The sequence below is a fragment of the Cupressus sempervirens genome, chromosome 1, assembly GCF_028749045.1.
Source record: "Cupressus sempervirens isolate cs-2001-9-10 chromosome 1, ASM2874904v1, whole genome shotgun sequence".
NCBI classification, from domain to species: domain Eukaryota; kingdom Viridiplantae; phylum Streptophyta; class Pinopsida; order Cupressales; family Cupressaceae; genus Cupressus; species Cupressus sempervirens.
The window spans coordinates 722,774,063-722,846,151 of record NC_143118.1 but is presented as its reverse complement, the minus strand read 5'-3'; the positions used below and the strand labels follow the sequence as shown (position 1 = coordinate 722,846,151).

At 33.1% G+C, this 72,089-nt stretch overlaps 1 protein-coding gene across 1 annotated transcript; it reads right to left on the bottom strand.

Annotated features, from left to right (window-relative positions):
* Nucleotides 1-33,771: 33,771 nt before the first annotated feature.
* Nucleotides 33,772-50,422, bottom strand: LOC149579981 (guanosine nucleotide diphosphate dissociation inhibitor 1-like). Its single transcript, XM_089788239.1, has 13 exons — nt 50,190-50,422; nt 45,807-45,869; nt 45,607-45,690; nt 44,334-44,441; nt 43,991-44,163; nt 41,624-41,735; nt 35,558-35,638; nt 35,373-35,435; nt 34,941-35,042; nt 34,733-34,857; nt 34,312-34,522; nt 34,152-34,226; nt 33,772-34,039 (listed from the first exon to the last, which is right to left on the bottom strand). Exons 1-13 carry the CDS (start codon nt 50,274-50,276, stop codon nt 33,989-33,991), a joined length of 1,335 nt encoding a protein of 444 aa, XP_089644365.1. The 5' UTR covers nt 50,277-50,422; the 3' UTR covers nt 33,772-33,988.
* Between the last annotated feature and the right edge of the window lie 21,667 nt (nt 50,423-72,089).

Genomic DNA, 72,089 nt, shown 5'->3' with positions numbered 1-72,089 from the left:
TGTGCACTTTATATTTATATTGAAATTAAAATTTTACCTACTGCTCTTGACTCTCTCCAGGCTCTCCCTGCTGCATGAGGTCAACAAATGATGACACGTCTATCTCGTCACTACCATCACCATGGGCAGCGTATACATCATCATTAAAATCTGCACCCTTAGCATAATGGCCATCGTGTGCTGCACCAGGATCGCTCTGGGGGCCTGTGCATATGCCTCCATAGCTAGTACAAACATGTCCAAGTGGAGGAGCATGTACCGCCTGCATCCACTGCTATACTAAATTGCCTGAAAGGGCACTCAAATGGGTAAAAGCAGATGAAATCGCATGATGATGGTGAGGAGAAGGCACAACAGGCACAGGAAGAGGTACAAGGGGCTCAGCTCGCCTGCGATTTCTCATTCTGTCACTCAGCTTTGCCCCAGGCCTATCCTGAGGCATCCCTCTACCAACCCCCTTAAATGCTTTCATATCAAAATAGTTGGGTTTCAAACCCAACTCAAACTCAACCCATAAATTCCTAAGGAAGTACATGGGCACCTCATGATTAGCGTGTGGTGGATGGTCAAATACCATCCACCACCGCTCCCAAAAATGTGCTGCTATGCGCGGATGTGTACACCACCTAATGGAAATGTGAGGCTTCTTCTCACTAATTGGTTCACCCATCTTAGGGTTTACAAAATAATGTTGAAAATTTCCTTTACCTATATGTAGGTTATAAACCTCTCTATATGATAAGCCATCAGAGTAGAAGGCATGCATGCTTTCCCTCCATGATCTAAATGAATCGATGTCTACATCAAAATGATGAATGGAGTCAACCACGCCTTGCATGCTATCTGCAAGACGTAGTAGGTGAGGGGGGGGGGGGGGGGCTCTCACGTCGGATAGCCTCTATATCACTCATGAGGTCATTGAGGTTACGCCTCATGGTCTCGTGGAGCTCATCCGTGGTGGGTGGTGGAGGTGTGGGTGGGGGTGGAGGTGGAGGTGGAGGTGGAGGTGGAGGTGGAGATGGAGGTGGCGGAGGTGGGGGTATGGGAGGGGGAGGGGGTGGTGGTGGGTCCATCAAATATAATCTGCATATATATTTAAACAACATAAAACATAAAATACATCAAAAATACTTCACAACATAATACATGTCTGACAAAATTACTATTTAATAAAATTTAAATCTAAAATTTATCAACTAGATCTATATAAATTCGCATATCTTTATTAAAATTATATCAATTAAATTATAAATAAAGTTAAACACTTAAGTCAAATTAAACATTAAATACTAAATTTTTAAGTATGAACTCATTATGGATTATACATGTTCATGTCTCAGGATGAAACAAAGTTAAGATTATGTCAAGGTTATGGTTTACAATTTTGTTATGTTAATAGTTTTCATGATGTCTAAGCTTAAGATTATTATAATGATTGTGATCCTTTAATGTTAGGGAACTTACCTAGGATTATGGTTTTAGTTACAATTATATTTACCTGTATCGGATATTTATTATGGTCCTAAGACGAGAGTTAAGGTTACAATTATCTAATGAAAGCTTAGAGATAGAATTATGAATTGATTAAAAAATATTTATGATTGTAGTTTGAATCCTAACTATTATCCGCTTAGTTCTACAAAAAGTAGTTGGCTAATAAAAAGTATTCTCTAGAAAGGTGTCAAAAACACTCATGTCATAGAGCACATGCTAACAATTTCTCCATTGTTGATCAGATGATAGAATTATCAGCAAAAGTTTAGATTACATTGCACACAAACAAGATGTTACAAGAAAATTGGGACAAGAAAATAGCACTAATTCTAAAGGTATGTTCTAACTTCTTGTCACATTTTGGAATAACCATGTAAAATTCACCTTTGGCATTTACATTAGAAAGGGGGAAAAGATGTAAAGGTGAAAATATAAGAAGTTGCATATAATGTGTAAAGTATATTGAGCATATATGTATGGGGAAGCACCATCATATTATGTACATATACAGGTATTGAGATAAACATCTCTTACAAAAGCAATTTCAAAAGATCTCAAAAATAGAGTATGGCACCAAGTTGAAAACCTTCTTGCAAACTATAAGTGTAGATCATGTCAGGTAATGAACTAATTTACATGTGAACCCTATCCCTAACCATGTATAATAATCCTAATTCTAATCATAATCCATAATTCATTACCTTATGAAGCTTTGGCTATCCATTTTATTGCCAAAGTAATCCCTTGGCTATCCACGAAATGGTCCTAATAGATTTATATGGAAGACCAAATTGATTTAAATAAAATGAGCAGGAAGAAGACAAACTTACACCCAATATTCAAGGAGAGAATCTTTTAACATACTTGAATTCTACCAACCAAAGTGAGATCATTAGAGTTCCAGTTGTTGAGTTTTCCAAAGATTTTCTTGTTGATATAAAGACACATTTCATTTATATGTTAGGGTTTACTACAGATGGAATCCCTAGGTACCTAACCACTTAATTATGAAATCTCCATCCAATACCATATTTACTACACAAGGTAGGGGACTCAATATTTAGCCCCAATAAGATAGATGTAGAGACATAAATCTTCCTACCAGATACAAAGAAAAGAGGTCCAATTTGATCATTAAATGACTCGTGTTGCACTCTTCTAGCTTAAAAAGAATACAAATATATTATCAACAAACTATGTACATTAGATACTTATTAATTATTTGGAGAGTAGATCCTCTAACTTTTAGAGACAACTGGTTATCTCTAAGGAGATAATGTAATGAGTCAATGTTCAACAATAAAAAATAAAGAGGATGCAAGAGAACACCCTTTCATAATTGATCTAGAGAGTCCTAAAAATTATGATCTAACCCCATTAATTTCTTTACTAAAACCTTGACACCAATCATAAGAGAGGAAACCATTTGACATTTAATAGTGGATGGAGGGCTTGCAACATCATCATAGTGAAACTCCATTCCACCTTTTTGTAGACATTTTCATAATCAATTACTTGAGCATGCCTACACTCTATCCTAGAAATGTTTCTCAATCCAAAGTCTTCCAATAGGTTATCAAGTTCTCCAATATGCATAAATATCCTTAAAAAAACACTTTTGTGTAGGGTTAATGATCTTGGGTAGGATATCTTCTAGTCTAGAGGCTAAGACCTTGGCAACAATTATTTTGTATGATACGCATTTAGGAGTGTCCTGTCTCTAATTTTTAATGAGATTCTTATCTCCCCTTAGGGATCAATTGATTACTTGACCTAGGGATTTTATGAGCCCTCTGTTGATCACTTGATCAATTTTATGAGCCTTCCATTGATTACTTGACGTAGGGATTTCTCATTACTAATTTTTTGGATGGAGGAGTTGATTTATGATAGAAATGGGTTTATCACTTGGAATAATGCATCTTCATTCTGGGAATGATGGTTCTCATTTTATCCCTATCTTCTAAATCATTTTGAACTATCATCATCTTCTAACCAAAAAAATTGATAGTAAAATTAGGAAAAAGATCTTACTATATATATCACTAGGGGGTGGGTATTTCTTTTTATAGAATAAGGCAATATTTTGTTATGTGGCCTTCCATTCTGCAAAGGTAATAAACATTTAAGCTACCCATCTAAGGGTCTAGTCCAGGCTTGTACTCGCACTGATGTGGACACCTCCACCTCTTGATGGTCAGGGAGGGTTACTTAATTAGATGTCTGATTCGTTCAAGTCTCTTCTAATTTTTTTATGATGTATCATTTTGAGACCTTGATATCAATGTTTAATTAGTTTTAGGATTAGGGTTCAATTTGGTTTGTACTGTTTGATTAGGTTTACATACTTAGGTTTCAATTAGGACAAGAGTTAATAAATTGAATTAAGTTTTAAAGTGCTAAATTTGGTTTTAGATATAGAATTATAGTTAGAGCTTTTAGATTAAAAACCAACATTAATTCAAAAAAGTTAGGTTTGAATTTTGTTTTAAAGTGTTCAATATATTATTGAGTTCTAGTTTAGGGTGATTTGGTTTAGTCTTAAGGTCAACATTTAACTTGGTTCAATCTTCTAAGGTAATGGTTCAATTTGGTTAATGATTGGGGAAAGGATTTTTAAGGTTAAATTCAAGGTTTCTACTCTTAAGTTGGGATATATAATTAGGTTTATGATCATGGTTTAATTCAATTTGGTTTATAAGTATAATATTAATTAGTTAAGGGCCAGGGTTACCTTTCAATCTTAGGGTTTGACATTTATAAAATTAGTACTCAAGGTAAGATAGGAAAGTTATTTAATTATTTATATATTACCTGGTGTAGGTTTTAGCAAATTAAGATTACTTAGGTTAAGATGATAGTAAGAGTTATGATTAGAGTTAAATTCAATACAAATTGACATTATAGAACTAATACTAAATGACGCCCAGCCAAGGGATCCAAAGAACTAATCAAAAGTTTTACCAAGCAAGCAATAACATACACACAATAATTTACATTTATAAAAAACATAAGAGATTGCATTCCTTAATGAGCACGTTTACATTTCATTTTTAAATAATTATAAACTACTAAAAGTAAAATAAATAACGTGTCCACATGAAAGTTCATATTAACTACTTCTGTTCAATCCATTTAAATAATTTATATACATTTGTTCCGAATGCCACTTGGCAAATTAATTCAGAATGCACAATCATCCACTGTACATGTCACAAGGTATGAAAGGCTGAAAGAATATACATTTATAAAATAGTTTACATCATCCATTTTCGATCCATGAAACAAAGTACAATACAATTTAAGTAAAATCATTTTAAATACTATAATTTTTTTGTTTGGATCCCTTGGCCGGCTATTATGTGATTAAGTATTTTATAATATGTTTAGGGTTTTATTTATATGGTTAGGTCAAGATTATAGTTTAAACAATAAATTTAGGTTGAGGTTATAGTTAAAACAAGGTCGAGGTTATATGGTTTTAGGTCGAGGTTATATTTATTTGTAAAATTACATGTTTAAACAATAAATTTACATCTAATCTAATCATTCAACATTGTAATAAATACATTTCAAAACATCTAAAATAATAATTTTTTAAATAAACATTTACGAAACTATATTTTAATTAACAAATACAAAAATTTAAACATTTAAGTTCATTAACAATGTAAATTTACAATTTTACGTACATATGAAAAGTGAAAAACAATAAATTAACATACATATTAAATTGAAAATTGAAAAAAATAAAGTAAAATAGTATAAAACATATTAAAATACCTGTGTATCAAAAACTAGCAGCAAGGGGGTAGTCGGTAGGGCTGAGAAACGGGCTCCCATTTTTGAGGTCATGAAAATGACCTTTAAAACGCCAAAAAAGCGGTTTATAAAAGTTTTACAAATTGGGTACCCGATTTTTTAGCAATCGGGTACCCAATTTTTAAGCAATCGGGTACTTGATTCTTAAAAAGGCAGGTGCCCGATAGTTAAGCGGCTCGGGCACTCGATCCTTTTTAAATATCGGGTACCTAATTTTTAAAATTTGGGTCAGGTGCCCGAAACGTAATTTTAGAAATGGGTACCCGATTTTTAAAAAATCGGGTACCCATTTCTGAGAAGTACAATTTCGCGGATCTGACTTTCGCAGAATTGTGACCTAACTTCTTGCGGTCGCCCAAGGATTTAGGTTGATATTTAGGATTCTAGTTTGAAATTTAGGGTTAGGGCTTATCAATGCTTGGGGTTTAGAATAAATTAGCAATTTAAGATTATGGTTGTAGGATTAAAGTCTAGTTTAAATATCATGGATAGTTAACATTTATTAAAAACTAATGTATGTTTCAATTTTAACATATGTGTGTGTGTGTGTGTGTGTGTGTATTTAACATTAATATATTCAATACAAACACATGCTTACATAAAATCAATTATGGATAGTAATATGCATTTACATACATTAACAATATTTAAATTTACATGTGCATACATTTAAAAATAAACACACACACACACATATGCATATGTACACATGTGTATCTATACATATATCTATATATATAAGTATACATATACATATATATATATATATAGGTATATATATGTATATATGTGTGTGTGTGTGTGTGTGTGTGTGTATGTATGTATATGTATATGTATACATGTGTATATACATATGTGTGTGCATATATACATGTGCATACACACATGTATACATATGCATGCATACATATGTGTGTGTGTGCATACATACACATGTGTCTATTTATATGTATATTGTACATATGTACATATACATATATGTGTGTGTGCATATACACATATATACATATATGCATGTATATGTATATGTATGTGCATATACACATATATAATAAAAATATAAAGAAAACATATACATAATATGTATATATACACATTTGCATGCATATGTATATGTATACATAGACACATCATATATGTGTATATACATTTATACATAATACATACATATATATATATATATATACAAAAAAAATATAGAAATATATATATATAATCTAATTAAAAATATTAGAAAGGGGTGAAGAATGAAAATCCGTACTTGTTTCATAGGCTAGTGAGTCGGACAATTGTCTTTTCCTCTATTCTAATCGAAACTAGTCAGTGAGCAATAGTGAAAATGACAAGTTGGGTTGCAGATCAAGATTTTTTTAACTCTAGTTGGGTCAATTTAGTTTCGATTGAAAATTGTAAGTAGTTTCAATCAAAACTCATTATAAAGTTTTGATTGAAACTAATATATGTGATTAGTTTCGATTGAAACTACTAGATAAAGTAGTTTTGATCGAAACTAACAAAGTTTTGGTAGAAGTAATAAACTAGTTTCTATCGAAACTTTGGAGGCTGAAATTTCGGCCACTATTTTTTTGGAGGAATTTCTTCCTCCAAAAAATTGTAACCCACTATCATGGGTTCATCCTTTAATCTTGGTAATACCATAAAAAGGTTTCTAAATGAATGAATTAGATTGTTTATTAAAAATTAAGACAATTAACTATGAAAATTACTAAATGATTTCATTTTATCTTTTGTCTACAAATCATTGTAAGGGTTTCTCATTTTTGACATTCTTGAACTTGAGTGGTTGGTAATATTTGAGGTAAAATAGTGATGGTTTCAAGCACTCAAGTCAAAAAGCTTAGAGGGAGTTCATCATGGTAAGTAAATAATGATAGTAGATTTGGTTTGTGAGTTTGATAGGGATCATTGGGTTTAAACTAGAAAGTGTTAAAAGGCACAAATATAACATACCTTCTGATATTCATTTGTTCAAACATGTTTCTTGTCTAAAGCATGTGTCTTGCATAACTCTATCAAGTGAGTTGCCTATCACGCCATTATGGTCCACCATGGATTCAAACTACAAATGAAGCCATTTGGTTCATAAATTTGGAGCTATATGACCTCTTTGCTGAAAAATAAATTATTGTAAGCATGTCCGAGATTTGTAGATGTGCACTCAAATTTAAGCCCCAAAATTGCATAAAAAATATTTTCATTCATCTCAGTTCTCAAGCCTCTTAACATTGCAAACAAAATTTAATTTGAACACAATCTTAGCACTCAACCATTAGACCTACGCTAAATTAGTCCTTTGACCTATTCTAAAGCTACCAAATTTAGCTAGGAGGATAACACATGAAAAATAGGGGGTAGCAACTCACTAAAGGGGAAACCAAACTTTAGAACTTGAAAAATATTGACCAAATTATTTTATTCATAAAATTCATTTTCTTTTAACTTTGTTAAGAAAAGAGGAATTATTATGTTGAATCAAATTTTCCTTTCACCTCGTATAAGATTTTGGAACAAATAATAAATATCTTCAAGCTAGGATTGGGAGTTTGGCCATTATGAAACAAATGTGTTGCCTCTGAAAGAGAGAAGGTGTCGCTCCATCTTTCTAAATTTTTCTTTGCTTCTACATTAACATACCAATTGCTTATGAATTCTTTAAGCCCGAGATTCGTTGATTTTTTTCCCCTCTCATAAAGGTAATATTTTGTTGATTTTTTAATTTTAAAATATTTGTGGAAAGATATATTTTATTTTTCTTAAACGGATGCGTTAATAAGATGTAGGAAGGGAAAGGTATTGTTGAGACAATGAAGAGTTAATAATTAACAATTAGCAACATCACCATGATTAATTATCAAAAGATACATGACCCATATTAAGACAAGTTGAATATAGCATTAAAAACTAAACTTTATACAAAAAATTAGAATTTGTGGCAATTTCGCACTCAATGAGTAATAAATTTAAGAAAAAATGAAACAAGGGTGACAAATTGTAATAGTGTGGAAAAATGAATGTGATTTTTACGTTTTGAACATTTTTTCAATATGGTATTTAGAGTTAACATTTTAGATGGCTTTATGACACAAATTCAAAATATATTATTTACAACATCTTTGCTAAAATTTATCATATAAGATCATCATTCCATGCTTGTTTCGATGGAAAGAATAGATAATAGTAAAATGACAATAATTATTTCTTAAATATGAGAACTTATTTTGTTTCAATTAGAACATCTAATCAAGTTATTCTATGCCAAGATCATAATGTAAAGGAGAATCATATGCTCCATCCAATAGAAAGATTGAGTTGTGGTAAATTGGCTATAGCTTTCTTTTATCCAAAATAAAATACAACTTAAATATGTTATAAAATACTAAGAATATCCACAATAAAAATTAAATAAGATGTGCATTTTTTTAATGAAAGCATTTTTCATTGTTAGCACTAGATCAATTAAATTGTAAAGTAACAATTAAAAATAAACAAAACATATTTTAACATAGATTAATAGATTTATTGTTATAAAATGTGTCTTGCTTTTAAAAAAGGAATTTAGTTTGAAGTATGATTTTATGTATCCGTATCTTGGAAGTTTATAAGTTAAAAATTTATATTTAAAATGTAAATGGCATTATAAAAATTATTTGAAATTATTGGAGATGCATTTATTCGTGAGCACTAAATCATAAAAAAATATTATTATTATTATTTGATTGCACTATGATTAGTGAAAATAATATAAGATTTTATTTAAAGATAAAGATTAGGGTTATCAAATTATCTCAAATAGATACTCCACAATTTCTTCATGCAAAGGTAGTTAATACGTGTTTGCATAGTTCAATTGGTTGGGAGTGTCATATAAAAAGGATGGCTATATAATCTTTGGCCAAAATAATTTTTATAATTTCTATTTCTATTTTATGAGTTTTCTATATATTTTTTGCATTCATGTGCAATGTATGATGCATATGATAAGTAAATCAAAAGTGCATAAGATTATCCATTGTCCTACTAATAAAAATGTTTATTGCCTCTACATGAAGGATGGGTTCACATTTTATGATGAAGTACATGAAATCCTATCAAGCTTCAAAGATGGTGGTTAAAGCTCTATTATACAACTATCTTCCAAATCAGATCCAAAGACGAAGCAAATGTCACACTTAATTGAAATTATATTCTTTCATGTCATAATAGTTGGAATTATTAATGTTTTATTAACAAGGTTTTGCATGCCTCATATAGTAAAAGAAATTTTAAATATTACCTTGTGTTAAAAGATTTATGCAATGGGTTTATCTATGCATATTCTTATAATTAAGAAAAAGTGAATAGTTTGTGGGAAATTTAAGCTAATTAGCTTAAAATCTTAAAATTGATATTTTATAGTTGAGTTTTGTGCATGGAAGTTTTGATGAATTGAAAAATAGAAAGTGATAATGAAGAAATTTTATTTTGGTATTTTATATTATGACTACATGTTACTCAAAAATAGTGAGCTTACAAGGTTTGAGGGCATTGAAAAATGTCTAAGGAGTTCCTTTATAGTGATAAGGATGCTTAGGCATCCTCTTTGACTTTTCTTGTAACTCATTTTTGTTAAAACTTTCAAGGAGATCTTTCATAACTAGTTTTTACTTAGTGTACAACAAGTTAGTTGTAGAGGATTATGTCTTGGAGCCTATGAGTATTAGAGATTTGTAATAGAGATTTTGGGGAAATGTGAATAAATTGGAGCAATTGATTGGTGTGGGATATTTTTTATTTAGTCCATAAAGTTCTTGAAGGTCTCATTTTGGGCAAGAAACCATTCTAATAGTTCATAAGATAGCGGCTTCTAGAGGAACAACATCTCACTCTTTTGGATTAATTATCATTTTATTTCATTTGATCGTATTGATGTTTTTTATTCTTATTATTTGTTAAGTTCTTGCTAATAGTCATTTCTTCTTTACGTACTCCATATTCATGATAACTCTCAAATAATTCATGTGAGAACTTGCATACATTTTTCTTGCTACGAGAGATAATCTAGGGATTGGATTAGAGAAGTGATTGATTTAGGAAGCAGGTGATCTATTTTGATGAACTAAGTTGTGGACTCTCCACAATAGTTTGTAGATCAAATTTATATGAAAGCAAGAACTTTTTGGATAAGCGAAAGGCCTAAGATGTGTTAATGCAACACCTCCAAGAAAGATTCCTTAAGCTAAAACAAGATATGACAAGTATTTCAAGGTCTATAAAAATGTCTATAATGTCCCCCTTTGCAAAATAGGATAATGATAAATTAAAATTAATAAAAAATAATTATTATAAAACATAATATAATATAATTACTAGTTTATTAAATTTAATGAAAGATCAAGAGCATAATTAGGAAAATTCTTCTCATTTATATAACTTATAATGAAACATGTCCACCTTTTCTTGTGTACACAAGTGTCATCATTGCCCATATATATACACATAAATTTTTTCTTATCTTTGAATTAGGAAAAAATAGATTTAGATGGGGCCCAAAAACCTTGTACAAGGCTAAGATCAAAAGATTAAGATTTAATAGTCCCCAAAACAAAATATGTCAGCCATAAACAATGCCATAAAGGCCACAAAATTGAATGTCAAAACCAACTACACAACCCACAAACCACTGGCAAGCGAGAAAGAGTAGACAAAAAATCCCCCACTATCCCTAAGGGTTTTAGGCACCAGTCACCCTCAACCTAGAAGAAACAACTACCAACCTCAATATTTTATGTTAGCAGTCTTCTTATCAGAATGAAGTTATATAAAAAGATGGCAAACCCTTCTTGGAATATTTTGCTTTAACCAGAATCCAACCATCTTCCACCTTGGCAACCGCCTTCTGCCTAGCTAAAGGATCCAAAATAGAAAATTCAACACCCAAAGAGAGGCCAATATCTAGCAAAAATCCACTAGAACCAAAGCCAACCACATCCAAAGAGATAGGAACAACTCTAGGGACATCACTAGTAAAATTCCTAACAAATTAGAACTAACAAAATCTACATAAACCAAATTAGACAAAACATTGGTAGTAGCACTTGCTAGTACAACATCCTTAAAGCCCACTCCAAAAACCACAAGGGTAGAACTAGAAGCTAGAAAATCATCAAGTTGAGAATCACCAACAATGGTGCTAGAATCGGCAATCACCTAAGAGTTATCCCAAAAGCCACAAGAGCAGACCTTGCCTCACCCCCTTTCTCCATAGGATCCTACTCAATCCCCTTGGATGAGAACTTTAATATGGTATAATTATAAGAAGAAGCCATCTGCCACCATGAAGAAGGTTTCTTTGCTTTCTCTTTCTATTATGTCTATTTTTCAAACATTTTCTACATCTGAAGGAAATCCCTTCATAGTCTAAACTTTTGATCCAATTATCCTTTGAACTCACAGGATTAATTATAGTTGGAAATCCCTTAGAAGCTCCAATATCAAGAAAAATAAGAACATAGATAGAGAAGAGAATATATGAAGTCCCTAAATTCACCAAGTCACCAAGTGGATCACGCACTTCCTCTAGGAGCAAATCCACCCAAAAATAAAGTGGGAGGTAGGGGTGTCTAACCCAAATTAGCATCTTACAAGAAAGATTCAGAGAAAGGGTTAAAATCCTTATACCAAGGTTTAATCATCAAAGTAAAATAATTTTTCAAGAGGAAAAAAACCTCACACAAAATAAATATTTATATACTCCACATTTCCAAATTTGTCTATGAAGAAACCTCCAACTATAGGAAAATCTAGATAGAATCCCACATAATAGGTTCCCAATGTTTAGATATCCAAGCATGGACCCCAAGAAGATTGGGAAAAAACCAGTGAATCAAGAAGAAAGATCTAAAGCACTCTGATCAATATCATCAATCATATCTTCATCCAAGTTGTTAGCAATTGTTGACAAACATGGAATAACTTAGACTCAACATCTCTCCTCTTAGGCACCAAGCCCCAACCATTGGCCAGATAAGAAGCATAAGACCCCTCAAAAAGCACCTCAGCTCATCCACAATATCGATGGGCAATCCAAAGGTAGATAACTACAAACCAACACCATATGCACTGAATGAAGGAAGTTGTGAATCATGCAAGGAGGAGATAGTAAGGGAGAGGTATCTACACGAATAATCCCCATCAATGAGCCTATAACCCTAGCCATGGATAACTTTGAAATACATTATATCTTGTTAACAAATTTAAGGATATATTTGTTGCATATATGGCTATATTGATTTGTTTTTAACATTTTGATGTTGACGATTCCCTGAGCTTGTATAGAATAAGCTTGGGAAAATCTATTTGCTTATTCTTTTATTCTCTTCCTACACATTCAGCAAATAAACTACTCAAACTTTTTCATGAATGCATGGACAGTCATATATTAAATGTAGTAATGTGAAAGTTTCTGGAATAAGGAGAGGATTTTACGTTTGAGATTATAATATCAAAGATAGGAAAACCAGTTAACACAATAATATATGAATATCAAATAACTTATACAACATACAATTTCTAGTGATTAAATAAGAAGTCAAACAAGGGGCACTTCTTACATAAAATGGCCACCATAGTACCAAGTATAAAAACTAGAATGCAAAGAACAAAGGTTAAGTCCTAAAAAGAAGGACCAACTGTGTCAAAATGGATGGTTGTGATTAAGCAAAAAAAGACTTAAATTCTCTATATAAGGAGATAGCATGCTAGAAGAAACTAATGTCATGTGTGAGAACCTGAGAAAGACAAGAAGTCTAGGGTGTTGCTTCATATGGTGGCCGAATGAAAGAGTTTGCAATTGCCATACTAAGCAAGAAGGCTTAAGGTAATGAATTCTCGAAGGGTGAACAAGTTGTCAGATACAAAGAGGATGAATGCCAAGAAGAATGGAGAACTAAATGTGAGATATGTAATCTACAAGTGAGTTGTTATTGTTATTAGATCAAGTCCTATTGTTACTCTCTAATAATTGTATTCGTCTGGATAAATCCTTTAGACTAAGGTTGACCTAATAGTCATTAGTAAATCCTTTAACAAGGTGACATTCTAATAGAATGTTCTAAAGTCCTCTAACAAGGTTCACTCCTAACAAGGTGATTGAAATCCTTTATCTAGGTCACATTTAATAGTGTACATTGTAACCTTTAACAGGGTTGGCTCCTCAGAGGGCTCACTTTAGAAGAGTGAAAATTGATAGCATGTTACTAGTGGTTTTTCCCAAATTGGATTTCCATGTAAAATCCTTGTGTCAAAATTTTTCATTGATTTTGTATTATTGCATGTTTACGTTTCTGCAAATTTATATTGACCTAGGACAGAAATATGCATATATTTAAGATATTGAATGATCAAGGCATGCATAAGAATAAGTTGTAGTACTAGCAAAAATTATTTGTACATTTGGACCTTGGATAACTGATCTACCCCCACCCCCCTCTCATTTATTCTAAAGTATTCCAATAATTGGTATCAGAGCACCAAGTGCTTGGGAGAAAGTTTGAAGGTACTTAAAGCTAAAGATTAAGATGTACAGAAAAGAGGTGCCCAAGTTAAACAAGGAAAACTTTCCTGCATGGAAAATTTTGATGAAGCTACATCTAGGAGATCTTGAAGATTATGCACAGTCAACTATCACCACTGAGCATGTTGATCCAACTGGAGCTCCAACTATTGAACAATTGAAATAGAAGAAGGAACACAATTAGGCAATGTTGGCGATTGCATCTACCCTAAGCTACTCAGAGTTTAATGACATCAATGGATGTGATTTTGCTAAGAAGATGTGGGATTTCCAACAAAATAACTATGGAGGAGACAAGAATGTGTTGGGAGCCAAAGTTGAAAGTCTCAAAGGGAAATTTGATGAAATGAGAATGCAAGAAGGCTAGACTATAGTCTAGTATTGTGCAAGGATCAAAGATATTGTTAATGCAATACAAGAATATGATGGATAGATTGAAGATGAGGCTGTGATCAACAAAATATTGAGAACAATGTTTCCTATCTATACTATTAGAGTCTTTGCTATATAAGAACTAAGGAGTAATCTTGGTAGTACTCTGACTCTTGTAGGACTGGTTGGTAGACTTACTACTTTTGAATTTTCAAATTTTGATAATTTCAAAAATTAGAATGTTGAATTTTCTTTCAAAGCTAAGCTAACACTAAAAGAACCTAAAGATAAGAAAAAGAAAAACCTCAAACATGCTACTAGTGACAGTGATACAGATGATGAAGAGCTAGAAGAACTAGAAGCATTGATGGCTAGGAAATTTCATAGAGGCAAAGGAAAATACAAAGGTAAGTTACCTATCATATGCTTTAGCTATAATGAGGTTGGTCATATTGCAGCAAGATATCCTGACAAGTCAAACAACAAGAATGAAGAAAAATTCAAAGGTAGAAAAGATGACAGTAACAAAGACTACAAGGACAAGGGAAAGAAGGCTTGTTACATTTCTGAAGAAGAATCCAATGATGAATCTAAAGATCATGATGATGAAATTTTCTATGTTGCTATGAAAGATGATTTTGATGAAGATGAGGCAACTGCATTGATATCTTATGTGAACAAAACTAATAGATGGATCATTGATAGTGGATGTTCACATCACATGACTAGAGATAAAAGTAAGTTCATTACCCTTGAGTATTACAATGGAAATAGTGTTATATTTGGTAATGATGCACTTTGTCTGATAAAAGGAAAAGGATCAATAAAATTGACAGAAAAGATCATGTGTGACAATGTTTACTATGTGGAGCAACTTAACTATAATATGTTGAGTGTGTCACAATTGAATAGTTCACGATGCAAAGTTAAATTTGATAATAGAAAGGCTAAGATCCATGACGTCGATGGAAAACTAATTGGAAGTGGAGATTAGGCTAGACATAATCTATTTTATCTTGATGTGAATGATGTTACTTGTCTTGTGGTACAATTTGATGATGTGTGGCTATAGCACAAAAGGTTATGTCATGTAATTTTTGACAATTTGGTCAATATCAGTAAGATGAAGAGAGTTAGAGGTTTTCCAAAACTGAAGAAACCTAATAATGTGATTTTCAAACAATGTCAGTTAGGCAAGATGATAAAGTCTAGTTTTAAAAGTAAGACTCATACTTCAAAAGAAATTCTAGAATTAGTTCATAATGATTTATGTGGACCAATTGATGTGAAAAGCTACAAAGGTGACAAGTACATTATCCTATTGTTGATGATTACTCAAGAATGATGATGGTAATGTTTTTAAAAGAAAAATTTGATGCTTTTCAAATGTTTAAGTGGCATCTAGCAAGAGTTGGAAAAGAAAATTGGTAAAAGCTAGAAATGTTTGAGATCTGACGGAGGTGGAGAGTTTACATCAAATGAATTTGAAAACTTTTGCAATGACAAAGGAATCAAGAGACAAATTTCTACACCTAGAACCCCTCCACAAAATGGGATTGCTAAAAGGAGGAATAGATTTGTAATGGATTGTGCTAGAACACTAATGATGGAGAAGAATATTGCTTTAAAATACTAGAGAGGATTTATCAGTATAGTTGTCTATACCTTGAACTGAGTACAAGTCAAGAAAGGTACAAATTCGATACCTTTTGAATTATGGTATGGATACTCACCCAATGTGAAATATTTTAAGGTATTTGGAAGTAAGTGGTACATTCTTAAGGACAAAAAAAATGGTAAAATTGATGCTAAAAGTGAAGAAGGTATATTTCTAGGCTATTCCACAAGAAGTAAAGCTTATAAGTGTTTAAATACTAACACTAACAAAGTTGTAGAAAGTGCATATATAAATTTTGATGAATATACAGAAGTGCATGAAGATGAACCAAAGAAGGAACCTAAAAATTATAGAACCTTTATGTACTACTATGAAAACATGTATGTTGATGCTGATAATTATGCAAACCAAGTTGTAAATCAATAAGAATCAGTAACTGTTGAGTTGCATACAATGGATGTTGAGTTGCGGTCAAGAGCTGAGTTGTAGTTAGAAGTTGAGGTACATTCTGATATTGAGATCAGTTTACATGAAAGGAACTTTGAGTTACCTGATAGAGAAGTGCATAGTGAATCTGAAATTGAGCTTCATGAAAGACCTAATATAGAAAGGAGAGCTAAACCAAAGTTTTCAAAGTATGTCAGAAGACATCACCTTGCTAGACAAATTATTGGAGATAAAGAAGACATACCAATGACAAGAAATAGGTTGATAAATGACACATGTTTGTTAAGTATGCATGAACCTAAGTCAGTGAAGGATGCATTAGAAAATGAAGATTGGAATCAAGTCATGAAAGAAGAAATTGATTAGATTGAGAAGAACAAAACATGGACACTTGTACCTAGACTAGAGAACAAGAATGTGATTAGAACCAAGTGGGTGTACAAAACAACTGGATGAGAATGGTGAAATCACAAGGAATAAGGCAAGATTAGTTTGCAAAGGGTATGCACAAGAAGAGGGAATTGACAATGGAGAGACATTTTCCCCAGTTGCAAGATTGGAGTTGTAAGAACTTTGCTTACAAAGGTTTTAAAGTTTATCAAATGGATGTTAAGTTAGCATTTCTGAATGGTATACTAGAAGAGGAAGTTTACATAGAACAACATGAAGGATTTGTTGATCCAAAAAATAAGAACATGGTGTATAGATTGCACAAAGCTTTATATGATTTGAAGAAAGCTCCTAGAGCATGGTATGAAAGGCTTCATAACTATCTTGTGAAGATTGGTTTTGAGAAGACTAATGACAACAACATTATGTACTTGAAGATAGAAGTAGGTAAAAGAATCTTACTAGCTGAAATATTTGTTGATATCACATTTGAAGGACAAAATGCATTGTGTAAAACATTTGCAAATGAAATGAAGAAAGATTTTGAGATGTCTATGTTTGGAGAAATAAATTTCTTTGTTGGACTGTAAGTATATTAGATAAAATATGGTATTTACATCACTTAATCCAAGTATGTGAAGGAAATACTGAAAACTTTTGGTATGGAAGATTCAAAACCTGTTAATACTCCTATGGTGACAAGATACAAACTATCCAAAACTGATGATTCTGCTGAAGTAAATCAAACATTATATAGGTCTATCATTGGCAAATTGTAATATGTAGTTCATAGCAGACCTAGCATTGTACTACCTATTGGGATTTTTGCAAGGTTTTCTACAAATCCCAAGGAGAATCATTTAAAGGTTATTAAAAGGATTATGAGATACTTGAAAGAAACATAAGATTATGGTCTATACTACAAGAAAAATGATAAGTTTGAATTGAGAGCCTATACAGATGTTGACTAGGCTAGAAACATTGATGACAAAAAACTTACAAGTGTTGGAGCATTTTTCTTAGGAAAAAGATTGGTCACCTAGACCAGCAAGAAACAAAATTGTATATCACAATCTATTGTTGAAGTTGAACATGTGGTTGTTGCAGTGAATTACACAAATGTGGTATGGATCAAATAGTTACTCAAAAGAATGGAAGAAATTATTGAACCTGTGGTACTCTACTGTGACAATACTAGTGCTATAAACATATAAAAAAAACCTGTGATACATACAAAGACAAAACACATTACAATAAACTATCATTACTTGAGAGAGTTGGTTTTAAGACAAATAAGTGAGAATGGAATATGTGAATACAAAAGAACATATAGCTGATATATTCACAAAGGCTTTACCTAAGGATGCACATGAATATCTTAGAGGTAAACTAGGGGTGATACACCTATCCAAAGCTACTTAAGAAGTAAGAGTAGTGCCCTGCATCAACTAAGTTGAATGACATATCTTACAACTTGATGCAATGGATCTTACTTTAGGATCTGCATGAAGTAAAGAAGGAGCTGAAACAAAGGTTTTATAGTCATATGCAAGGTAACAGAGGGAAAACCTAAATTGGTCATATCTACATGTATAAAGGACAAGTCTTTGGCATTATTGTCAAAGAGGGAGAGATCAGAATGAGGAAAAGTTTATTGGTAATGTATAGAGGGAGATATCAGAGAAATTAGAAATTAGAGGAAGGCACACATATTGATAGAGGGAGAGATTTCAATAAAAAGTATAAAGTTTCTTTTTGGTATTATTATTGGTATTAGTTTGCCATCAATGCCAAAGAGGGAGATTGTTGAAATGAAGAAGATTGATGAACCTATCATGGAACAATCAATATTTTGTCACTAATGTCAAACCTGCTACTTGTTGGTGTTAGAGTAATCAGATATTTTCTAATTAACTCTAGTTGCTTAAGCTAAACTTTAGGCATCTAATAATTAATTATTTTGATGCAACCTAAGTTAGACTTTTTTAGGGTATCGATCTCCTTTATAAGGACAATCTCTCATTGTAAACATTAATTTTATGTTTGAGAATTGAGATTAATTTAGTTTTGATTATAGCAATCTCTTTTTTGCTCATCAAGAATGACTCATCTATGGATCTGGCAATTCCTACCTTCATAGCTTTTTGCTTCTCTCTTCTATAATAGGTGTTTGCATGTAGGTAATTCTTGGGAGTTGTGAGGTTGATCTTTTATCAAGTTCAACATGGTATCAGAGCTCTAGATCTTCATGCTTCTATTCAAATTGTAAGATGTTTGATTTGGTTTTTAGATTTGAGTTTTTCTCTTTCAATGGGTTTCAGTTTTCAAATGTGTTTTATATAGGATTTGGGGGGTACCTATTTTTTGGAGCACTGTGAGCCCAAAATGAACATCACCATTGAGCTCAAAATGCTCAAAAACCCCATTTCCATATAAAATACGTCCAGTTTGGATGTTGTTGAAATCTGAGGCAAAAAAAATTTGTACCCAAGTTGTTTTGACATGAACATGCAAACTAAGGCAAGCCAATACATTTTCCAATGTAGAAGGACTGAATAAATAGTTTTTGTGGAGCCCTAATTGGTTGGTAGTGATCGAAGGGTTGAACTACAACCCGTACTCCATCTACGAGTTGGCTATTTTGGGTTGCATGTTGATTGGCAATTTGATGTGGCGTTCCTAATCCTTGGCAATTTTTTTTGGAAGTTTTGTCCATGTACCTTATAGTGGTGCTTTTCTATACCAACGGACAGTCGTTGTAGACACTTTGATTGGAAAGTTGACTTTTTTGGAGTTTTTTGTGTGGTTTGTGCACTATTGGATCCTTCATTGATTTCTTATGTCTTGCAACTATGGAGTTGTTTAAATCAAATTGCGCAAAAGTCAGTTATTGGGGGCTTTCTTTCCAATAGCATCAATGGTTTCTGGGATCAACAATAGAGTGTCACCTTGATTGCTCAGCAACCTCATCTAATGGGGACAGATCATGTCCAATTGCATGTTCAATCAACTTTGCTCTTAGCAAAACATGGAAGAGTGGAGTGTGATGCTGATCTTGGAGTTAGCGATTTATTTTGGAGTCTTCCTTATTGTTTGATACGCATGTAGACCATGTGATGGTCACAAGTTGGATTTGGGCGATGATTTGTTTTTGGGGGTTGTGCTCCTCTTTTTTGTTGGTTTCTATGGATGTGCTTCGAATGTTGCCTCTCCTTTGTACTCTGCTACAAATATGGTGGGTTCCATTTGTTTTGAAGGGCCAACATTTTTAGGAGTGATAGGCAGTTCGGGAAATTTGCATGTGGTTGGACATGCCAAGTTTTCTTGGCCCCCGCACAAGGATCACCCACATCTTCTGTGGCTTTGACTATGCACTTTATGAATGCATCAGTTTCATTCTTAATAAGTGTTCATCATTCATGTACACCCGATGCCACATGGAGATCTTCATGCCATAGTTTTAGCAAGATAGGATTATGCATGGAGATTGCCCTTAGAGTTTGAGAATGCGCATTTTTTTGGAGATTAAGGCCATGGTTCTTTTAAGGGCCCGTGGACTATATGCATCTATGCCCTATCAGCAAATATGGGCTTGCACTTTCTCCATCATGGAGCATTTTATTTGCTGACTTGGCCCATTTTACCGTTGTTTTTTTGGTGACACATGGGATATTTGCATTATTTTTGCCAAAATGTTTGGCTTTTTTATTTAAAAACATACATGTTTTACTTTAAAATCCCCACACTCTTTTTTTTGGCACACATGCAATATCACATACTTTTTGGCCACTAGATTTTTTATCCGGTACCAGCTCTTTTACCGGCAACATTGATTTTTTTGCAATCTTTGTCTTGTTTCTAGAATTTTTTTGCCTCGATGACCATTTGACCATCAAATTTGGGTTTGTCACTTGCTGACCTTAGTGTCGTATCTGCACTGCATCACCACTTCCTGTCACCTCCTTGGCCTCTATTTGGACCTACTTTCACCTTTTTGCTCATATCTCAAACATATGGACTCCATTTTTTGCAAACAAGATATCGTCAAAAAGATGGTTCTAAGCCCATCACAATGGTATAGTTAGTTTTCATTTTTTATGGCTTTTTTGATAGTTTTTTCTACTATCAAAGTTAGGAGTTTAGTTTTGCACTCTAGGGAACATATCTTGAGCATCTGATCTCCGATTTGGGAATTCTTTATATCATTGGAAAGGTCTTTCTAAGATCTTTCCAGTGATACTAGTTGTTTTTCCAGATTCTACTCTAGGCGTAGAAACATTCTATTCAATCTTCTACATTTTTGCATTCTAGTGGATAACTTAGTTATTTAGGTTCAGGGATCAATTTATTTGCTTTAGATGATTTTTCATGACTTGTACTATCTATTGTAGAAGTCTTATGTCTCTTTTGGTCTATTTAGACATCATTTCTATGCATTCTTGCAAACACACTGAGATAAAGTGTCATATTGTATCTGTATTTTCATTTCAGTTGTTTTCCTTGTTTTGCCTTCTGATTCGAGCAGTGTCATCTGAGGACACTCATGCAAATTATTGTATTATTGGGATTCAATGTGTTTTGTGCCTTATTATACATGCACTACTCTAATAATGTGTGATGGGAGGTTGATATTTTGCCTTTGTTTGTCATCTTCCTTTGTCTAGTGAGTGTCCCTTCTATGACATTTGCCTCATGACGTGTCTAAGATTGATCACCTTAGTACATACATATGTACTTTTTTTTGTACATCTTGATGGTGGTTCCTTGGCATGCAGTTCTTTTGGCCCACTTTCTAGTTTCATACCACCTCACCCTTGTCTGCATTAGGGGGATTCTTCTGTTATTTCTCATGCTTCCTTAGTTCGATTGATCAACTCTCCAGGCTTTGGTGTTTCATGCCATCTGTATTTTTGAGTTCAATTGTTTTTGTTTTGTGTGCCTCATGATTTGATGCAGATTGCAGTCTTCTCTACCTGGTAAAGTTCTATTTTAGTGGAGGTTCTTCAGATCAACAGTTACTTTTTGATAGAGCTTTGCAGCTTCTACATGCTTCAATGATGTTCTTCATAATCATCTCTTGTTCTTATCTTCTGGGACATTCCCTAGTTTGAAAGCTTCTTTAGGCCTTCACTAGTTGCTTTCAGTATGTTTTCTATCTCTTTTTGGAGTAGATTTGTTTTCAAGTGGTTTTCTCTATTTCTCCTCTTTTTAGAGATTTGGTTGTGCTTGGGTACCTCATCAAGCCTTATTTGTCGGGACCCTATTCTACTTTCAGTAGTAGTTTCTAAGTTTTTAGCTACTCCCTAAGTTTATCATAAGGGGGGTGTTAGAGTAATTAGATATTTTCTAATTAACTCTAGTTGCTTAAGCTAAACTTTAGGCATCTAATAATTAATTCTTTTATTAATTATTTTGATGCAACCTAGGTTAGACCTTTTTAGAGTTTTGATCTCCTTTATAAGGATGATCTCTCATTGTAAACATTAATTTTGTATTTGAGAATTGAGATTAATTCAGTTTTGATTATAGCAATATCTTTTTTGCTCATCAAGAATGTCTCATTTATGGATTTGGCAATTCCTGCCTCCATAGCTTTTTGCTTCTCTCTTCTATAATAGGTGTTTGCATGCAAGTGATTCTTAGGAGCTGCAAGGTTGATCTTTTATCAACTTCAATAGTTGGTAAGATAATTGCTTACTTTGGTCTAAATGCTATCAATCGATTGATTGATGAAGAGGATTTGAAAAGAAATGATAACAAGAGAACTTAGAGAAAGGTTAAGTTATTTGGTGTATAAAAAGAGCACTAAGACCAAGCGAGACATTAGTGATATAGTCTATTGTTTATCTACTTAAGGCTATAATAAAAGGATACTTGAGCAAAGACTAGAAGAAGGCTAAGTAAAAAAATGTGTCTACCAATCCTAATCAAGAAAATAGTGCAAGCCGAGTGAAGTTAGTATAGGTTGAGCAGAAAATTAGTTGAAGCTGAGCAGTAAATTCAGTATGTGTTGAGCAAGAGAAATCTAGTTGGTGTTGAGTGAAGAAAATTAGCAAGTGTTGAGCACCATTAAAGACTTAGTGGATGCCAAGAAATCGAGTGTTGGTCGAGCATTAGAAGACAATGTTTGCCAAGCAAACAAAGCGTTGTTGCCGAGTAATAGTAAAATGAGTTAGATCAAAGATTTAAGAATCTGAGCTAACAAAGTTGATTTCTTGAATTGTGTGAAGCATGTGGAAGATAACTATAATGAGTTGGTAGCACAAAATTTAAGATAAACCATTTCAAAGAAAATTCAAAGAGGATTGTAGAGGAAGTTTCTAGAAGAAAATAAAATGGAAAGATGTGTAGACTCAATGAATCTGACCTAACCCTAGAATAGACGATTGTGGTTAAGTGGTAAAAGACTTAAATTTTCTATATAAGGAGATAGCATGCTAGAAGCAACTAGTGTCATGTGGGAGAACTTGAGAAAGACAAGAAGTCTAGGGTATTGCTTCATATGGTGGCCGAAAAAAAGAGTTTGCAATTGCCATACAAAGAAAGAAGGCTTACCGTGATGAATGTTTAAAGGGTGAACAAGTTGTCAAAGATGAAGAAGATGAATGCCAAGTAGAATAGAGGACTGAATGTGAGATTTTTAATCTGCAATTGAGTTGTTATTATTATCAGATCAAGTCCTATTGTTACTCTATAACAATTGTATCAATCTGGATATTTATCGTTTGGACTAAGGTTGACCTAACAGTCATTAGAAAATCCTTTAACAGGGTGACATTCTAATGGAATGTTCTAAAGTCCTCTAACAAGGCTCACTCCTAACAGGGTGATTGAAATCCTTTAACTAGGTCACATTTAACAATGTGCATTGTAACCTTTAACAAGGTTGGCTCCTCACAGGGCTCACTTCAAAAGAGTGAAAATTGGTAACATGTTACTGGTAGTTTTTCCCAAATTGGGTTTCCATGTAAAATCCTTGTGTCAAAATGTGTGATTGATTTTGTGGTATTGCATGTTTACATTTTTGCAAAGTTATTTTGGCCTAGGACAACAATATGTATATATTTAAGATATTAAATGATTAATGCATGCATAAGAATAAGTTGCAGTACTGAAAAGTTTTATTGTACATTTGGACCTTAGATAACTGATTCACCGCCCCCCCTCAATTATTCTAAAGTATTCCAACAAATAGTTGGAATTATTAATGTTTTGATTAACAAAGTTTTGCATGCCTTGTATAGTAAAAGACATTTTAAATATTACCTCATGTTAAAAATGTATGCAATGTGTTTATCTATGCATATTCTTATAATTAAGATAAAGTGAATAGTTTGTGGGAAATTTAACCTAATTAGCTTAAAATCTTTAAATTGTTATTATATAGTTGAGTTACGTGCATGGAAGTTTTGGTGAATTGAAAAATAGAAAGTGATAATGAATAAATTTTATTGTGGTATTTTATATTATGACTGCATGTTACTCAAAGATAGTGAGCCTACAAGGTTTGAGGGCATTGAAAAATGTCTAAGGAGTTCCTTTATAGTGAAAAGGATGCTTAGGCATCCTCTTTGACTTTTCTTGTAACTCATCTTTGTCAAAACTTTCAAGGAGGTCTTTTCTAACTAGTTTTTACTTAGTGTACAGCAAGTTAGTTGTAGAGGATTATGTCTTGGAGCTTATGAGTATTAGAGATTTGCAACAGAGATTTTGGGGAAGTGTGAATAAATTGGAGCAATTGTATGGTGTGGCACATTTTTTATTTAGTCCAAAAAGTTCTTGAAGGTCTCATTTTGGGAAAGAAACCACTCTAGTAGTTCATAAGATAGCGGCTTCTAGAGAAACAACATCTCACTCTTTTGGATTTTTTCCCATTATGTTTCATTTGATCATATTGATGTTTTTTATTCTTATTATTTGTTAAGCTCTTGTTGATAGTCATTTCTTCTTTACATACTCCATATTCATGATAACTCTCAAATAATTCATTTGAGAACTTGCATGTCTTGGAGCTTTATCATGAATACATGGGCAGTCATATATAAAATGTAGTAATGTGAAAGTTTGTGGAATAAAGAGAGGATTTTACTTTTGAGATTATAATATTGAAGACGGGAAAATGACTTGACACAATAATATATGAATATCAAATAACTTAGACAACATACATACAATTTTTGGTGATTTTAAATAAGAAGCCAAACAAGGGCACCTTCTTACATATAAATGTCGTCATAACACCAAGTATGAAAAATAGAATGCAAAGCACAAAGGTTAAGTCCTAAAAAGGACCAACTGTGTAGGTGATATTTTCCTAAGGCTCCCCGATGATCGAGACTTTGCTAGGACAGTCATTAGTACATCAGCTAGAGTGTTGAAGAAGTTGAACGATATTAGCAGAAACATGGTGTAGAGTAGAAGCAAAGTAGCAAGAGTGAATAGGTCATCATGGCTAGAGGGGGTTGTACTAGTAGAGATAGGAGTAGTAACCAAAGTTGCAACAAGATCAACACACAAGTTAGTAGTAGAAACCTGGCCTTAAACAATAATAGCGGCATCATTAAGATTTTCAACGAGGGATTCATCATTATCAACTACTTGTTAATCCTCTGATTGTTGATGTTTTTTAGCTTCTCTCAAATAAATAAATTATATATATATATATATGTTGGTGACTAATTCAAACTAAAAGTGATTGCATGATATATGTTTGCAACTCTACGCTATGTCAGTTTCTTATCCACAATTTACGGATAAGAAGTTGTTAAACTTCAGCTCGAACGGTGGATCATTACCCACATGCGTAAGTCTTTGTTGAGAACAGCAGATCAATTTATTATTCACTGAGATTTCTTAAAAGAAACAGTAGTTAAGATTGTATATATCAATGCATATGAATGAATGTTATTATCAATCAATGAGAAAGAGATTTTTTCATTTTAGCAGGTTTGTTTACTCTTTTTTTTAATCTGCAAATTGGCTTCACTCTTTAGCAGATTCTTAATTTATTTTGTAGCTTTAGGTTGCAAAATCTTACAATATATATATATGATTTTGATTATGTTAATGAACAGACATGTCAAGACATTTCTATTCTTTACTCACTCTCATATAATTAGATGTTGCATTTGAAAAACACATACTAAGAAAAATGAGAGTGCTATTACAATTGTTGTGATCCTAAAAAAAAACAGCATGGTATCAGAACAGATATGAACTTCTGGGTATCTAAACCATATTTACTATTCCTATTGAACTAAGTAAACAGTGCATCAATGCGTCTCTATGGCATCCCGTGTCAAGGTATCGAATAAGAGGGAATATATATTCCCGTGAACAATGGAGTGGGGAGGGATTATGAGAGCAACGTCGCATAGAATTACGAATAACTTAAAAAAATTATAGAGTCTATTGTCTAGCATTAAACCATCGTTGGCAGTGACTCAAACAACATCACATTGGCTTAATTTCTTTATAAACTCCTTCAAAGACACAATCATGCTCTCTGCACCTTAGACAAGTTCAACATTAGAAGATAGAATAAACCGTTCCTGAGAACACAGGATATAAAAATGAGAAAATGAAATTGCATAGAAACATGAGCCTTTGCCCTGATAGTTGACCCAAGTGCATACTTGGATTATTGGATCTCACATTTTCAAATTATTGAACAAAAGGAAAATCAATAATAACGCTTGAATCTACAAATTGGTTGTTTAGAGGCTTGTTGTTTAACACAAGGAAAACAAGAAAAATGTATATTACAATAAAGAAATGGGGTTAGAGGTCCTAACATGGCAACGAGTTGGACAACAACTATCGTAGGAGGCAGAATCCTGAATCCCAAAAGATACGAAGGCTAGCTGGTTTCCCGTCCAACACAAAATTGCTAGGAAAAGACTACGTCGGAGTTCCACAGGTTTAAACTTGCGAATAATGGAGAAAGGAGTTTATATTGCCATAAATCTAAAGTCAATATACATATCATTTATTACAGCTTCATTCTAGTCCTCTTGAATTGTTTGACTTCATCGACCTCAAATCAATTTACCTTATAAGTGAATATAAGATTTGTGAGTGGATTCACCATACTGCACTGAAAGATGTGAAAGATATTTGATGGAAGTTTTGTGTGGTCCATTGTGTCCAGCTAATGATAATAGTAGATAGCTAGACAAATAGAAATGGCGTCGAAATATACGAAATTAGAAGCAACAACCTACTATTGTCCGCACCAGCCCCTATCTATGAATAGAGGTAAAATTTATTGCGAGGATAGGATTTGAGCCGAAAAGTCAATGAAATTAATAATAATAGAAATCGGTGACAAGTAGCACGACCAATTGGTGGGAGTCGAATCAAATATTCAAGTTATGGATAAGTTGGTGTAGGAAGTTTTGATTGACAACAAGGAAACATCTCAACCGCATGGAGACAATGTCTAAGGAGTGTATTATCAACATTTACATCAAAGAAGAGAAAGATTGAGATTCAGAGGGAGTCTAACATTTCAATAGAGGCAACCTTGAAAGAGAGGGAAAGGATAGAGGATTCGGTTCAGTCAATCTACGGTGATCTTGGTCACATAGATTTAGAGGGAGTAGATCATGTTGAGATGGATTCTAGTCTAATGATCAATAAATTGTAGCAGTCAAGAGGACTATGATTCATGAATATACTTAATGACTCTTTGGGCCTAACCCCTGTGTACATCATAAGGAAGTAACGACCTTCAAATGATTATCACTTGTATCTTTATTGAAAACATGATGATCTTTCAATACCTTAACCTTCTATTGTCATAGACATTTAATGATGTCTAATATAAGATTGTAACTTGCATGGTGGATTAAGGTCCTTAAACAGGGTATGGCCATTTATTATGATGGACATCTTGTGATTTCTAAGCAGATCATGATAGATGATATCTATGTGGATTAAGTTCCTTAAATAGACCATGGCCTTCTATTGTGATGGACATCTTATGATGTTTAAGCAGATCACAAGCGAAGATTATTGGCATGGTGGATTAAGTTCTTTAAACATACCATGATTGTAAGCATTATAAGAATGTGTGTGCATTACCTTATGAACATTTGAGTACATGTGTTCATTTTATGAAAATTGACATTCAAGATGTCATTACTTTTAATATCATTACTTAGAGTATTTGATGCATATCCTATGTTGATATTCGGAAGGCCCATACTCACAATATCAAAAAGTTGAAAATCTTATGATCAAAGATATTATTATATTAAAATTGAGGTAATATATGCTCATGTGTTTATCCTCCCTAGCTAGGAGGGAGTGTTGATGTTTTTTAGCTTCTTTCAGATATATATATATATATGCTAATGAACAAAAATGTCTCGTGAAGGGACATGTATGTTCTTTACTCACTCATATAAATATAAGAGGATGTTGCATTTGAAAAACATGTAACAAGAAAAATGGTAGTGTTATCACATTTGTTGTGATCCTCAGAAAAACAACACTTGTGAGGAATCAGAAGCACAAATTGGAAAATGATAATTGTGTGTGTCCTTCCACCAAGTAGATGCACCTTCTTGATGTAGAAGAGTGCAATCAGTAGCTAAGTGCTCAATAGAGAAGCAAGGCTAACAATGAAAGGGAAGGCCCTCAAAATCCAATGCTTGAGTCCATGGGCTTTCCTTGACCATAAGCACCACATCCCCCAAAATTTTTTGGTAGGTATTCATATCAACCAAAATGAAGCAAAGTAGAATGACTCATAGTAGATACAAATTCATCCAAATTCAGGAAATGATCAAGAGTGTTTCGATCAAAGAAAGACATCTTTTGAAATGTAGTGGGAGATTAAGAAGGTGAATTCATATTGAATGCACATTATTGAGTGGTCCAATAATAAGATAAGATAAGATAAGATAAATTTATTAATGTCCAACAAAAGACCACAATGTGGGTCTATGGGACTAGAAGCTTACAACGAGGAAAAAGCAGACAAATGAAGCACCAAACAGTGTCCAAAAAAGAACAAGCACAACAAAAGAAGAAGAAAGCAGGAAACATCACAAAAAAGATTAGGTATCCGTCTTCACAAGGAAAAAGTCCAATAGTGACTGATCTGTGCAGCTACCAGAAGCCCTGTGATGAAGCTGAGTGCTACGAGAGGAGTGTCGCTGGCAAAAAGGTCCCCTGCGGGGTCTCACCGATTTGGAACAGCCTGTGTTAGGGAAATTGTATGGTCGCTTCACACCCCGAGCTAGAGTTAAGGGCGAGAAAAAGGTCATAATAAGTTGTGCTTGGGTCTAACTCCTCGAAAATGAAAGTTGTAAAGTATGGTCACGAAGCTATAAGGACTCGCGGAGATAGAGTGCAATGCAACGCTGATCGGTGTACCTAAAAAAATTCAAGAGGGATCTGCAATCTCTAAACAAACAGTAAAATCTCCCTCTAATCTCGTAGTATATGGGGCATCTGAAATTAAAGGAAATTGGTCAAGGTTTAACAAAAAGGGAGTGGTTCCCGCAAGCCTACAACTTGTTCAAAATCAATTCACGATCTTTAGAAGAATAAAATGAAGCAATAAAGAACCCCATGTCACTATGGTAGAGCTTAATATCACTAGACAAGGGTCTTCAATCGTTGGTTGCCCAATGGTGTGAATCCAAAAGAGAGGGCCAAATGCTTGCGAGTCTATCAACCTGCCTATGACTAGACCACTTCTAGACTAGAAACCACCACAAGATAGATCTTGACACAAATAATTTGTCAATCTTTCACCTTTGGAAGGATGGTAGTTGTAGATTTGGCAACACAAGCATAATTCCTTCCATTAATAGCAAAAGTTTTCAGGGGAATCCCAACCTTGGCAACCCCAAATCAAGGACCTCACTAACAGACAAAACTTTAGCCTTAAGCACTTTCCAATGGCACAAACCGATAAACTATTAATCACTTTCACTGATATCTCTTAATATAACCAATAGTATGACCGATAAGCTTTGTATATATGTTCTTTACTACAATGCAAAGTTAAGTAACAAACATCAAACTCATAAACACATAACACAATATTTTGGTATTGTAGAAAACCCTTGGTCAAAGGAAACATCATGGTGGGGATGAAACCCACAACTCATCATTGTAGTAATAAGGTGTCATGTTAGAGCTTATAATAATGACATTTTATGAATGACTACACCATGTGAAAAGTGTGTAATACCTTATCAGGAATATCAATAATCATGTCAAAGACTACTCTACTAAGATATTTTATTCCCACTACTACAGTGTTTACCTCATTAAAAGATTTATAATTAAGTTCAAAACAAGAACTTACAAGTCTTATTAAGGACCACCTTGTTAAAGGATTTGTCAATCTTTGATGAACTTGTTAGGTATAAACAACAAGAAATTTGACATGTATCAACCTTGCTTTATTGCTTGATAGGTCCTTTTTATTTTGTGGGTCCTCTCTAATAGCTTGATGTAATATCTTCTAATAGCTAATTGTTGTTCCATGCACATGCACTACTCCTCCAATACTCTCACAACACTAATATCCCATTTTCTAATTCATGACCTAATTAGAGTTTCTTAATGTTTCTTTAAACAATTTTTACCCTTTATTTAGCTTCTTTGATCAACTTATTTATTATCAGTAATATATGTGTTATGGTTCCAATAACACTTCAAACTTTCCCGATAGAACTATTGCTAGTTCTTCAATAACACTTCTTATTGCACGTCCTATGTCAATAGCATCCTTATGTATAATTGTGCCTCTTTTCCTTTTTGCCAACAATGACAAACTTTAAAATCTTCACCATAGGGTTCTAGGATTTTGTCAAGTTGACAACTTCTACTGTCAAGAATCTACCACTCTTCTTGTTGCCCCTAATTCCATTAGTGCAATGCCCTCTTGCTATTGAACCCTTTCTACCCCCTCTACTTATTTTGCTTTACGCCAAGCTTTTGCTATCATTACTCACCTTCTACAACACTCTAGTCATTTTGATAACCACCCTAGCAAATTCTCCTTTGTTGCGGGGTCTAAAGATAGTTTTGTCTAAATAGTTGTTCAATGCCCTAGGAAGAACTCTCCCTCTTCTCTTAGGTTGTGAATTTGGCCCTTCGCTTTTGGGTTGAAGTCTTCATGTCGAGTTCTATTTTCTTGGTCTTAGTTGTTTTTTCTATGGGCTAATGGATGGTCTAAATCTTCAACTTTAAGCCTTCAACTTGTATGAGACAACGCCTTGTTAGGTTGCTTAATTAATAAAAAATATATAACATAATATATGCAAATATTCTAATTATGTTGACACTAAAATCCAAAAAGTAGATAATTACATTAATGAAGTAGACAATTTAATTTAACTTATATGACATGTACCAAAACTTTTGCAATCTTTTGTTAGATCTACCAAAATGAAACAATAGGAAAAATTTACAATAGCTATTACAGTATGCAAAAAGTGATCATTTTATTTATAATATGCTATGCCGGGATAGCTTATGTTCAAAAACTTTTGTTTTGACAAGACTAATATTATGCTTGATCTACAAGGGATAGCTCTCCCCACATCGACCTTATAGGAAAATTCTTAAAAGGGATCTCAAGTTTCATTAATCGTAAACAATGTGTATGCTCACAATAGCAACAATTAGAAAAAATAGTTAAGACTACCCAAGAAATTACATATAAAAAATACAATTAGCTGAAAAAAACCTAGATCTATTGAATTTTAAAAAGATATTAAATGTTTATCCAAAATTATTTTTATTATAATAAGTGAGGAAAGGCCCCAACACTTGCGTTAGGACTTGTAGCATGAAGCACAATACGACCACAAACATCCACCATATACCAACCAAGGACAGCAAGCAACAGCCCAGTCGACCATAAAAAGTAACAAGAAAACCAGGGATAGCAGACAAAAGCCAAACCGACCAAAACGAACAACTAAACACGAGGGACAATACGGTGTTTTAACAAAACCCCAACCAACTCATGCGATCAAAACTTTTTTTTGGTCAAACTTATAACTACTGTCAACCTCCCCAAAAATTCTTCAAATAGAAACCCCGAATTTGCCATAAAGCATATTTGGCATATGAAAATCTACCCTTATTTCGATTTTTTGAACACTCTTTTTCATGCTAGAAGAATGAGGCTTATCCTCCTCCTGGCACTTCTTTCTGTCCATCAAACCACCGGAAGAATGGGTGTCATTGGGAGAGGGATAAGTTCTTTACCCACTCTTATTTATCAATCGAATGTCCATGCAAAAGGAATAAACAGCTCTTAACAAGAAGCATTTCTTTTTATTCCAGAAAACATGGTTAACCTTAACAGCCTGAGAGGGTAAACAAGTATGACAAAAGCATGGTACAAAAACAAACACCAAAGGAGATGTTAGTTGCAGCATCATATTTCAAGGGACAGGTGGAAAAGTTTACCAGTGATTAGGGAGAACAGGACACCTGCTAGATGAATGGTACACTCGTCATTTTGTCTCGTACACATTGCTAACCAGACAAAACCATTCAAGGATTTTCTTTCATGGGTTTTTGCCGAGGGTGTAAATAGTGAGAATACCCATCTTACACTCCAGCTGCTACATCGATAGCCGACAAATACTCAACACTTGCTATGGCGAGAAGTGAAGAATATATTATTTAATTATATGTCGAATTTATATCTAATATTGAATATCGTAACATTATCTATGACTGTTTGAATTTGGAAGTTGCGTGAACTATATAAATTGAAATATTGATTAGAGAAATTACTTTGGTCTTGCATTTTTAAGACTCGTACAAATATTGTTGTGAACTGATTGTGAATTGTATGTTGATAGAGTTTGTTAATTCCATGTATGGAAACAATTATCCATATAGGTAGCATTTTTGGAAATTAATTATTAAAAAAGTGGTTTGTTTTGCAGGCTTTCACATTGTACACTATTTAAAATTTTATGATAAATCACTCTTTTAAGAAAAGAATTTTAGGATAATCATTTCAACAAAATTGTAGTGGTTATAATCTTGTTCTCCTCTCTAGACATTAGATCTCAATTCGGTATAATTAATGTTGAATTGTCCACTATACAAATTTATAATGCATATCATACAGACCGAAACTATAGGTAGATTTCTCAAGGAAACTGCAGCAAGAGGCAAATGGGTACGTTTCTCTTTATAACATTAGAGGTCAATCAGTACGATGTTGAGAGTTTTTAATATTAATATTGAACAGTCCAATATACAAATTTATAATCCATATCGACAACAGAAACTATAGGCAGATTTCTCAAGGAAATTGTAGGAAGAGGGAAATGTGCACAATAGGTATAAAAAATAAAGGAATATCCTGAAATGAAATCGTATTAAGAAAATGAGAACTCATGGAAAGAGCATAGGAAACACAAGGAATATTCTGGCAAGATGAATTCAGATACATCAAAATTTAAAAAGATATTGATAAATGATTGAGGTGAGGCAAACAATAGTGTCAAATTTTGTATTCTTCAATGCTGTCACTGCAAACTGTTTGTATATATCTTAAACAATTCACTGTATTTGGAGACTAGACAGCCTTAGCTGTGATCTACAGTGAAATCCATAAATGCATTTGCCAACTTTCAAAACAAATCTGATATTTGATATGAACCATCAAAATTTATTTGCCATGACCTGATGTGACAGTTGATTTATTCTATATGATTCCAGCAAAGAATGCAATCCATGGAACATACACTACATTTACCCAAACAGCAATGAAGAGATTTAGCATTGCCATTTGGAAACCTGTTTTGTAGCAAAGATTTGCAATTTCCTGTGATAGAATAAACTTGCAGACTGGAATATTGTTTACCACAGGGAATTTTCAGGCGTGAGATAGGTTTGGGGTGAAACTGTGGGCCTCTCCACAAAAAAGTGTAGACACTGCTCTACTTCAAAACTTGACAACGAAGGCAAAAGTTGGGAGTACTTTGTGCTATCTTTTTGCTAATGCAATGAGCTACAGATAAAATAAATGTTTTCACAACAAAGAGTACACAGAAACTGTAGAAAATGAATATGTAAGCATAGAAGCAAGAATGTTGATTTAAATAAAGACCAGAACAGCTGAACCATTGGAATCAAAATGGTATTTCAGGAACATGTCCAGTAAATATAAATACAAATAACAGAACATTTCTAACACACATTTTACACATCTGCGGTACAGATGTGACATTAAAGGACAGTTCAACTAATTAAGGTTAATATTGGAGAGCTTGTCATTCTTCAGCCGCACTTGCTGCACTTAGGTCAACAGTCAGGTCCAACTCCTGCATGTTACAGTTAACATAAGTCTTCTACCCACACTTGAAAATACAGTTCTATAATACACTAACAGGTCTTTATAAACTCCTACGCATTCATAACAAATTATTTACATACCTTTCCAGTGATGCTAGTGTACATAGCAAGCACATCCTGAACTGTAGTCTCAAAATGTGTTGTTGCATCATAACTCTGAAACCATTATAATTTTCAGAATTCAAATTCTGTCTGCAACTTGTTGAATAAATGCAAAATTTGAGGTGAGATTGTTTCTTACAGTTGATATAAAGCAATTGTCCAGAGAAGGCTCATTAACTGGCACACATCTATCATATGTGTCAAAGAACATCTCATCAACTTGTCCAAGCAAAGCTATTCCAGGTCGTAATTCTATATCAGGCCGATCAGTTTCAGCTTCTGTTGAAACAAAAGCAATGTACTTCCCTTTGGGAGCAACATTGTGGGAATAAGAACAACAAAAGACATACCTGCATTAAAAATGATAAAAGTAAGTCAGAAATTTTGATGCTCGTATTGTGACAAGATATCCATATCAATGTATTAGAACATACTTCCAAATCATTTTATTGAATGTCATTGCATAATTGTCAATTTATTGATAATGAAAATGAAAATACAATAATTTTGAAAAAAAATGAATAATTCCTGGTCTTCAAGGTTTTTAACAAAAGACATACATGTCTGATTTCCGTCCAATTTGCTTCTGAGGCAGAATGATCTGTACTGACTGAACATCGTTGGTGTTAGGGATAGGGTGACTCATAATGCAGATTGCGCGAGCAACCTTTCCAACCTTCTTAACCTGTTTAAAAGGTCAATAATCAATAAAAATAATTTGCTTAGTCCAAATGCATTTTTGCTGAAACACACGTCCACCTGAATTACCTTGTTAGGTAAATAAGATGGATCGCAGACTACTTTTTTGCATCTTGCAGTTTCGCCTTCTGAGGTCACACCACACGCTTTCCCTTCTTCATCAAATTCCACCTGGACATGTTCAATTTGAACCATACAACAAGAAATATGGTATACAGTTACAACAGTAAGAATGTTACAAACAATATACATTATGACATCTATACTGGATACATGGAAAACCATCAACATTTGATAACAGTTCATTGAAACTAACACAATACACTGACCAGCATATTCAGTTTCTAAAGAACTTAATAATCTAAACAATGAACTATGAATCAATGTATCCATGGAATTTCCCACGATGTCAATGCCAGAAGAGCAATAAATGTCCAGCCATAGTATGCTAGCCAAACAGGATAAGCTTTAAAAGTATCGAAGGTTTTCAGTTTCATATACATTGCACTCCGGTTTGTTAAGCATGTAAGTTCCACCATAAACAGCACTAAGACGTGCAAATGCCTGTAGAAAATATAAATAAAGATTTATATTTAGTTAAATTCAGCTAAAGCATAAAAGGTACGACAGTACACAGTAATACAAATGAGCAACATTGTATAGTTTAGTGGTGGTAAATATCTAACCTGAGGTAGTTCACCCAACCCATATAGTGGGTATATATAAGGTGACCCTCCTTGAAAACGTGCAAAAGATTCTGCATAAAGCTGTCAGATGACAAGATCACTATTATCAGTCTATATAAGAGGCATGTTAAAACCACTACAATACAGAATAATATTTAAATATTATTTGCATATATTTGTCAGCTGAAAACACATGCATTCATAGGAAAGATCACTCAAAAACAATGTGTGCCAAAGCTTGAATATCCGTAGGAATCAGCTCATACTAATAAACCATTTAATCAAGCCCAAAGTAGCAATTCCAGACAACCATTAAAAAACACACATGCAGGGTAAGGATGTCGATAACAAATACCCTAAAAAACACAGATAAAAGGTGAGGATGCCAACAACAAATATTTTGAACTTTCTAATTACCTAATCTGCCTCACTTCTCAATAGTTTCAAACCATTAAGTTAACTTAGTATAGATATCTTAAATACATCTATCTAAAGAAATGACGAGAGATATCAATCGAAACTATTTTATTTACCTTAATATTATTTTATTTTACTTTAATTACATATACCACAAACAAAAACACTTAATTTTATTGTATCTACATAGTTTAATTTTGTTTTCCTAATACAAATTTTGTTTCTATTTTTTTAAGTCAACTATTTACAACTAATTTTGATTATTTAAATTTTAGACTTATTATTATTCAAAAAAATATTAAAAACAAAAATTTATTAAATATATTTTTAACTAATAATCTTTAAAAAATATTTACTATACATAGTAAATATGAAATAATCGATCAATTATTCAATATATTTTTATTTAAATTTTACATTTATATATCTACTTAAAACAATATTAAAAATTGTTGGTCTATAATAAATATTAATATTTAGACATTTTAGTAGTGGTCATATTTAAGCTAAAGGGGAAGTTTTTGTTAACCCAATTGTGCCATTACACTCCATCCCTTGATCCCATTGTAAAATGTCTGTCGGCATTAACTAACACATGGGGGGGGTTCTCTTTTGAATCCTATGCGAAAAGGCATTCCTGCTTTAGATCTATTCATGTTAATTTTATGTTTATAGTTGGGCTGTGGTCTGCCATACCCCTGTCGTGGAAACATTGTCTTTACAACATATGTCATAGCCTCAATAATAATGCCTAGGCAGTTGAATAGAAAACATCAAAGGACTGACTTGAGTAAAATAACAGAGAAATGATTTCAGATCAGCAACTTACCAGGGGAGGAAAGAATACATATATATATTAACATTTCATTGTTTAAGAGGTTGACTAAGATCCAAGTTTATACCTTTTACTAAAGGATGGCCTAGGCGCATGGAATTAAATGAGGAGGCTGACCAATATTAATATTTAGGCAGAAGAAATCTAAGAGCGTGAAAACTTAAATAAAAGGAAGTGCTCCATTATCAAGCAGTGTGACTCTTTGCAAAAAAGAAAGAATAAGAGCTGTGGCCCCCTTTGCGCACGAAGATATAAATAGGGCATTTCATTTGGAAAAGGCATTCATGAAGGATCAAAAGGGAACGATCAATGAAACCAAGCAGAAGCAGAATTGAACCCAGAACTAAACTAATATTATCAATAAATGTTAATTGAGAAATATGGCTAGCAGATAAGTAGAAATATAGATCCATGCACAAGTGTTCGGGCAAGAGAGATACTTGCAGAAATTATTGAGTATTTGTATGATAGTCCCTTCAGAATTTCAAGAAATGGATTGCAAATAAAAAGGTTGGCCAGCCTTCTGAGTTCAGGAGAACCAAGTACACTGCCCGGAGATGAATGCTATGCTCGTGGGCCAATGGGCTTAGTGTGCCCCCTTGGGCTTATGATCCCATCAGGTATGCCGCCCTAGGATAAATGGTGTGCTCATGGTAAAGGGTTTAGCCTTGTGCATGAGATTGCTCTAAGTTCACCACCATGAGATGAAAATGGTCATCCTTTCATGCCTCTGGGTCACATGGTGGAATGGAAGGCTTGGTTCTCATGCTCCTCGACTTGAACTAAGGGATGGGAAGGCAACCCAACTTCCATGCTATTCCAGTACAAGGGCAAAAAACCTTGCAAGTATGGTTTCCAACAATTCAACAAATAATATTATAGGAACCTACATTGAAAAGGCAATGACTTTTTTGGATTTCCATATGAATGATGTTTACGGATACACTGGTGTTTACTAATGATTAGTATGATTTACAATATTATGGCTTGTGATTTAATGTCATATTTCCAATGACTAATATTGTACGCAAGCATGATGCCCCCCACCCATCAGAAATGGAACTTAATCATATATAAAATAATAATAGAATAAATAATTAGAGGGAAGGAATTAGCAAACATGCTAATTAATCTCCATAGTTAATATTATTAAGGATTGGTCATTTTCCAAGAGATGTGATTAGGAAGAAGTGTCTTACAAAATGGTTGCATCTATTTGAAGAGAGGTATTTCAAGGAAATGAAGATATAAAAGGAAGGTGAGGCGGGGAGGGATGGACGTTTATAACAAATAAATCTGATATACACAGTTATAAAGCAAATATTTGGCAGCAAGAGATTATAAATATAACTCGTACTTTCCAAGGAAGAGATGAGAAAAGGAACAAAACATCTACTGTGCTGGTAAGCATTCTGTGACAGTTAGATAATGAATTACATATTATTATTATATTAGAATTCTATTAGGGATAGGGAATCCCTGCATTGTCTAATATATATAAATATAGTAATAGAAGTAATGTTAAGATCTTTGTTATTACTTTAGTGATGAAGAAAGAAGGCTGAAGCAACTCAAGGAATGGTGGTCAAATTCCCAAAAGGATAGTTCTCAGGATAGAGAAGGGATCAGCGACCCTGAGCACCTTGCGGGCATAGTTCCCAAGATAGGTTATGGGCTTGGATCTGTAATCTTTGAGAGAATCTATCAAGTGGTCTCTAAGCAACCTGGATTATTTACTTATAACAAAGTAATAGCAGGTCAAGCTTAGCAGCAAGAAATATATATAGCATATGAAATAAATTACTTAATACATAATACAAATGAATGATTGTTGCTACTTATACCCTATCTTTATGGAAATCAATGCATTTTTTGCCGATTCAACTTAAGATAAAAGAATTGAGATTAATTTAAATAATAATTGAGCTTTAATTACCTAGGGAGATTACAAATGGTACTAGAGCATGATCATGCCATCCTGCAAGGTAAGAGATTAAACAAGGAAACATTCTAAAAAGACACAATATGTATATTATGTGTATACTGTGTCTTCAATGTGTACACATCGTGTATGCTCTGTGCCTTCCTGCATCAATGTGTATGCTTTCATTCATATCATATTTTCAAGTGCATATCCCTTGTGTGGTTCGACTTTGGTTGATCTAGTATTATAGAATAGCCAGAGAGTTGAAATTGAGAATTCCAATTGGCATTATTATAATATGGTCTAAGATCATCCCTCTCAAAAATGAGAGAAAACTTAGTCACCAAATGTTATTATCAAATTATAATGAGAAAGACTTGTAATTGCTTGAGGACAAACAATTTTGTGGAGGGAAGGACTGTGATGTCCCCATTCACAAATTGAATTTAATAATGTATAATTAAATAATAGAATAAATAATAAAAGAGAAAGAATTAGCAAACATGCTAATTAATCTCCATAGTGTTGGTTATTAAGGATTGGTTATTCTCCAAGAGATACATGATTAGGAAGATGTATGTCTTAAAGAATTGTTGTATTTTTTTCAAAAGGCATTTCAAGGAAAAGAAGATATAAAAGGAAGATGAAGAGGGAAGGGATGTACATTTATAACAAGTAAATATTATATACTTATGTGTGTTCCAAGTGCAGATTTGAATGTTTATGAATATGAGTAGAAGAGACATATCTCTTCTAGGGTAATTTTAAGTTAATAACCAATTAGATAATATTCACGATTATATAAACATATCTATATATAATATGTGTAGTATATATAAGTAGATCTATTAGAGTTTGTCTGATTGATGATTAACCAATAATCATAGAATGATTATCAATTCGATCCGACTAAAGCTCCAATATTAACAGTACCTATGAGTTAAATACTGATTTACATAATATTATTATATTAGAATTCTATTAGGCATAGTTTGCAGACTCGGACTCGGAGAATACTCGGCAAGCCCAAAATTTTCAACTCGGAAAAAACTTGGCATATACTCAACAAAAACTCAGGGAAAACTCGACAACTCAAAAAGTACTAAAATTTAAAATCTCTTAAAGAAACATATTTTTTTGTAGAATACAATTACAAAATGTATTAAGTTAGTAATTGACATTCAATAGAGAAAATGTGTAGTTTTATAGCACTAAAATGATGTGAAAAATGCATCTAATCCAATGTTTTCCCAGCATCAACAGTTTTACCTACATTTTTTAACATCTATAAATATGCAAGAGTTAAACTTGAGAGTACTCGCCTAGCCAAAAAACTCAAGAGTACTCAGCATCTTTGAAAGTACTCAGAGAGTTTGCAAACTATGTGAATTAGGAATAGGGAATCCTTACATTGTCTAATGTATATAAATATAGTAATAGAGGCAATGTTAAGATCTTTGTCATTACTTTAGTGATGAAGATGGAAAGGTTTAAGCTACTCAAGGAATGTTGGTCTAAATCCCAAAAGGATAGTTCCCAAGATTGGGTAGGGATCAACGACCCTGAGTGGCTTGCAGGCATAGTTCCCAAGATAAGATAAGGGCTTGGATTTGTAAACTTTCAGGGAATCTATCAAGTGGCCTCTAAGCGCCTTGGACTGTATTTAGACCTTCACTTTCCTTATAAAAAAGTTTTGGTGGGTCAAGCTTAGCAACAAGAAATATAGATAGCATATGAAAATAAATTACTTAACACATAATACAAATGGATGATTGTCCCTACTTATACCCTATGTTTATGAAAATTGTAGGCTCTCTTATAGAAGGCATTTCATTCAGTAAATTTGTACTCTTTAACATTCTTTATAACTTATTCTAATATTTTCATTGAAATTGTGGTTTTAGGGAAATATATAGTAAAATCACCAAAAAAAGAGTCATTACATGATCCCAAAAAATGTCTCTCAGCTGCTTTTTGAAAAGAAAAGTATAAACACTTCATTGAAGGATGATTGAGAACAAACACTAATAATTTGACAAAAAAAAAAAAACAATATAAAGGAAAGACATTGAAGGATGATTGAGAACAAACACTAATAATTTGACAAAAAAAAAAATACAATATAAAGGAAAGACTAGTAGGTAGTTGATTTTAAAAAATATCAACTAAAATAAATTCTTGATTTATGTCATTGGCTGATTCTAAAAGGTTTTGAACTTGTATGCTTCTTAATTCCCAAAGAGAGACTAGTGTTCAACATTGCACTTGAAGACTGCCAACAAGATAAGCGAACATAAGTAAAAGATAAAATTATATAAGATGTCATGTAACCTCTGGGATTTTTTATCTAGTCATAACAGAAATGATTTGTTTTCATTAATCATCATAGATGATGACAGGTGTGAACAAGCATACCCCCAAGACAACAAATTAGTAACAATTGGTGAAACCTATAAGTACAAATGGAATAAAATAGCTTTTACTGCTATCACACAGCCTCGTAAGGATTGGATACTACATGGAAACCAGGATACAAAACAAACATCCAGATGTAATGACTAATGTTGACGAACGCAAATTTCTTTACCACAGTATACCACAATCCTACAACTTCGGATTATATACTATGTCATACAAACATTCACCACAATTAGTATAGTGTAAAATTACAAAGGTTATCATGGACATGTTTACCTTCATACAATGCATGCTATTATGTTTAGCAAGCCTTGCCATAAAAGATATCCAGGCAAGTGTAATTTTCTTCTATTATATAATTTCAAATTCATACTTTCAAAACGTAAGGCAAAAGCTTTGCCTACAGTAAGTTTCTTGAATACCAAAATTTAGAAAATCCCCATGAACATTAAAGCCTTAACCCTGAACTTACCTTCATTTTTTTAACAGTTTCTAACGCTGGCTCATCTAGATAGCGATCATCTCGATGAAGTGCCAGAGCATGACCAATGAAATCCACAGTATTGTCATCTAGTCCATATTTTCTGTGTGAATGGAGAAATACAAGAATAAATCAGACTAGCTTTGATATAGAATATGCATTGCAAAGGATTAACAACCTGTTTAATAATTAATTATTCAATAGGAAATCAGCAAAATTTATAGGGATACTATATCATTTGTAGTTGCTCAATCTATTAATATAGTATAAAATTAAAAAAATTACTACTCAATTTTCAAAACACATTCCAAATTTTAAATATTTCAAGAGTCTTGAGTTGTGAGGCTAGATGTTTGGTATTTAGAGATTTACTTTCATTTTTTTTCTTGCCAGCATGTTTACTTATATCACAAAATTTGAGATGCATGTTATGTTTCAAACTTAATACAGGTAAAAATAACTTTCTCAGATACAGCATTTAAAGCAAAACACAGACATTTCCATTAAGAAGTGAGGATCATGGTCATACTTCAGTAAATTGTAGTCGCTGTAAAATTTTGAAAGGCGCATTAACTGTACTATCCAAAGATAGATTTTAGGTATTAGCCAAACAATTGTGCATTCTATGCTAGTATATTAGGGTCATAGAAGAGAACAATAGTTCAACATATTAGGAATGAAATATACTAATAGATCAATGACTGTTAAGAAATTATGCTTCATAGGCTATCTAAAATTCTAAATGTTAACCTCTGCCTCCTTTTAAGAGTCAGCAATGGGCCACCATTGTTCCTTAGTACATGGTGACCTGACATTATATAGCATCAGTTATCAGCCAGTCTGGGAAATAATAGTGGTGAACTAGGCAACATAAGGTGTATAATAAATGAGTGGCTAGCCTATACCAAAGCCTTTTGATGGATGTCAAGACAAACTAAATCCAAGACCAATTACATTATGTCTTAATGAGCAAATGAAGCAAAAAAAGGATGTACAAACACATAATCACTATGCTTTTGCTCTTGTCGGTGATCTATTTATAAAATCTCAATCTCCATCTTTCTAATTTACAATGGTACAACTGTCAGTGTAAATTAATATGCTGAATATTGAAAATTAAATCAAGCCCATGCAGGTTATCTAAAAACTCTAAAGAATATGAATCCCTCAAAACATCTCCAATGACCAATTTAATAAAGTGACAAACAACACCCTTCCAGTCATTAAGGCTTTGCATAGCAATATGATAGTTGATAATTTTGAATTTTCCCATACTTTTGAGTTCAGAAGTATTGCTAGAGATTCTATCAAGCTTCAACTGTAATGCCAAAAATGACCCTTGTAAATTTCATATTAGCCTATGAATAGGTAAATTAAATGAAACTTACAAAATTAATGAACAACACCTGTCAACATTGCTAATTATATCTACATTTCTCCAAATTATTTGGCATATAAGACTACTTTCTTGTTGACATTTGATCTAAATCCATGCTAAGAGAGATCTTTACAATAAAAAATGAAAAGCAAGTTAGCAATAAACCCCTAACTTCTCATTCAATCGATATTTTTAAAAAACCCATACTTCTCCAATATTTCCAAATATAGAACTTATTTTAAACTTTTGATATTTGATCTACAACCGAATCTAAGCCAAGATTGATCTTAGCAATAAAAAAATAGGGTTCACAACTTAGTATGTTGGTTAAGTGGTGGTGTTGTTGTCCCCACCTAGATTCAAAATCCTACTAGCCCGTTGGTATTGCGGGCTTGTGCCTTTGCTGATCCAATATGCTTGTGTGTTTGGGCCTCAGCTTTGCAATAAGGGGATGAGGTCCACATTTGTGATCACACGGGTCCATAGTTCCACGTCAAAAGCATTTTATGTGGACCCGGAGGACATGTCATGCCAATGCCTCTGGTCACTTTTAAAAGTTTACCGGGCTCTTACTTTAAAAAAAGATCTTAGCAATCAAAAACTAAATGCAAGTTAGCAATAAACCCTAGCTTCTTATTAGATTGATATTTTAATAAAATCCATACTTCAATATTTTCATATATAAAAGTAGTTTCATCTTTTGACATTTGATCTATGATCTAGTCTATGATAAGATTAATCTTGGCAATCAAAACTAAAAGAAAGTTAAAACGCTGCTACATCTCATTAGCTTGATAATCTAAAATTACCAACATATGCAGAGAAAACTGCCACACATGCAAGCAAAGCTAGTGATTTCATTCCATTTAATACTAAAATGGCAGCATATCTTGGGGATGGTTATATTAATCCTTCTAAATCAAATAGCTTGGTATGGTAGAACACTCAATCTGTGCAGATCAATTAAGAGATTAACATACGCAATAAGTTCTCTTGCTGTTACTCTTGTCAAGTCCATCCCCTCGTGTGTTTTTGGATCACTCTCCTCATACTCTTGAACATAAATAAAGAATTTCCGTACACGACGCTTTTCAAACAACCCCATGAGAGGAGATTTTAAAGCTTCCATGTCAGTGGCTGGAACTTTTTGTATCTGTAAAACAATATTACTTGTATTACTTCCAATAGAAAAAATATCCACAGAATAGGATTTCCCTTTAAGTCAAATTCTAGAAGCCAAACACACTAAATACTATTACATCCTTATAAAACAAATAAAGAATCTTGATTTCTATCTCAAGAATGTGTTAGATATGGACATACCTTTCCCTTGTTGTATACATAGCTTCCATCTACGGCCTTAAAATATAGATATTTGGTGACATCTGTGTGAATGAGCACTCGCACCAAAGCACCATTTGCCATCATAAACTGCAAGAATAGCAGTCAGCAAGAAACACATTACAATATGTTGTTAACATAGCCTTTAAATTCAAATTTTGCATTGGACAGATAATACTGATAACAAATTTGTGTTGATCCTCATAATAAGTTATTATTTTCACAAGAATCAACATTTGGTTTGTCATCTCATCAATTATATAGCAAACAGATGGCCCATGGAGAAGTTCACTGATTCTCATGTGAGTTTTAGAGTCTAAGATAAATGGGGAAAATGATTGAGGCAACCAAATACTAACCATTAAAAATTTAGCATTGAAATCAAAAGACACATTAGGAAAAATGTATAGAAAAAATACTTTGACCTGTAGAATAAGAAACCTTTTAAGCATGGTCAGCACAATCAAAGAATTCATTATGTTTCAATGTACAAGTCATTTCAATCACTCTGAACGTAGTTAAAACAATCCCTTTTAAACTTATATTTGACAAGAGATGTGGTTGTATCTTGCCTTCCATAGTCTGAGCTTCAGAAGGGCTTTTAAAATTATATTTGACATAAGATATCGTATATCATGATTTATCTTGATATATTTAAATTGCAGAAATTATATTTTTTTATTGGAAACATATAAACACATCCAAATGGTCAAACTAGACATTAGAAAATGATTTTCATTTAAATCATAAGATTGAAACCTTGTATGTTTTATGCGCTCATCTGAAGTTGTGGTTTTATTTCATGATGCTTTTGTGTGAATTGTTTAGCTGGACAACTAGGATGTATACCAAAGGCGTCTGATGAGAGTTCTTTTATGATGTACAACTCTATACACAATAGATTAAAATATGTGAGCTCTTCTATAAAGTGTACAATTATGTATCAAGTAAAGGTGACTGACTGTTGTCTGCATATGTGTACCATTTTAGGTCACTTTTATAATGATGATAGAATCAAAGCTCAACTTAACTTACACCTTGGAATCTTGGAGGGACCTTGGAAATTCCTATACAAATTTATTGATGCTTTTGACTTTAAAATTAGGAATATGCTGATAATTGTCTACCATTGCAGATTTAAAAACAGGTATTAAAACTGTCCTTGATACTCTATATCATGAACATACAAAGAGACTAGAAAATGGCATGGACATGCAGAGAGAATAATTATAATTGTAAGTATTAAAGGTTTTACCTTGGGGATCATGTCAACATTGTAGTCTCTACTTGGTCCCAGATGTGCAGGTGGCTTATCACTACCCCGGAACTTCTTCCAAAGCTTCACATTGACATTGATAACAAAATAAGTTACTTGACAGTGCTTATTAAAATTCATCCAGCCAAAAGCATCTTACCATGGACTAAAGTGAACAGAGATTCATGAGTATTATATACCTGTACAAGATTAAGTGATGTAGATTCTCCCCCATAATAATCATTCCTATCCATATGCAGCACCTGAAAATCAATAAGCTTGTAAACAACCAAAGATTTTCATATATATAGAAGATAAAGGCTTCCAAATGATACATAGAGAATAACTATCAGGTAATAATTGAAAAGTGCCTAAAATTTTCAGTTTCAAGGTTGAAAGAAAAGTGATGTGAATTTTTTTATGAGGTATGCAGTTTATTACATATAGAATTTTGTTTGAAGACAAAAGATCTTTTGAAATTTAGTTTCTGCAACGTCTTGGGATCTACAGTTTCTTCATTTGGCACAATATACACCATCTGTAAGTGCAGTTTATTACATATAGAATTTCATTTGAAGAAAAATAAGATTAATGCTGTGATTTCTGGATATTGATTGTGTGTCTCTTTTTTGTGCCAACGTTTCGGGTCACACTCTGTGAACCATCATCAGGGCAGAAGAGCAGAAAGGAGTTGAAAAATAAGATCTTTTGAAATTTAGTTTCTGCAACATCTTGGAATCTACAATTTATTCATATGGCACAATATGCATCATTTATAAATTTCCCGATTCCCTACAGGTAACATCACTTCTTGTTATAGGTTATAAAAATGTTAAGGGCAAAAATCAACAGTCAAATGCTCCCTATTTTAATATTTAGTTTCTGCAACGTCTTGGGATCTACAGTTTCTTCATTTGGCACAATATACACCATCTATAAATTCCCTATTCCCTACAGGTTATATCACTTCTTGTTATAGGTTATAAAAATGTTGGGCAAAAGTCAAGATTCACATGCTCCCTTGTGGGAAATCTACACCACTCCTAAGTTTTGTTAATTGATGAAGATAAACAGAGATTATATCCCCTTACACCTATATCGGCCTATCAAAAGTGGCAATGTCTATGCAGCACCCAAACTGTACTATCTATTGTAATTAATAATTAATTAAAAACTAATATTAATAAATTCAACATTAAAATACAACGAGTAGTCTAGATTTTTAGTTAATTAACAATTACCATAAATAATACAGTTTGGGTGCTGTGTATACGATGGTATCAAAGGAAAGAAGACCTTCAAAATAGATAAGATACAGAATGCTAGAAGATAGTTATTGAATTTCTCAATTAGATTTACATTTAAATTTTACTTATATAAATATCCTTCAATATATATTCTCTTTATGTAAATATCAATAAACTTTGAAAGAATTAATATCTCTGATTTACCGTCACCTTAATATTGAAGCACTTATCCATAGTTGTGTTTGATGTGTATCTCTTTACACAATGGTGGCTCTAAGGTCTGATGCAATCAGGCAACTTGTTCAGTGTATTTTAATGTTGTATTCAAAGAGGAATACAAACTCCTATAATATATCATGCGATAGAGGTGTGACCCTATCGACACTGCTTGACCATTTGAAAACATTGCTAAGCAAATAAGTTCGGGACTTGATTAAATGAAACATCCTTAACTAATCAAACCCAAACATTATTGGTACAGATGCAAGTGACGAGGATGAGATGGTATGCCTGAAGCAGACATGATGGTCAACGCATGTGACGAGATGCTGAATTTAATAAACTCAATGCATACACGGTACTTCTGCTGGCATTAATGCCTAAGTCAAGTTTAAATACAACTCTCCCCTAACCTGCTCGAACATCAATATTCGATGACAACTAATGAAAGTGAATATTTATAAACCATATGATTTTATATATATCTATCTATATATATATATATATATATATATATATATATATATATATATATATATATAGTAATCTTTAATCAACGAGTTAACCTTTCTGTTTACACTTCATGTTTAATCCGATAGAAGCTATAAACGTTAACAATAGTGTGTAGTTCATATGACTCATATCTGATGAAATACAGTTGGCTACTTTTATCAAACTCAAATTGCCAGGCCCCTTTAAACATGTTATTCAGTTCAAGAAATACTCAATTTGGGCTGGGAATCACAGAAAACAATAGAAGCATGATGCATACAAGAATGCACCGTTGATGCCAATAAACATGCCAAATAGACATGCAATTTTTTCCATTACATCACTAGCAGCTCAACAAAAACCAATCTTATAAACATTGGCATGCATGATAACTATCTAAAATTGTCTAAAATCTTTTTGTTTACTCTTTAGTAGCTCTCCTTTAAGTTCTTGTACATAACTGATTTCATAAGATAACAACTTGTATTCTATGCCTTGTTATTCTTCCCCATAAATTTCTGAAAGATGAATGAACTACGCCAATTGGCAGTCTCTATGGGCAGACTACATGGGTTGGTAATTTATTTGAATCAAAATCAGAATGCATACGAAATACGCACATAGCACTGGGAGTTAGATGAGTGATCAATACAATTAAAGGAATCCCTCTTTGGTTGAAAGATTACTTCAGCTGATATTTTCAAAATTAGTTAATGAAGTGTTTTGTGACAATTCAACATTGATTTGTACATTCTATAAATGCTAGCATTTTTACATGTCTAAATGGATAGACTGATTTATAAAGACAAAAATCTATCAATGATGTTCTTTTAACATGACTAGACCTAATCAAAAGCAATATTGTGGTAGACTGAGTAAAAATGTTATGAGATCAATCAAGGAAATATTTACAAAAAAGAAAAATGCCAGAAAAAGATTGTTAAAGGGATAATGCAAATCCAATTACCAGTTTGATTTTAGATGTCCAGTATACAAGCTACAGCATGAAAAAGATCTTTACTAAATTGAAGAAAGCTTTACCCTGGGTTTCCAGGATGGTGGGCAGGGAAATGGGTTTCCAGGGTGGGGGGGGCAGGAAAATGGGTTTCCAGGAAGGATTTTTATCCCCAGAGCAGGGGACAGCAGGGGGGGAGGAAGTTACATAATAAATAGGAAAAATTTAAATATTCCAATTTCTATGAAAACATGAATAATCATAAAACATGCATATATACATTATAAAACCTTAATATACAATGTTTGTGTTAAATAATTTAAATGGGGAGTTCACATGAGAGTGGAAGTCAAACAAATTATTATAATTCGAACATTTATTTTATGAGACAGCCAGGGGACAGCTTTATAAAAGTTCCCAAGTTTCCAAGACATAACACTGGAAGAAAATCATTAGGACTATCAAGCTCGTCTAAAACAGTTTAACCAGATAAACATTAGAAAATTTTAATAATAAAATAATAAAACCATAAGTTCATTAACACTAATTTTTCATATATTTAAAGTGTAGGTGCAACATGGATCACAAGACAGAGATCTAGAAAGGAGTGACAATTAAAACCCAAAATTGCTTTAATGCCTCTCTTGCATGTCTGATGACAAGAAAATAATTTGATTGCCTGAACTGCAAAAAAATGGTGAAAATACTAAGACAAAGCAACATGAAATTTTTGTGGCTATCATGCAAAGGAATCGATTTTCATAAATCCACGCTGAAATGAATTTAACAACAGTTTGATCTAACTGATGAAACTAAGACATAGAGCGATGGTGCTATTTTATGAGCCACAGCAAGTGCACTGAGCTGAAATGTATGTTAAAAACTAATACTTGAAAACCCTGAATCCATTAAAAATAGTCATTTTAAATGTCACAATCTTATAAACTGAAGCCAGGTAAAGGGCCCGCTGGACTTAGAAAAGCTTAAGTCACCTCTAAAGCACGTTAAGGAATGGAAAACTTTATTAATTGAAAACGAAGACAAAAGAATCCAATGGTTTGGTTTAGTGGGAATGACGGAAGACTGTCACAACGAAGATTCAATCCCACTTAAGTTAGCTCCCTGCATTCGCACACGCCGATTAGCACCATTTAGATAATGGCAAAAACTTGTCGGAACCAGGCGCCAAATTTCGTTGAATTGGATAGGTTGATTGTCCCTAAATATACCAAATGGAGATCTACGCTAGATTAAAAATGGGGATTCAAGAAATTGTCTTTGACGATTAGGAGGCCTTCAGCTGGAGAAGCTGCCATGGTTAGTCTCATCTCGATCACACAATACCAAACAATTTTTTTGTCTAAATCAGTGCCATATATCCATTAATGCCAATGTTTCACGTGTCAGGATCCCATTCGTGGCAGCTAGGGCAAAGTCTAAAAAGGATCGTCAAACCCATCGATAAGTTTTATGAATATCAGAGAATTTTCTATATAAGAAGATGATATAAACCCACAAATTTATCAATGGCTATTTTTACAAAATAAAAAAACAGCTAAAATTGAAACCCTAAGCTTGTAAGATGGCGTCTATTGTCATGAAATGTAGATTCTTCTCACGATGCTTGTCAGATCAGGAAAATCTGAATTTGTATTAAAAGACGAACACACCTTGAGCCCGTCGACAGAAAGAAGGCCGCTGATTATGCATTCTTTAAGGCCGGTTCCCAGCACAATCACATCATACTCCTCATCCATGGCTAATTTGCACAGGCGAATCGATCAAGGAAAATGAAAAAGATAAATCTGTGCTTGTGTCCTTATTTTATATGGTAATTTGGATGATTTGTGTACAGAGGACTAGGGTAAATGAAACTGGGTGGAATGTGTCAATGGGTAGCGTCCAAGCTGACTGGTACTATTTAAAATATATATATGTGCCGTATTTAGGAGGGCAAAGAATCGACTCCGAAATAGAAGCTAAGCTGGTTAGAATCTAATTGGGTTGTATGCCTTCGCGTAGTATGTATATGGGAGAGGAGTCGATACGGGAGCTGAGTTACTAGATACAGACCATAGTGTTGTGTCAACTATTCAATATAGATTATGTTTTGCTCGATACAAAATCATTTAACTTGTAAGTGCAATTAATGGTCTAATATTTATGTCCTTGGTGTGTTCTCTCTCCCTCTCTCCTCATTTGTCTCTTTATCTTCTTCCTCTTTATTTCTCCTTCCTTCTATAGACTCTACCTGTCTATCTTGATTTCTCTCTATTTGTTCGACATCTATTTATCTCTTTATGTATGCTTCATACTCACACTTTCTTTATATCTTCATGTATCATATTAATCTATCTCATCATGTATATCTCTATCCATCTCTCCCTCCCCCTCTATATCTATATCTTCCTCTCAATCTCTCCCTATATCCTTATCTCTACTTTTCTCTCTCCCTCTACCTCTTTATATCTATATATATTTCTCTATATATTCATGTCTCCCTCTAGAAAGAATCGTGTCTCTCAAATCATTTACTTTGAAGGGTATTTATATTGTTGTAATATCTAAGGACAATATTGTTAGAGATCAAAATTGATACTCTCACATCTTTCATTATTGTAATGCCCTCTTGGTAGGATATTACAAATGTATTCCCATCCTACAACTTTGTATGATTAGAAATAATGATCCAACACTCATAAAAAATGTTGTATGTGAAAGCTCCAAATTTAGAGCAAACTAGGGTGACAATGGGTAGGATTAAAGACTATAAATTCACACTGCCATATGGATTTGCTTAAAAATATAGCAGGCATTTTTTGAAATCTTTTTTTTGGGCAAATAGCACCGAATCAATAGAGTCCAAGACATGATATTTTTATCGAGACAATTTGACAAAAATCCAAAGTGTCTTTTATGCTTCCACATTTACGGTACATATCTATCAAAGCAATCACAAGTACAACATCCAATAGATATCTATTTTTTATAACTTTTTTGATATATATCCATCCCTTAATGCACCAGACTTCAATTTTTGGCACCCATTCTAAGGATGTTAACGAAGCTAGTTTGGATTTAGACATGCTAAATATTTTTCTTAAATTGTGTTAAGCCTTTTTTTACCATCCCATTTCACACACATAAATCAATCATTGCAATCCATGATACTACATCATAATCAAGCATTTTTTCAAATATTGTGCATACATGACTATCATGATTTTCACAACTACAACATATGGAAAAATCCACTTTCCATTTATTTTGGATGGTTTTTCATGCTATGTTATCCAGAGTCAAATTGCGCTTTCTTATCACAAAATCTAAGCACTCATCATGTTGAAAATTAGGCTCAATACTAGATGAAAAAATATTGCTCTCACTAGGATAAAACATAGTGTTTTCCACATATTTATTATCATTGAATGTAGTGATGAGTGCTTACGACTTAGAAATCATCATTTTCTTACACTTCTCAAGATCACCTCCAACTGAGGAAGAGCATTCCAAAATTAGAATATAATTGAATTAAACATTCCAATAAGATATATTTCTTTAAACATGAAATTGGACTAGGGCTCCTAGTGGGTATTCATTAGATTTGTACAACAGAGAATAAATTCCAAGATGAATAGGTTTTTGATGTCATTGTAATTGTAGATTAATAGTGTGTTGCATTTGAAGGCTTCTTTGTAGAGAAGAAGTGAATGAAATTGGCACAAAGTATGTGATTGTACAATGGTGTGAACATTAGACAAGAAAGTTGGTAGGGGTAAGTATAGGATTATCAATGTGAAAAAAATTGACTCGTATTTAAACCAAAATATGACTAGCAAAAGAGGGACAGCGTGTTTATCTCTTTGAAAGAAAGCAAGAGTTGAAAAACTAAAAACACGTTGAGCATTATTTTTATGCAATGAAAATAACAAAATTCAAGACAAATTTCTCTCTTAAAAAGTTGAAGATATCAACTCCAAGGTTAATTTAGGTTATTTGTCAACTGACTAGGTAGCTTAATAGGAGATAAATGTGTATGTTTACAAGATGGCTTTGTTGGTTTGATAGTTATGTAATCGTGAAAACCAATAAAACCTATGAAAAGAGACAACTCCAAATTCTTTTTTCTATTTCTCAATGCATGTAAGTTCTAACATGCAACTAATTTGAATTTCTGATTTAGCCAAATTTGTAAATAAATTGCAAAGAGATTAGGGTAATGAGAGATGAAAGAAAATTATTGAATTTGAGTAAACCTAAATGGGCATAAGTCACCACTACAACACTTCTACAAATTAAACTTTTGAGGGAATGGTAGGAAACACACAAGAGTAGCACAATTGTAACTTCACAGATGCAATCGTTGTAGGAACTTTTCAAAAGATGTATGATGTTTCATAACTCATTGAATCATGAAGCCATTTTGGATGTACGCACACATGAGACAAATTACTAAGAATGCATAGTAGAAATTCCCTTTCCAATTCATCACTATAGATTTATTTGCAGCAATCATGATAAACTCCAAAATACTAAGATCAACAAGCATCCCATGCAATAAACAACTAGCTCTATCATCATTCATAAACAAAAAATCATGAAGACATAATATCCAAGCATGATATATCACATGCATAGAATAGGAGCACTAATTATTGTTAGATAATTGAGATGGGGGGGTGTGAATCAATTATAACTAGTTATCTTATAGACCTTAAAGACACTTTTCACCAAATTATACTTCTTAAACTTTCAAATCATTAACTCGATAATCATATCTAACATCATAATCTTGATCGATAAAAACTTTACATCAAACTGTTAACATATTGTTCCCTAGTATACCGAGTATTAGAGTAAACATCCAACTTATGTACTGAGTTGTAGCATTAAACAATTAACATGAAATAAACTTAGAATACAATAAGCATCCACACATCTGGCACAAGTATTTAATATGGAAGCCCTATCAGGGGAAAACCACTTGAGAACCGAAAACCAAGTAATTTCACTCTTTTGAAGTAAGTTATGTTAGGAGTCAACCTTGGTAAAGGTTACATACACATTTTAAAGGTCACTTGATTAGAGGATTTACACCAAAGATCATCTAGATCTTATCATTCCTTGACATTTATAAAGAGTGACCTAATCTAAAGGACATACAAACGATACTATTAAATGCTACCATGTAGGATTTCACTAGACTATTAGGTTCACTCGATTAAGAGATTTTTCTGCTATAGTGGTAAGAAAGTAATAGTGAAATCATTTGTTAGGCTTTACCACTATCTTGCTAATTCAAATCTTTGCTTCACTCAATCTTATCCTTTTGATCCCTTTATGGTTGATTTACACACTTCACACATCAATTTAGTACCTCCTTTGTTTGATCTTCTCAATACTACTATTCTCAGTATACCCTTCTCTTCTTCTTTCACAACTTGGCTACTATCAACATAATCAACAATAATAAGCTATGCATTTCATCCCTCAATTAGAAAACCTTTTTCATTCCAAAATCTTCTTGGTTTTTTCATTTAATCACAATCATAGATCTCCATCAAGTTTAGATTCACTGAATCTAGACACCCAAGAAATAGACATCTACCTTGAACTTTGTGCTCCATTTCAAATTGATAAATCTTCTCCAACATATCTTGTTTGAATTTCTCCAGTCATTGATCTCGTAACTAACTTCATCCTTGTCCTTGAAACTTCTTGAACATTCTTAATTTTTATCAAATTTTGACCTCAGAATAAATATTTTCTAAACTTGTTCTTTATGTTCATACTCGGTAAACATTATATCTTGCTCGATCAATATTAGACTCAATTAACACTGAAATTACTTGGTTAAGGCTAAATTCTCACTTTTCTATCAAGTGCTTGGTGACAACTATAGTTGCTTGGTTAATTTTGTATTCCTTCATTTACTATATTTGATCGATGTAGATTGACTAGCTTGGTGCAACACAACTTGTAAATACATGATTCCAATACTTCATCAAATTATGTCAAACAATAAACTGACATTATACTATTAGAGTCTAACTTTCTCAAGTGCCCATTGAATACCATATATTTATCATACTTTCTTCAAATCCTCTTCATCAATCAAATGATATGACACTCCATCAAATTAACATAATGTCTAACCAACCAAGGCTTGGCACCAATGACAACATAACAACTAATATGACTCTTTCACATGCATTAACAACATTATCAATTGAGGCTAATAATCTCCTCATTTGGCATTGATGGCAACACATAAATATAAAAGATATTGTACATTACATCGTGAAATAATAAACATCAAATGCCAATCACATCTTCAACTCTTTGACTTCATTCGGGTTCTCTACAATAGGTTCAACAGATCTAGCTTGGTGTCCACTTTGACAATTTCTCCCCATTTGGGTGTAATTCACTTTCCAGTAGCATCTCATCTTCATATTTATGTATAGTATATCACTTCTTCACAAATTCTTTCTCCCTCAACACTACACTTCTCCATAGATTTTCTCCCCCTTTGGTAGCAATGCCAAAGGTAACTATAAGTTCCAATCATAAACTTATAAAACCTTATAGTAATGCCTTGTACCTCGCATGTACTTATTACATTAGTTTTATTATAGTCACCTTCATAACTTCAAGAAACAATCCCTAAATAGTGAATTCTTGCATCAACTCCAGAAATATATATCTGATCATTCATGAATTGATGAAACATGTATCCTTTCTTAGCGAATATTGGATAGGGGAAGGACCCTTAACTTATCTCTTAGATACTCAAAAGCATCCTTAGGTAGTGACTTTACGAATATATCTACTAGTTTATATGTGTGTGTGTGTGTGTGTGTGTGTGTGTGTGTGTGTGTGTGTGTGTGTGTATATGTATATATATGTATGTATATATATATGTATATATATATATATATGTATATATATATATATATATATGTATATGTATGTATATATATATGTATATATATACATATATGTATGTATATGTATACATATACATATAAATATATATACATACATATACATATACATACATATATGTATACATATACATACATATATATACATACATACATACATATATGTATATGTATATGTATATATATATGTATATATACATATATATATATGTATATATATATACATATACATATATGTATGTATGTATGTATATATATGTATGTATATATATACATACATATATATACATACATACATACATATACATACATACATATATATACATACATATATATACATATACATATATATACATATATATATACATACATATATATGTGTGTGTGTGTGTGTGTGTGTATACATATGTAAATATGTAATATCTACATATGTACATATGTAATATGTGTGTGTGTGTGTGTGTGTGTGTGTGTGTGTGTGTGTGTGTGTGTAGGTGTGTGTGTGTGATATGTCAAGAGTCATCTTTCTTGAGGCGCCTATTTTATTCAAATCCTAACCCACACAAAAAAAAATTCATAAGATTTGAATTAAAATAGGCACCTCAAGAAGGATGACTCTCAATGTATATATATATATATATATATATATATATATATATATATATATATATATATATATATATATATATATATATATATATATATATATATATATATATATATATATATATATATAAAAGCCAGTAGCAATTGTCGCGCACCATGGAAGATATTTTTTAAGAAATTTAGATGGTTATGTTTAGGAGCAAGCAATATAGTATTTTTAATTTTTAATTATTTTCACTTTGAAGAAATTCAGATGATAATATTTTTATTTAAAATTTTAATTTCTACATATATGCATATATATGTATTTTTTATTTTTTCTACTTTTGATAAAATAGTATCAAATTAGAGTTAGAGTTCCAGTTAGGGTTAGAGTTAGAGATAGAGTTAGAGTTAGGGTTAGGGTTAAGGTTAGAGTTAAAGATAGAGTCAAGGTTAGGGTTAGGGTTAGAATTAGGATTATAATTAGGGTTAGGATTAAGGATATAATTAGGGTTACAATTAGGGTTAGGGTTAAAATTAGGGTTAGGGTTGGGATTAGAATTAGAGTTAGAATTAGGGTTAGTGGTTAGAGTTAGAATTAGGGTAAGAGTTAGAGTTAGGGTTAGAATCAAAGCTAGGATTGGAGCTAGAGTTAGGGTGAGAGTTAAGGTTAGAGTATGGGATAGGGTTAGGGTTAGGATTAGAGTTAGAGTTAGAGTTAGAGTTAGAGTTAGGATTAGGGTTAGGGTTAAGATTAAAGTTAGAGTTAGAGTTAGGGTTAGGTTTAGGATTAGGGTTAGAGTTAGAGCTGGGGTCAGGGTTAGGGTTAGAATTAGAGGTAGAGTTAGGAATAGGGTAAGGATTAGGATTAGAGTTAGAGTTAGAATTAGGGTTAGGGTTAGGGTTAGAATTAGGGTTAGAACTAGGGTTGGGGTTAGAATTAAGGTTAGAGTTAGGGTTAAAGTTAGAGTTAGAGTTAGAATTAGAGCTAGAGTTAGGGTTAGAATTAGAGTTAGGGTTAGAGTTAGAATTAGAATTTGGGTCAAAATCAAGGTTAGGGTTAAAGTCAGGGTTAGCATTGGGGTTAGGGTTACAATTAGATATAGAGTTAGAGTTAGAGTTAGAGTTAGAGTTAGGGTTAGAATTAGAGTTATGAATAGAGTTATATTTAGGGTTCAAGTTAGAGTTAGAGCTAGTGTTAGAGTTAGATTTAGGGTTAGAGTTAGAGATAGGGTTAGGGTTAGGGTTAAGGTTAGGGTTAGAATTAGGGTTAGAGTTAGGGTTATATATAGGTTTAGGGTTAGGGTTAGGGTTAGAGTTAAGGTTAGTGTTAGAGTTAGAGTTAGAGTTAGAGTTAGAGTTGGAGTTGGAGTTAGATCTAGATTTAGAGTCAGGGTTAAAATTAGGGTTAGGTTTAGGGTTAGGATTAGAGTTAGAGTTAGAGTTAGAGTTAGAGATAGAGATAGGATGAGAATTGGGGTTAGGGTTAGGGTTAGGGTTAGACTTAGGTTTAGAATTTGTGTTAGAGTTAGGGTTAGAATTTAAGTTAGAGTTAAAGTTAGGGTTTGAGTTCAAGTTAGAGTTAGAGTTAGAGTTAGAGTTAGGATTAGAGTTGGAGTTGGAGTTGGAGTTAAAGTCAGGGTTTGAGTTAGGGTTAGAATTAGGATTAGTGTTAGGGTTATGTATAGGGTTAGGGTTAGGGTTAGGGGTAGAATTAGAGTTAGGGTTAGAGTTATTTTTAGTGTTAGAGTTAGGTTAGGGTTAGGGTTAGCATTAGGGTTAGGGTTATAATTAGAGTTAGGGTTAGGATTAGAGTCAGAGTTATGGTTTTTGTTATTATTGTAGTTAAGGTTATTTTTAGGGTTACTACTCCTATCAAAGTTGATGTTAGTGCTATTATTACACTTTAAGTTAGTGTTATGGTAATTGGTAGGTCAATTTTTTATGTGGATTAGTTCTATTAAAATGCTCATGATTAGTGCTATTGTGACACATATTATTATATTTTTATAATGTATGGGCTCCTTCTCCCATCCCTTCTCTCTCTCTCTCTCTCTCTCTCTCTCTCTCTCTCTCTCTCTCTCTAGATACACCCACTAATCTCTCTCTCTAGATACACCATCATATGCCTATCTCTACCCTTATCTATAATATATTTATCTCTACTAAAAACATCTTTCTATAAAATATATAATATGAGCTCTCTCTCTCTCTCTCTCTCTCTCTCTATATATATATATATATATATATATATATATATATATATATATATATATATATATATATATATATATATATATATATATATATATATATATATATATATATATATATATATATATATATATATATATATATATATATATATATATATATTCCCCTCTATTGAAAAATATAATATTATTTCTATTTAGTAGTAGATATAAGGTTAAGGTTAGGTTTATACTTTACTAAATGCTTAGTACAGTCGCATATAGAGTTAGGATCCAAGGTTTATAATTTCATTTATATGACACTTAGTGTTATGGTTACAGTTAATAAGTGGTTAAATGTTACACTAAAACAAGGGACACAATTAAGCGACATGTGAGATTTAGGTATAGTGTTGGAGTAAAACTATGATCAAATGATCAAAATTGGGATTTGTGTTCTTAAATGACTCAAACTATGTGGAATTTTTTTAATTGTATCTTGTTCATGAAAGGGAATTATAAGTCCCAACACAACTATTCAGATGGTGTAAAAAGTGTGAAAATAGATAAGAATCAATTTTATAGAAAACATTTCTCCATGATGATTTGAGAACATTATATATTGTTGAATTGTTAATAATACTAATGCAAGTTTTATTACAATGATTAAGAATATAAATATGCCTATCATGAAGGACATATATGTAGACTTATGGTTTTCTTTCTTAACATATTTAGTAGCCATATCCATTGAAGACATCTTTTATAAAAATAAATATATTTTTCCTTGTTCACTTCTTCATGAAAGTTACATAGAACAATGGGGAAACACAACTCCCAATACAAGTAATTAGAATTCTAGTAAAAGTATGAAACTATACATAACAAATAATCTATAATGGTGTAAAGATTAGGATTGTATTCTGACCTTTATTTGAACAATGATTGTGAAAGACTTCTTTCGTCATTAAGGGAAACCCATCCACTTTTGCAGATGTGTCATGCATAAATTTTCTGCATCTTTCATCTACATTATTTATATTTCCTCAACACATCCAATGGGCAATATTCTGTTCTCTACAAATTTAATTATAGTTGTGCATGACTCTTTAATTATTTATAGGCATTTGTGAAAATTAGTATCAAAGAAATCATTTGAGGCCATTAGGTGAACCCACAATACTAGGTACCACTTTTTGGGGACGAAGGAAATTGTGAAATGATGAAAAATTTGCATATTGAATTTTACGTATGTTCGCCCAAACGTGCTAACCATGTTCACACGAACATAAAATAATTATATGTTCGCACGAACATATTGAGTTTAAATATGGTATGTTCGTGCGAACATACTATGTTAATATGTTCGTGCGAACATATTTTAAATGGTGAGTTTGCGATTAAAATTCCACTTTTTCGTTTGAGATGTTGGTAAATTTGCCTCTTTTTTATGTTCGTGCGAACACAAATCTTTTTACATGTTCGCGTGAACACGTTAAATTAAATTTCTGTCCACCAAATTATTTTTGACATATGAACATATTAGACATGTTCACGCGAACATAGTGTTTGTGCGAACATCTCTAATTACAAATTTTTGGTGTTGTTTTCTGGAGAAAAAATGAAATTGGTTCTTTTGACCCCTAAAATTGAGATTGAATGATCTCCTACTGTAAAATAAAAAATGCCAATTTGTGCTACTCAGAGCAAGCTTTCCAATGACTATAATTTTAATACATATTATATTCATTAAGACTTTCAAATATGAGTTTAACTCATTATAGGTTCATTATCGATTGAGCATCAACCGACTTCGACACCTCAAGAAAATTAGTAAATCAGGTCAATTTTTTTTTGAAAAATATGTAGGAACTAGCTTATTGAGATACCTTTCTATTCAAAAAAAAAAAAAAAGGTTTCTGATAAATTGACTTCAAATTATCTGTGTCAAACAGAACGTATGTCTGAATTACGATTCGTGTCACTTCAAAACTTCATAAACTATATAATATTCAACCAAAATGAATCAAACCAAATGCATTCTTTGGATATTGATATTACAAATCTAACACCGAAAGAATTATGTCATTATCATTTCTAAAAAAAAATTTATGTGTGTCAAATGGATTGTCACTCTTTAAAAATATTGAATTTTATTATGTACCACTTTTCGAAGGAGATGAAAAAATTGACCTAAATAATTTTTTCTTTCAGATTAAAAAATATGGTTAAAAAGTAGGAACATAGTACTCAAAATCATTAGTTTATGTCATCTTGAAATTATTTATAGTTTTCGAGATATAGTCAGTTGAATGTGACGTTTGTTGCAAAAATATTGATTTCAATGTCAAAATTGGTCAAAAAGTGGAACCCATTATTGTGGGATCACCCCAGCTGAAGTATCAAGCTAGTATCAATATGTTTGATTATTTTATCAAGGCATCCATAACTCAAATATTAACTTGCAAACTTATAAACAAACATCAACATATAGAAATAATCAGAATAAAAAAATATTAGAGATTAAAACACAATTTCTTTCAAATGAATAATGTTCAAAATAAGAAAAATCAAAATCAAAACTATTTTGAATGAAACATTTAGATTGTAATGTTTGAAATATGGTAGCATTGCCTTCCACTTTTTGAACATTACAAACATAAACATTATATACATATTTTTTAATGAAAAATACTAAATAAAACACATGCGTAATCTAATTAAATAATGACAATATATAAACTAAATATATGATTTCTCCATCTTAAGTAAATTATTAACTTTAATAAAATACAAATTTCATTGATACACCGACATTGTCATCCACATTAATAATAACATTTAATTATGAAACATGAATTTTTTTTTTTTTGAAACATGCAAATGTAAAACTACTATGAAATATACAAATCTAAAACATGCAAACCAAAACCATTTTGAAATATGTAAATCTAAAACTAATATGAAACATTGAAATCTAAAGCTAGTTTGAAATATATACATTAAAAATATGCAAATGAAAAGCATTATCAAATAGGTTTTGAATGAAATTCAAAATCTAAATCAAACATGCAAGGCTACACTATAACATGCAAATCTAAACAATTTTGAATGCAATTTTAAATCTAAATGATACTAATTGAAATTGAAATCTAAATCAAAGTAGAATATTATAGTTAATTTTGACACTAAATCTACATCTAAATCTAAATACATAACCAAATCTAAATATAAATGCAAAACTAAATTAAAAATTAAAAAATAGAAATAGAAATCTGGCATGCAAAAAAATTACTCCAAAACTTTCAATCAACTCCTCTTCAAAAACTTCAATCAACTCCTCTTCAAAAACTTCAATCTTCTCCACCAATAATCTCCACTTCTTACTCCCTCCAAAAACACAAAATGAAAATGAAAGGAGGAGCCATTTTTATAACTTGTGAGAGGCTCCTCATATCCCCCAATGGATGTCTCTCCACATTCCATGAATTTGTTTCAAATTCCACCACTCCCCACAAAAAAATAAGGTGTGCAAAAATATATTTAAAAAAAAATGTTTCATATTTAAATTTTTAATGAAATTATTTCAGCCATATTTTTTGGCTCTATTTTTTTGGTTCTTATTTTTTGGGTCCTATTTTTTGGGCCTAATATTCTAGCCTCCATTTGGCTTCCTAATATTTCAGCTAGTTATTATTTTGGGATTGTTTTTTTTAAAATTTTTTTTTGATAAGCAAGAGGTCGAAGCCATATATTAATAGAAAAAATAATTATACAACCCCACTCAAGGGATACTGAGAGGACAATGATGGGCATTAGTTCATGTGTATTGCCCTTTTTGAATCAAAACCATTGGAGATTCCTTAATTCCTTAGTTATCTCATTTGTTTGTGTGACCTGAAATAACACAGATAAATGTCCAACAAAACTCTATACTACTTGTTAAGAGGTTAGAGAATCCCAAGAAAGACATAAATCTGCTAAAGACATTGAGATCCTAAAAAGATAGACATTAAGGAAACAACATATATATAATTAAAATTAGAAAGAAACACAAAATAAACATAACAAGGTGATTTAATAGTTTTCAATGGGAATCAATTACTAAAAATAATTTAAACACTTTTGAGGATATCGAAAGTGTGCCAAGTTATTAATAAATATATTTTAGATAATAATTACTAAAGGGAACTGAAGTGAGGATTGATACTTTATTTAATCAATTGGAAGGGACTTATCAATCCCCATATCAGCTAGCTCGTCTGCTCTCTTACTCCCTTCCCGATAAATGTGGTTAATCATTATTTTGTTGAAGGCTTTGCATAGTTCTAAAGTTGTCAAGAGCTTTGCATCTAGCCTCTAGTTAGAAAGAGATCATTTCCTAAGAGCATTTATAATTATGGTCGAGTCTCCTTGTATTTCTAACTTATTTATTCCCAAATGTTAGCATAACAAGAGTCCTACTAAATCATAAATCTCTGTCCAGTAATTAGTAGCTTCTCCAATGTATCTTGTTATATTGGCAATTTCCTCTCCTTTGTTGTTGTGAATGCAACATCCCATGCCAACTTTACTTGGGTTGCCTCTCAGTGCTCCATCAAAATTTAGCTTGAACCATCCCTTTTTTGGAATTTTCCATACACATTCTACCCTTGAAGATTTACCTTCATCAACCCCTTTTCCTAGAAAGGGTGCAATATTTAACCAATCCATCGTCCGTGCATCTTTTCATCCCAATAAGTCATCCTAGCTTGTTTGATGTTAGAATTAAGCAACTATTATTTGTTAACTCTCTAATTGAAATTTCTATTTTGTTAATAAGTTGATTAACTAACATCTTTCTATCTTTAAATATTGTTCTATTCCTCTCCAAAGAACTATGGAAGGGGAGGAGATCCAAAGGCTATGAAGAAACTATCTTATCTTAAGAGAGTTCAAGACATCAGCATATTGAGTATGGAGTTAGGGAAGGCCATCACTAGGCCTAATTGAGAGAAAATTCATTCCCAACAAATTGTTGAATAAGGTAAATGAAGGAAGAGATGATCTGCAATTTCTTCCTCAGGTTTACAAAATGGACATCTAGTTGGACCTTGAAATCCAAACTTCCTTAGTCTTTCTACAATGAGGGTCCTTGATGAAGGACTATCCAAGAAAAGAATCTTGCCTTAGAGAGACAAAACTTATCCCAACTTTATCTAAGAGGAAGAATGCTTTTAAAAAAACCTTGTTGAGATTCTAAAAACCTGTAACCTAGTTTAGAAGTATACTCCCCATTCTTATTTTGGTCAGAAATAAATTGATTTTATTAAATCTTGAAAGAAATTACATTATAAAGGTTTATATAAACCAGATTGAATAGGTTCACTAGCCTCTTTTTTTAACTGTCCTAATAGCCTAAACAGAAACATAAAAACCACCCAAATAACCATATCACTCCATATTGTTGACCCCCTTGCTTTGACGTCCACATAAAAGGGACCCCTTGTTCCAAAAGATAATGGCGCCAGGAGAGAACTAAATTCCCTCTTCCATGTGAAAGTTGCCAACAAAAAACCATCCAACGCTTTCACCCTTTCTATAAAATGGGTTCGCACCATCTTCATCAAAATTTAGTGCCTTCCATCTTCTTTAAATTCTGTTAGTTCTCCTTGTAGGTCGCTTTTCCTTTGGGAAACTGATAGGAACTATGGCCTTCCTTTTTTTGCTTGTGGAAGCATCGAATTGCATCCTTCAAACTTTCCTACGCTTGACGACACTCATTTACATAAGCTTCTCTATCAACCTACACCCGTGGCTAGTTGACAAAGGGGAAAATCCCTTTCTCCCTCCCTTCATCTTTATCTTCATAGCCTTCACTAAAATCAAAAGCCCACCTAAGGTGTTCCCATTCTAGAAGTGACACCATATTTGGTGTTAAGGCCTTTTGAAAAAGTGCCTCCATTACCCATGCAACATTCTACTCATGGTCGCCAACTTGTAAACCCCATGCCATCACCATTGCTGCAATATCAACCTGTAACTTCCATTGATGGTCTGCCTCTTGAAAGAGGGGACCCAGGGTTTCCTACATCATGTAAATTACATCTACTGAAGGGCATCTCACCATTTGTTTAAGAAGTGTGTTCGCCACCTTCCCAAACAACGCCTTCTATTGCTTCTCCATTTTGAAGGTAAATGTTGGCTCCATTAACTCTTTGCAGTTGCTCTTTCATAAATTAAGAATTTTGCATTAATAAACTACCCACCACTTTATTAAAGAGCCTTTCACACACTCTGATTAGATGCGGCTCTATTTTGTTTTAATGCGCTAGCAATTTTTATTAGAATCACCTTTGTTGCCACATGCTTTGCACTTCCAACATGAACCGAAAGGATTGCACCCACCTTTAAAAGCTACCTTTATCTCCCACTTCTGACTATTTCATCCTTGGGAGTCAATTTCATTAGATGTTTCCTGCAGGGAATAATCATTGAATCGAGTGATTCAATTCCACCCCAAAATTGAAATACTCTATCCTCACTGATCCATCATTTAAAGAGGTTTCCCATTTTGATAGATTGTCTACCTCTATGTTTCCATCATGCCTAATATGAGTAATCATATAATCCTCTAAAGTGCTCAATTCTTGCAATATTAAATCAATTATCGTTTGAAGATGCCATGCATTAATTTGCAACTTTGATATTGCCTACACCATTATGAGGGAATCCCCTTCTAAATGTAACTTTTTTATCCCCTCCTTTTTGGCTAACCTCACTGCTAACATAGCTTCTTGACACTCTATTGTGTTATTGGTGCCTATGGGTAGCTGTTTTGCTCCCTTCAAAAGTATGTGGTCTGCACTGTCTTGCAAAACAACCCCGACACCTAAAGCCCCTGGATTACCACCCACAACTCCATAAAAAATTGCTTTAACCCATCCTTCCATTGGGGCTCTCCATTTTGTCCTTATAGAATTCACCTTTTTCTTATGAGTCACCAGTGCACCTGCGGGGATTCAAACCTTATCCCTGGCCATGAGGTTTGTAGCACACTATCCTCCTTTGTATATGGGATCTGCATCGCTTGCCTTTTTGTGGTTGAGGCACTAACTGTCTCCTCTATAGCATTGATGATTCTACTTAAGCATCTTCTTAGAGTCTCTTTCTCACCTTGAAAAATTATTCTATTGCATTCCTTCCACAATTCCCATATAATTAGTGATGGGGCAACTAACAATATGCTTGAGAGAGTTGTTTTTCTTTGCTCCCTTGGCCATCCATCAGACACCTCCTTAACATTTTGGGCTCTCAGCCCTTGCCATCCCAATTTAAATTGGATAAATTCCCAACATTTCCTTGCATATTGACATTGAACCAAAAGTTGATCAAGTGTTTCATCATTCTTCTCACACAATGAACATCTTGACGGTCCTATTATACCTATTTTTTTAAGCCTTTCAGTAGTTAAAATTCTAGCATTGTATGCCAACCATGCAAAGGCTCCTGCCTTGGGTAGTATATCCTTGTTCCAGCAAAGATCTTTTGAAGTAAAAGCTTCACTATTTGTTTCAGCCATAATATTATAATCGAGTTTGATTGAATAATTACCTAAAAGGGACCCACACCAAATGATTTTATCCTTCTTTGTGCTCAAGAGAAATCTTATTTCATCTAAGATGCTTTGTATTTGTTGTTTTTGTTGTGTTGTCAACTCCTCTCTTGAAAAATCCTTCCAGCACCATTCCATCCCCTCCAACCCTTCCTTCTCTGCCACATAATCGTAAACAATTTCCCCCTATCTTTCTTTGAAGTAGGCTTTTAGCTCATTAAAGTTTTCATCACACCTTAAAACTTTATGGCCATTCCAAGAATCCTCCCATAATTTTTCTTGTTTCCCATCACCAATATGCCAAGAGATGTGCTTCACAATAATTTGCCTGCAAGAGAACATAAAATTCCATATTGTTGACCCTCTCAGTGGATCCCGCATTGTAAAAATCTTGTGGCTATCATCTGAATCTAAATATTTTCCTTTTAGAACTCTCACCTAGTAGAGTTGTGGATTTTCATACATCAACCACATTAGTTTAGCTCCCAGGGATTTATTCATAAGTTTCCATTTCCTAATCCCCGCCCCACCCTTTTCCTTAGGTCTGTATATCTTTTCGCATGCAAGTAAGGGTATTTTATCTCCTTCATTAGACCCATTCCAAAAGAACTTTCTCATTTTCTGCTCAAAAATTTGAACTACTTTTTTGGGGATATCTAAGCACATCATTGTGAACACTGTCATGGTAGAGTACTATATGGAGCATTAAGATTTTGCTTGCTGATTATAGCCATTTACCTTTCCAGCCTTCCATTTTCTTCTGGCATTTTCTATCAAATTATGCTAAAGGTCTGCTTTGTTTCTGCCATAAAAAAAGGGATCCCTAAATACTTACTTGGCATCAATCCGATTTTTATATTCAAGATCCTACAAATTCTTATCTTGACACATTATGGGGTATTGAAGAAGAAGACCTCTAATTTGTTCCAATTGATGAATTGCCCTGATATTCTACCATAAAGTTCTAGAGTTTTCTTCATCACTTTAACTTTTGATTAATGTGATGTTCCTGCTAGAAAGGTGTCATCTACAAATTGTAAATGAGTTAAGGCTTCCACTGCCTCTGTAATTTTGATCCCATTCCATAGTCCCTATTTACGCTACCTATTAAATAACCTTCCCAATACCTCTGCCATAATAATAAAGAGAAAAGGGGATAAGGGATCCCCTTGTTGAATTCCTTTCTATTGTTCAAAAAAACCTTAAGGGCTACCATTTATCAAAACTGAGAAATGAGGGGTGAATATGTAACTTTCCACCCATTGCACCCATGCTTGTTTGAACCCAAACCTCCTTAACACACTAAGCAAGAAGCATCTGTCTACTTCACCATAGGCATGTTTTATGTCTAGTTTAATCATCATATTTTGCATTTTTGAGGCTCGAATTGTGTGGACTACTTCATGTGCGACAACAAATCCCTTAAATATGGATCTTCCTAGCAAGGAACCACTCTGTTCTGCCAAAATGATCAAGCTTAAAACCTATTTAAGTCTGTTAGCCATCACCTTAGAGATAATCTTATATATTGTGTTACATAAAGAGATTGGTCTGAAATCTTCAAAGGTCATTTGTGTGGCTTTTTTTGGCACTAGAGCTATGAAAGTGTTGTTGAAGTTTCTAAGAATGAAGCCCCCCTGCCTTGATTCCTTGACCACTTCCCACAATTCTTTTTGAAAAATAAACCCCAATTTCTAAAAAACATTACTAGGAACCCATCTGGGCCTAGTGCTTTATCCCCTCCTAAACCCTTCAAAGCTTCAAATACTTCACACTTAGTAACTAGGGCCATTAGTTTTTTGCTCTAAATCTTAGTGAGCATAGCTAGAATGACACCCAAGACCTCTTCCACCTCGTTAGGGTTCTGTTCTACTTGTTTCTTTTGTGAGAAAAAATTCATTGCCTCTAAATTGATCCCTTCACTATCTTGGAAGAGAACCCCATCTAGATTTTGAATCTCAAAAAAATTATTTGCTGCCCTTTTAGTTTTCACCAAATTGTGGAAAAAATGTGTATTCCTATCACCCTCCTTTAACCGTACTTCCCTTGATTTCTGTTGCCAAAAAAATTCTTCTTTGGCTAGACACTAAAATAATTCCCTTCTCAGGACTTTCTCTTCCTTATAATCCTCTTCAAACATGCCATATTCAATGACCCGAAGGCTTAAAGTTTTTTAATTTCTCCTCTATATCCATTTTCTTATAAAAAATTACCAAAGTGCTCTCTATTCCAAATCTTTAATTGATCCTTAAGAAATTGAAGCTTTTTGAAAAAACTGAAAGCTTTATTACCTTTTCTTTTTGGAGCTTTGTTCCAATATTCATCGATCAAATCTGCAAAGCCTTCTATTTTTAGCCACATAGCTTCAAATTTGAAAGGGCATCTCTCCAAAGTATTCCCATCTTGAATTCTCAAAAAAATAGAAAAATGATCTGATCCATGAAAAGGAAGAATCTCTATAGAACATGACTAGTTTGCCTCTGCCTAGTTTCCTACCACAAAGAATCTATCCAACTTTTCTGCTATATTCAAAAAACCTTCTCTTCTATTTGTCCATGTGAATTCACCATTCTTGAAATGAATTTCCACTAGGCCACTATCATTAACAAATTTGCTAAAATCTCATTGGCTTTTTGAGCTCCACCCTTTTCCACCTCTTTTGTCTTTAGGGTTCAATATTGCATTGAAGTCACCTCCTAGAATTGCCACCTCATTATCTATGCTTTGCAATTCACCTACTATAGTCTACCATAAGGTCCTTTTCTAAGCACTATTATTTGGACCATAAATGTTTACCACTGAAAAGGAGGAGTGGAGCTATTTGACGCAAACTTTTACCTATTGTCAATTTGCATTAAGATGGATAATAGTTACCTCTAAAAGATCTGAACGCCATAAAATAGCCATACCCCCCGATGCTCCTTGAGCCCCTGTCAGCAAGCAATCCCATCTTCTAAATTTACTCTTAAACATTGCAAAATCCTCCTCCTTAATCTTTGTTTCTTATAATAGCACCAAATTTGGTTTTAATTGATCAAGATACCTTTTGATCAATCGTATCTTGTCAGAGACATTGCAGGCCCTAACATTCCATGATAGGGTTTTAATGGCTCCCAAGAAAGGCTAAACCTTTTCCTGATCTTAAAATTTTTGATTGACTTGTTGCACTGACTGCCAATTCCAACTTTGTCTTGATAGATTTAGGTCCTCTCTTCCTTTTCCCCCCCACATTTGGTTTCAACCTAGTAGAGCTTGTTTGTTCAATAGATCTTTCTTTCAAAATTCTTGGATGCTCCAAGAAACCTAAGTCATTTAGGTTATCCCCCCTTCTATCTCCTCCTAGGCTAATTCCCCTGCATCCCTCATGTTGTTGCTTTCCAAAGCTTCCCCAAAAGAGTCACAGAGGTTTCAAATTAGGGAGACCTCTATATCCTTATAGATATTATTGCTATCTCCTTGCATTACTCCCTCCCCTTGTGCTTGCATCATCAAGGGGGCCTCTATGAACTTTCCTGAAATTTCCTTAGAGTATGCTTCTAGGTTTATTGGTAGACTCTTATCTTCAAGAATTCCATTGACAAGGATTTTTGAAGGAGTTTTGCATACCTTTTTTGACATAGATGTCTTCTTTTGGGGGTCCATGACTTCCTTTTGCCGATCAACTCCCTCTTGTCCTTGCCATTGTTCCATAGGAGTTTCTTTGACCACTTAAGTAGAAACCTCGTTATCACCATGCTCTCTCTCCTCAATCACCATAATATCACTATCCATAAAGATTGCTACCTTATTTGGGTTTAAGCCCTCCTGTATCTTGCTGGGCTCCTTTGAGGAGTTTTGTTCCTCTAGACTTTTCTCCATGTCTCTCCAACATTCCCACAATTCAAGCTCATCTAATAGTTTGTTAGCTTCTAGTCCCTTCCCTTTGAAGAGCCTGCTATTTTGTATCACCTCCTTAGGAATCGGGCTTACCACCCCTTCCCATACTTCAATAGGTTGTTTCCATACTCCATTACCTGTGCATAGGGTGAGAAAGTTTGGGACAGGGTTTCCTTCCTCCATGTTTAAAAGAACCCTTGGGTGAGAGGATGAGTCTTTTAAGTTTAAAACTTCTTCTGTGCTGATAAAAGTTCCTACCATATTTTTGATCAGTGCTAAAACCTCCTCCCCGCAGTATTTAGTAGGCATATTATAAAGATTTATCCATATAGGAAAAACCTTCAGCTTTTCTTTACCTAGATCAAAATTTGGCTCTGAGTCTTTTAGATATATTCCTCAACCTTCTAAAAGTTAAGGGCCATTGTTTAGGATGTCTTTTTTATCCTCTTTACTAGGAGAAATCCCTATATAAAAACCATTTTTTAGGGTTTTTAACTGACATTCCTTTTCCCAAATTGCTTTACATCCCATTCTTATCATAGTTACAGAGGGCCATGGACCAAGCCATTTAAAAAAGAATGCTTTCTCATGTAGCTCTACAATTGCTTCTTGCCATTTCACATTACTAATATGAATGGAAGACATTACCTCATAGATGATGTGATCATTTGGTTTTTGGGGAGAAACTACGATTGTCTCTGCCTCCTTTACCTTTGCCTACTAATGTAGCTTTGGTCTGTAAAACTTGTGAGCTATTTTTGTAAAGTTGAATCTATCAAACTTTGTGTAGATTGTCTTCTGGCCTTGCATTTTTTTTCCCCATTTCCTCTCATTCCCCCATTTTTGTCTATAACTTCTTCATGGTGGGATGAACTGATCATGTCTTTACGAGAAGGGCACCGTTCTCTGGTTCCTTGTTTGATCATTTTTATTCAATGACCAATGATTTCTGCTATGCTACTCATAAGGCCACCCTTCGTGTTGTCTAAAATCTGAATGAAAATTTGCATGCCATCGATCCTTTCCCACCCAAGTTGCAGGTATACGTTGTTGCCCTTAGCAATTTTGCTCCCACTCCCACTCCATGTCTAGTATACTCCCCATTATTACTTCTAGCCCAAATGAGGGAATCCTTCACTCCTTTGAAGGAAATTTTCCTCAAATGAAGAATTGATTGGAGGAGATTTTTATCTTCTAGTGGAATATCCTAAGAATCTAAAACTTTCCATTTCTAGTTCATCCCATTGTCCTCAAAAGTCACATAATCCTTAACCGTAGATCCCCATTTTTTTCCAAATAGGATTTGGATAGATGGAGGGAAGGATAAAGATCAAGGGCCTTATCTCCTCCCCATGAGTCTATCCAGAATAAACCATTCCTACTATCCCCTAGATTCCATAACAAATTATCCTATATAATATGTTTGTATTTCAACAAGAAATTCCTGAACCTTGATCCTCTTGGAAATATAAGATGAGCAATTGAGAGGGGAGGGGTGAATTAGTTACTACAAAAATAAATCCCAGAGCCCTTAGATGTCAATACAAAATGAACTCTGAAAGCTGAATACTGCTGATGCTCGACAAACACACATAAAATGTTGTAACTCGATAAATATTGAATATACTTGGTAATGAACTAGCTTTGCAAATCTTAAGATGTTATTAGTGACTATCATTACTTTAACTTAATTTTCAAGCATAAAACAAATAGCATGAACACATTTGACACCAAGATTTAACATGGAAACCCAATTTGGGAAAAACCACTAATTGCAACTAGTTACCGATTTTCACTCTTCTGAAGTGAGCTCTGTTAGGAGCCAACCTTATTAAAGGTTACAAAACACACTACTAGGTGTGACCTTGTTAGAGGATTTAATCACCCTATTAGGAGTGGCCTTGCTAAAGGTCTTTAGACAATTCAACAAAACTTCCACCTTGTTAGAGAATTTGTAAATAGTTGTTAAGCCAACTATATTAAGAGATTTTAGATCACTATTACAATGGTTAGAGAGTAACAATGAGATGACCTGATTTGGATGCAACTAACTTGCTGATTACATATCTTTATTTTGGCTTGTACTTGATCCTTCTTGATCGAATGTATCCTTTTAGCTCCTCAAACACATCCTTCTTATCTTTAGATTCGCTTCCTTAGAGAAATTCTCAAATCTTCATTACTTCTTCTATATCACACATTATCCCACAACTTTACCTTATACTTATATCTTTCCTTTTGTCAAGTCGGCTAGAATACAACTTAGAATCATTAACATTCATCATCTCAGTTGGCTAGAACCAATCAATTAATCTTAATATGCCAAAATAAGAAAATCCTTTGTTAGCTGACCCAACTCGATAGACACTAACT

Excerpts from the sequence above, each read along its gene's own strand:
- LOC149579981 (XM_089788239.1), bottom strand. The coding sequence starts at position 50,276 with ATGGATGAGGAGTATGATGTGATTGTGCTGGGAACCGGCCTTAAAGAA. Across the intron at positions 45,691-45,806 it reads CATCACTTAATCTTGTACAG|CTTTGGAAGAAGTTCCGGGG; the intron begins GTATATAATACT and ends GTCAATGTGAAG. Across the intron at positions 34,523-34,732 it reads ATTGGACGGAAATCAGACAT|GTATGTCTTTTGTTGTTCTT; the intron begins GTATGTCTTTTG and ends TTTTTAATGCAG.